This window comes from Carassius auratus, unplaced genomic scaffold (genome assembly GCF_003368295.1).
Source record: "Carassius auratus strain Wakin unplaced genomic scaffold, ASM336829v1 scaf_tig00001521, whole genome shotgun sequence".
NCBI classification, from domain to species: Eukaryota; Metazoa; Chordata; class Actinopteri; order Cypriniformes; family Cyprinidae; genus Carassius; species Carassius auratus.
Genome location: NW_020523366.1, coordinates 1 through 53120, shown reverse-complemented (window position 1 = coordinate 53120; position 53120 = coordinate 1). Strand labels below are relative to the sequence as shown.

Genomic DNA, 53120 nt, shown 5'->3' with positions numbered 1-53120 from the left:
TTTTGAGTGTTTATAATGCCACACCTTCAGTCCCCTATTTGAGTTTGTGAAATAGATAAAGAACTGCCTCTTAAATTCAGAGCTGATGTGTATTCTGCTATTTGATTTTCTAGTTTGCTTTGTTAAAACAAAGGTGGGTGGAGAGAGTGGAAAAGTTGGTCAGAGATCACAGCAACATTATCAAGGAAGTTCAAGTTTCACTCTCTCTCTCTCTCTCTCTCGCCCGCGCGCGCACACACACAGACACACACACGTTCTTGTTTGCTTAACCCAGACATCCAGTTGTACAGGTAAGGCAGGCTTACCTTTTACTGCCTTAAAGCAATAGCTTTTCAGAGAGACAGGAAACGGAGTTAAGTCTGTTTCAGTCAACAGCATAGACGCTGCTGCTATGAGAATCGAGTAGAGATAAAAAAAAAGAAAGAAAACAAAATCAACCTTTCCCGAGGAGCTCCTTTGGTCTACTCTACTTCTTTCTTCCTCCCTCAGGATGAGAGCAATATCGGCAATGGTTTTCCTGGCCTTATGTGCCCTGCTGGTTATAATCTACCAGGCCGTACAGCAGGAGCTCAACATCCGCAACCTGAAAACACGCATTATTGTTTCCGGTGAACAGGTGAAGTTGAAAGAGGATGGGATCATGGCAGCCAAGCTGAAAGTGGAAGAGATGAATAAACAGCTAAATCCTCTGATCGCACAGAGGATCAACTCAAAAAGCAGAAGGACGAGCTTAAGAAAGGCAATGCTGATTCTGAAAGGAGCTAGCACGTGTAATTCTGACAAGGTACAGTAGTGTGAATCTCAAAGCAGTAGAACTATGCACTGATTAGCTTTCCATGTTATCTCTTTTAAATCAGAGTTAATGCGTTGTGTTCATTCATATTGCGATTGATCACAAACTCGGTTTAGTTTCATCCTGTGGCGTGACATGCTATAATCCATTAAATTTTGTATACACCAGTTAAAAAACTTGGAGTTGAAAATATATATATATTTATGTATTTCAAGACGTCTCTTATGCTCATCAAGGCTACACAAATGTGATCAAGAGTATATTAAATGTTCTCAAATAATATCTCAATTTAAAAGAACCTTTTTCTATTTAATATATTTCAAGTTGTCATTATTTCTAAGAGTAATCCAGTCTCCAGTGTCTAATATGCAGATTTGGTGCATGCTCAAGAAACATTTCAAATTATTATCAATGCTGAAAACAGTTTTGCTGCTTAATATTTTGTGGATGTGGAATATTTTTTATTCAGGATTCTTTGATGAATAGAACATTTTTTTTAAACTGAAATCTTTTGTAACATTATGTCTCTGCTGTCACTTCTGATCAATTTAATGCATCCTTGTGGAATAAAAATATTAAATCCTTTTTTTTTTAAGACAAATTGGAAAAGTAATGTTTGTGTGGCTTGTAGCATATCAATAATTTGTCGAACACAGGACTGTTTAAAATGAACTAGTGAATGTAGAAGGTCAAATTATGGAAAACTTGTGTTTTGTGTTAATCTATGCTTCAGTTATTCAATCACCCCTAGACATAAGCAATGAAAACAGGGTTTTAGGAACACAAGTTTACCCAAAAGATTAAAAAGATTAGGAAACATTCAAAAGATACACTCACTGTACCAGAAGCAAAATGAAAATTGTTATTCCAGTTTTGCAGCTTTTCATGAGTAAAAAAAGAACCAATACACAGGTTGCCAGTAGACAGGTAAGGAAATTTTACTTAAAAAGGGGGACATATTTTTATTAGAGTATCTTAGTTTGATCACACACATAGCGTTTAAAAGTTTTGGGTCAGTACAGCTTTCAGTTTTCAACATTGATAGTAATAAGACATGTTACCTGAGCACCAAATCAGCGAGTGATTTCTGAAGACTGGAGTAATGGCTGCTGAAATCACAGGAATAGATTACATGTTTGATTAGGTTAAAATAGAAAAACATTCTTTTAAACTGTAATAATATTTCATAATTATTATTAATATAGAACAAATAAATGCAGCCTTATTGAGTGTAAGAGATTTCTTTCAATAGCATTTAAAAACAAAAAATTGATCCACCCCACAATTTTGAACAGTTTTTAGATTTTAGGTTTCTATTTGCTCTGTATATGGCTCCTTTCATCTCTGAGTTTTATGAAACAATGTTTCAGGATTCTTTACAGTGTTGTTTGACATTCCTGCAGTGGACATTTGACTGCTTTTATGCAAATCAAGTGTTGTGACAGATCTATTTCAGTGTTCTCTGTTAAACTGAGCCCAATGATGTAACCCTTGAGCATGCAAGTGCTTTAACACAGTCTCCCTCTGTCTCTATCTCTCTTTCTCTCTGTCTCAGGGTAAATTAGAGAAGACGAACAATGAAGCAAAAGATGTACTTCAGAAACTAAAGGGTAAATATGAGTTACTCTTATTTCTTGGGTTGGATCTAGTGGCTTGTGGATTTTTTAATGCTCATTGCCATCATTTCTGTCTCATTCTCTCCCATGTTGTTCTGCAGAAAGCCAAGAAGCCGAGAGGAAGAAATCTGAGGAGGAGATTGAGGGACTGAAACGGCAGGTTCTGGAGAGAGATTTAAGGATCTGCAAATATGTGGATGTTACATTGGATGAGCCAAAGTAAGAGTGGTTGATTTGAAGTTATTCCTTTGAATATGATGGTTACCTAAAGAAACCCTAATACTCTTTTCACAAACTATGACATGTTTCCACAGTTATTAACATTGTAAATATAACAGTTTTTTTGTATTAATGTAAATTTATAACACTATAATTAGTTTTTTAATTACTTTGTCTTGCCATTTAAATTTTAGAAAACGAAAAGTATTTTTACACATCTGGATATTTGAGTTGAACGGTTTTGGAACAGTGTTATAAATACAACTTAACCACTGATTTCTAGTTGTCACAGCGTCTTCACTACATGGCCACAACACAACAGTACAACAGCTAGAATAAAAGTTACACCTTCTTTCTTTGCGTGAACATTTGAGCGCCGTCATGCAAATCTTCGCACATAGTGACGTAGACATGTGGGGGCGTGTTTGAATGAGACATTTTAGGGGGGAGGGGATGACTCTTAACTTTGATAAAGAATATCTCTTTGGATTCGAGTCTTTAGTCTTTGCAACTTTACAGATCTTCTTTATGCACCAAGAGTTTGTAAAACTCCAAAGCCTTTAAGGCTGCAATGCCGCATTAAAAGCCAGACTAAATTATGCCTAGGTGTATTTACTTCAGGGCTGAAGTGGGTCGGAGCAGCCATAATTTAGTCTGGCTTTTAAACAGCATTTAACTTTCTTGGGGTCAAGGATCTTTTTCTTTTGCTTTTTGTTTGTTTGTTTCCATTCATCACTATAGAAGTTAACTATGATGATTTCTGCTAATAATGAGATCCCTGGAAATGTGAAAAGGGTCTATAGTTCTGCTGTTTTTAATGTCAAAGGTCTCAGATCAGCATCTTTTTCACAAAGTCATTTTGCTTGTCTGTTTACAGGAAGTTGTGCGCAGGCGCCGTATGAAGGATCTTCTGAACTCCAGTGGAGTGCTCAGGAAAAATGTTCTGAATGGAATTGAGGAATATTGAACCCCTCTTTTGACTTGTTAAATATGTTATTCCATAAAATATGGTATGCTTTCTTATAAACAATGCACAAAATAAATGTGTTATGAAGACAGATGTGAAAAAAAGCCTCTGGTTTTTGTACAAATTCTCACATTTGCAAAACCCCAAAGTTTTTTTTTAAGGAAATGCCTCCATGTTTACTCTTTTTTTATTCATTATTTAAATTCATTGTTCACTTTGTGCCTCCATTATATATACTTACACAGACATAAGGAATTGACTGTTTGCTCATCATACAAGGTAATTCAACCTTGTAACGTGCTAAACCTAAGTTTGATGTATTACATCATTTCACTTGAGCAATTATCTGTGGCTTTAACTAACGATTCTTTGGAGAATTAGGTGTGTAGTGTTGTGTTCTGACCACAATTGGCTAAACTGGATCTGAGGGTTGGAGGATTGGGTGTGTTTTGTCTGTTCTGTTCATTTAATTAAAAAGACAATGAGCAATGTTTAGTGTCAATGTTAAAGGTCATGTACAGTATGAACCACCATGTATTTGGCAGATTTAATTGAATTATTAGCAGCTACTTGATATGTGAGCTTTGTAGTAGTTCTAAGTGTAATGTATATTTGTCTAGGTGCCATATAGTCCCATTCTTCAGTTTTGTCAACCTGTTAATCCACAGTCAGTCTCTACATCACTCTTTAAGTTTTTTTTAAATTCATTTTTAATTTCATGATTGTAGAAGTTGCTTAATGCAGTTAGGGATCTTCTAGGTGGGAGTGTGTACATATTTACAGTACAAATGATCTTATCTTTCTTCATGACAGCTAATTTAACTGTGTTTTGTTAGAACAGGATATGTGCTCTAATGTGAACCGTGTTTACCCACCCTTTTAAAAGAAAATCTAGAATAGACTTCCCAACAACAGGAACCTGAATATTAAAAACAAACATTTTCAGATGGCCATACTTGTTTCCAGTCAACTATGAATTAACTTAAGAAAATTTAATTTTGGGTAACTGATATGACCATAATGATCATAATTCCTGTTTTTTTTTTAAGTCTAGTTTTTAATATCCATTTCTTTTTTTATACACCCCCCCCCCCCCATTACTGTTTTCACTAAGTAGCCTAAAATTACTTATTAATTTTGTGAAAACTAATTATGTGACATATAATGATTGTAATTTTGTTACTTATTAATTTTGTGAAAACGAATTATGTGACATATAATGATTGTAATTTTATATATATATATATATATATATATATATATATATATATATATATATATATATATATATATAATACATATAGAGAGATAAATATTATGTTTTTATTATTACTATTACAATTATTAATTGTATTAATTATAAAATATTATTATTACAAATATGCGTGCTTGTGTGTGTGTGTATGTATGTATATATATATATGAAGAGTTCAGATGCAAAAACCTCTAAATGCCATCTGAAATTTTCATCTAAAATTAGGATTTTTATCAAGGTCCTATGCTTAGGTTGAGTCATTTTACTTTAATTGTGATGTGCAGGTCCTTTTCCAGGCTATTAAAGTGAAATAACTGAATATAAATATATGAGCCCGATAAAAATCCTAATTTTAGATGAAAATTTCAGATGGCATTTAGAGGTTTTTGCATCTGAACTCTTCATATATATATATATATATATATATATATAATTTAAAAGTTTGGGTTTACACTACCAATTAAAAGTTAAAAACTAGTTAGATTTTTATTTTTCTCAAGAAATTAATATTCAGCAAGTTTGCATTAAATTGATCAAAATTGACATTTACAAAAGATTTTTATTTCAAATAAATTTTTCCACTTTTTATGAATCAAAGAATCCTGAAATCAAATGTACATAAATATTAAGTAGTACTATGGTTTTCAATATTGATAATATGAAGAAATGTTTAACCACATGGGTGTTCATATGATTCAATATAATTTATGAATCAATTTCAAAGTGTCCTTCAGGATAAAATAATTATAGAAAAACTATTCTGAACTTCATTCTATATAAACCATATTATAAATCTGTGAATGTGGAGGCTTAGTGCTGGAATGGTTTCAGTGGTTTATGATTTATGATCTTTGGTGTTAAATGGCTTGGCCGATCTCGCTTATCTCGCTGATGTGCAGCTGTCTGTCCTGTTCCAGCATCCTGCATTACTCTTCTCACGGGACCTGAAAAACACACAATATAACAACCTTTACCTGCTGCCATATCAACAACATTTACAAGTCAAAGCAAGATTTGAATCTTCTTTTAAAGCAAATACCACAGAAAAGCTGAGACAACTACCGAGGAGGTGTGGCATATAATAGAGCTTTTGTCAGCACAGAGAAACACTGGTCCAACTGGATGACTAAAGCTGATTCACAACAAACCCAAAGGTATTTTAAAGCTGGCTATAGGATTTAGAATGCTGGTAAACAAATCCTAAATAAAACAATAAAATACATAACGATAAAAACATTTAAACAAAATTAGATGGATATGCTAACTTTGCCAAGTATATACTATTATATAATGATAATTCCCATTGATCAAAATAGTACCGTTTAAATCTTAAAGGTTTATGCTTCTATTTATTTTGTAACCATATTTCACATTTAGTCAGTATATTTCACTGGCGTATGTATTTATAAGTCTCCATATTTTCCACATTTTTATTTATATTTAACATTCCACTCAAAATATGTGACATTTCATTCCATTGCTCTCTTTTCTTTCGGTTATTCTTGAGAGTTCGCTGTCATATGAGCTTGATTGATATAATAAGGATAAGCCCTCAAGATAACTCTGTTTATCATGGAATTAAGAGTGTAGAGATAGCATTAAATACACTTGAGGGCTCTGTCGGGATCATTTTTAACTTCCTTCTGGCATCCAAACGATCATGCTTTCCAAACGTTGTTACTCATTTGACAGCTGCTCTTTGTCATATGCGATGGTTTGGATATCTGTGACACAACTGCAGGGTTTCTTGTGTCTGTGTAGATTACAGTGCGTATTATGTCTTTCTCTAAAGCTGGGCTAAATAAACCCGTTCACTGAAAATGAATTTGAGGAACCTGAAGCTGCACGTTTAGAAGACTGTTAGAAGACACCTTTGAATTTCAAAGACCCAAAGAAACTGCTGTATTCCTGTTTCAATTTGCTTTTACACACTCATGTTCTTATACAACCCCCTACAGATGAAATACTGTTGTTGCAACTAAAGGAACAAAGTCATCTTAATAAACTTTATCATAAAAGTTCATACTAAGACATGCCATTTGTTTAGACACTCATTTGCATCATATATTCCCAATGAAAATGTAATTTTTTTAGTCAAACAGTTGTTATTTTTAGGAAAGTCATGTCTGTACTGATCTCGGTGAGAGAGGTGTTCCACAATCTCTCTCTGTTGGTTCCTCTCTCTGCGTTTAAGGACTTTTTCAGAATAATTAAGGCCAAGACCCTCAAATTCAGCTTTCAACATCACACTCTTGACTCTGGAACAAGAACATAGTATTAGTTCACAGCATTCAATGCTGCAACTCTGAATGTAAGAGTTGAAATGCTCCATCCACAAAATACTACAATAATTCCTATTCATTTTATGTCATAATGTTTCTTTATTTTAAATTGGATGAAATCTTAAAAGCAAAGATTGTAAATCAGGTTAAGTACACCTGTCTAGTTCAGCAGTTCTGTCAGTGATCTCTGTTAATCTCTGTATTAGCTGTTAAACATAAGCATACACATTCAGTCGTACAAGAGTTTTTAACCTGGGGGCCTGTGCAGGTACTTCACAGTAAGATATAAATCAAAATTAACTTGAATTAAACATTTAATTATGTGCTATGTACTGTTCAAATGTATGCTTACTAGACTGCATTAATTTGATAACAAATCAAGTAATATTGCTAAATATTCTTACGATTTAAAGCAGTGTTTTTCAATTTAATATGTTTTCAAATGTAATGTATTTCTGTGATTGCAAAGCTGTAGTATCACATGATCCTATAGAAATTATTCTAAGTGTTGGGAGTAATGCATTACAATTAACCCAAATTCTTTAATCAGATGACTTTATTTTTTTTATTAAAGTAACGCACTACTACAAAATATATATATTATATTTATATACATATATATTTCAAAATCACTTCCTTCAGCCTAAAACTTAATTTCACTTCTGTCCTACATTTGCCAATATATATTATAATGTTTTAAAATATAAAACAAAAAATAGAAAGCGAGAAATATAAATCTTTTGTAACAGTCGAAATGTCCCTTTTGATCAGATGTGTGTACTTGCTGAAAAAAAAAAAACTACATTATATTATTATTGCATCTAAGTTACTAGTACTAAGCAGGAAATGCACAGTTATAAAAGATAAACATCATTTCAGTACTCTTAGTCCCTCTCTCTGCACACGCTTGTTTTTTGAAACCTGTGCCTCTCGACCGAACATTGTGCAGCTAAACATCTACTCAAAGTACAATTACAAAAAGTAAATTCCAGCAGTGAGCTGAAAATACTGGAACCACGAGGTTGCTGTGGTCCCACCAGTCTGTTTGCGTGCATGCGTGTTTGCGTCACGTGCTTAGAACCAACACGCGTTTTCAACTCCACGTGCACGAACCGGCCAATCACCGATGACATCCGTGAATCTGAAAGTCACGCTGTTCACCGGCTGATCTTGCACTTCACCTTAAAGTTGGCTATCATTTTATACAATATTCTTTCGTTAGTTAATCGATAAATACGTTAATATGTAGCTTTCGTTTTCGGAAAGACAGCCACAGCATTCCTCAGGAAGAAGCAATCAGTGAAGACAGTGGTGTGAGGTCATCATGTTGGGACACATAGCGAGAAGCCTCGGCCGCCTCCAGCTGCTCCAGTCCTCACTCCCCTCCATCAGACCCGTCTCGGTACAGGAGTCATCTCTTTCATTTGTTTTACATTGTTGTTCATTCATACTCATTCTGTAGTCATGTTAATATGCAGGTCCTGTGTGAAGCTGCCATGAAGGTATGGCTACATCTGTGTCAGGCGTATAAAATCCTTTTCAACTAATTCTAGATAAGAGCAGTCTTACCAGGCTCATGCATTCCTCTCCAGTGTCATTTTAGTATTGAATTTTAATATAAAATTACTGTCATTGCTAGGGAATAAGCCTATAATCAAAAATTGTGTGGCTGTGTTTTGAAATTAATTCTTAAATATATTTAATAATATTTAAAATGTGTAACTTTTAAAATGTTTATTTTTTTATTCCTATTATTATTATTATTATTATTATTATTTATTTATTTTATTTTTTTGAATTAATTTCATTTTTATTTCAGTTTTAGTTAAACATTTTTACCAGTGCAATATTGTTTGAAGTAAATTTATGTTTTACTTAATGAAAACAATTGTGAATAGTTTTAGTTAACAATAACATTTTAACACTTTTTATTTCCTTTTTAATAATTTTAATATGTAAACTTATTTCAATTAGTTGTCAAGGCAACATTTCAATTTTCCTCTAATATTTGTATTTCATTTTATTTCAGCTTAATTTAAATTAACAATAACTGTTGTTACCCTTATTTGGTAACTCTTTAGAATAAGGTTCCTTTAGTTAATGTTAGTTAACTACTTTAGTTAACATAAACTAAGGAAGAACAATCCTTCAACAGCATTTATTAATCTTAGTTAATGTTAATATAAACATTTACTAATGCATTATTCAAATCAAAGGTTGAGCTTGGTAACATTAGTTAATGCACTGTGAATAAGCATGAAATAACCGTATTTTCATTAACTAACATTAACAAAAATAAATACAGTAATACATGTATTGTTCATTGTTTGTTCATGTTAATTAATACACTAACTAACATTAACTAATGGAACCTTAATCTAAAGTGTTACCCTTAAGTTTTAAGTAATAACACCGTTCTAAACTAAAAGAATAGGATATTAATGAAAACTATTTTTTTATGTCACTCTTTATGCAGACGATGGCACTGTGGCCGTTCTCTTCGCAGCCACGGGACTTCAGCCAGCCCAACTCCACATGGAGTCCAGAGATGTGCAAGGTTTACGACCACTATAACGCACTGTGTGACACTGACACCGAAAATAAAGAGAGAAAAAGGGCGCCTTGGAGGAAGTTGCCCAGCTACAATCGTTCCATTAAATATGCTACTGGTAAGCGATAAATGTGTATCCGCATAGTTTCTTCTAGTCTTCATTATCAGTTTAATGACGTGATAATGACATTTATAATAAAAGCAAAAGTCACATTGTTTCTGTCCTGTAGGCGGCATACACCTCAGCAAAATGATCAAGGCCCAAGCTCGACTTTTCACAAGAAATATTAAAGAGCAGGGCGCAACGTTTGAGTATGTGGTGTTTGTCAATAAGGAGGAGAAGAGATGCGTTTGTGTGTTTCAGGCAGGACATTTACTAGAAGGTGCACCTGGGTAAGGAGTAGCTCTATTTTACATTTATTGCCTGAAAGTATACCCGAAATTAAATTACACATTTACATTTGTGAAGAATGGGAGAACAGGAAATGATGTTACACCTGTTTCCTTTTTGGCAGGTATGTACATGGTGGAGCTATAGCCACCATGATTGACACAGTGACTGGCACTCTTGCCGGTTTCCTCTCAGGACCTATTATGACTGCCAATCTCAACATCAACTACCGCAAGTGAGATACAGTCTTTCAAAGGCGGTTTACATAATTTGTTTTACCAATTGAGACTTGCTTTGGTTATCTGTGATCTCACCTGTTGAACTCTATTCTCCTGTACAGTCCAATGCCTCTGGGTAGTGTGGTTTTAATTCACAGTGCTCTGGATCAGATAGAGAGGAAGAAACAATTCATCACTTGCAAAGTGACCAGCACTGATGAGTCCAAACTCTACACTGAAGCCACAGGTAGAGAACGTAAACACACAAACCTATGAATATTATGTATGTTTGTAAGAAAACAAACAGATTCATTAATGCAACAAGCGTGAAAATATGCATATGCAATGTCCGTCATCTCTTTAAACCACATGATGCAAATGTCCTCGTAGCATGCTGGTATACCAATTAGATATTTATCACGTGTTTTTTTTATTTTATTGTATTATTGTTTTTGTCCTGTGTAATCTTACCTTCCAATTTTGACAAAACTTTGAAACGAATAACCTAACCAATAGAAAATGTAAACATTATTGAATAAAAGTATACAGTCAATGAAAAATATGAACAAATAATAACATTACAAGTAATATAATGTAGCAAAGATAAAACTGAAATAATTGGTGCCTTTAGTTTCTCCTGTAGGTACAAATTCAAGAGAGTAATCAAATGTAAAACAACACTTCACAATCTTCACTTTATATGTGAAATGGTAATAAATGATTGTTAAAGCTACAAAAGTTATTCAGTCAAGAGCAGTGAATGATTCTCACTTTCTCTTTTGCTGTTTTATTAATATTAATGACATATTCCACAGCAGGTATTGAACAGTATATTAGGCTGCTGTGACCTGGTCCACAGATACAATAAAATGATACACATCCAATTTTATCCCAGCTGTATACATTCACTTAAGATATAACCAGCTGTGTTTGTGAGCATACTTGCCAAGACAGGATTTTTGAGTTGATTTGTTTATTCAGAAGCGATAAGAAGAGAATGCATTGAGAATTTGTTGAGGATCTATCAGACAGCGTGTGAGTGTCTTTTTGCACTTGAAGTGGTATAAATTTGCTTGAGTGTTTAAACTAGTAAAAGTTAAAAACACTGGCCAATCTGGCCCTTGACAATTTTGTCAACTGTCCCTCGCATCTTTGACACTGGCCCAGGTCCATCAGGCAGTCCTTTAGTCAAACCCTGCATACTTATGTACTAGGGATGCGCCGGTACTAGTATCGGTACCAAACGGTACCCGGGCAAATTAAATTTGGAAATGATCATCCTTATCCCCTTGAAGTGGGACTTTGGAGTGGGTAGGGCATGTGCGTGCCATTAAGTAGTCGTTAGGAATGCACTTTGGAAAAGGAGCAATATCATTTCCTCATTATCTTCAGCTGTGATGTTGACAGCAGATTCACAGATGAACATCGACATAAAAACAATATACATTTAATGGTTTAAAAAGTTTTATATATATTCGTTTTTATATATTATATAGCATATTTTTTAAACATTTAAATATAAAATGTATGTTTATTTGCAACGGTTATGCTAACAACAATACATTACAAACATTTATAACAGTAAAACAGCGACATCTGCTGACGGACACATGCTGCGCTGTCACAGGAACATCCCAGCTGAAGATAATGAGGAAATTATGTCGCTCCTTTTGCAAAGTGCATTTTAACGACTACTTAATGGCAACACATGCCCTATTCACTCCAAAGTCCCCACTCCAAGGAGATAGGGATGATCACTTCCATTTGGAATTTGCCCAGGAACCGTTCGGTACCGATACTAGTACCGGCACACCCCTAATATATACTATATTTTACTCTTCATATATCTCACTTTCTCCTTTTCCTCCTCTTTCTTGCATTGCAGCTCTGTTTGTTTCAATAAGTGTGGACCATTTATTTGGATCACAAAACTGAATCGATCACGAAACTTCCTGGAGCCCGACACGGTGTGTCATGGTGTGTGTGCATGTGTGTGCACACGCGAGTGAGATTATGGAGTGTGTGTGCAATGAACATTAGATCAAGTTAATGTTTTTCCTCAGCTCTCTGAATGAGCTGTTTTTTTTAGAGTGATGCACTACATATGACTGCCTTATATTGTGTTTTTGTCAAATTAAATCATATTAACCCTGTATATTTATTGATACATTTTTGTTGCAAACACATTTATTTTCTTGAAAAGTATTATAAAAGGAAAATCTCTGTAATATATTTTTAGCAGTACTATTTTACATATTGTGTTTAAGAGAATTTCATTTAAATACATTTTGTTATAAATGGAAAGGTGTGCCTTGAAATTGTTTTATTTCTAGTGAATAACAAAACATTTATAACGATCTTCATTCATGCCATTAAAGACAGTAAAGAGCCAGTAATCAAAAATGTGTGCTTCTGTTCTGAAATTTCTTTTTGTTTCTCTGAAAAATTACAAAATTTACACAACCCGTTGTGATAACACTACTATTGAATGAATGCAACTATCTGTTGATATTATCCTCTGTTTAAATCATCTTTATTCCTTGTTTTTTCATCGTATTGTTTTTTTTTTTTTAATTATTAATAATATTGTTTTATGAATAAGGTCAATCCAATCACAGCTGCCCAAGGAATGTCATAGAAAGAGATCTATGGGACCAGGCAGGCTTTGTCCCAGGCTCAATGACTTTGATTTGATCCATTGAAACATTACTGGAACATTACTGGGCAAGAAGTTCATGCTGGCTATGATGGTTCACACACATATTAGCATCAATGGTTCTATGAATAACCTTTACCATCCATGGAACCTTTCCAGTCCAAACATTATTATAAGTATAAAAAAATATATATTTTAAGAACAGTTAACAGAAAGATTATTTGGGGAACCCAAAATTGCTCTTCTATTGCAATACAATGAACCTTTTGGAACCTTTATTTTAAAAAGGTGCACAGAGTTAAGCTTATACAGAATTGAGAACTCTTCCCTACAGTTAACATCAGTGATTTACTAAATTTGAATTATTATTTTGGTAGCACTTTATTTTACAGTCTTGTTCCTCATGTACATACTATGTACTTATTATAGTAATTACAATAACTATGTAATAACTAGGTACTACCCCTGAACCTACCCCTAATCCTAACCCTACCCCATCTAGTTACCTTGTATTACCAGAACTTACCATAAATACACTGTAAGTACACTATAAGTACATGTTTGTACACGTACTGTAAAATAAAGTGCAACCATTATTATTATTAAGGATATCCTCTAGTCTAGATCCTTATACCTTTTTACTAACCACAAGTAAAGCAGGAATAAAACTAAGCTGCTTTAGATTTCATCATCTGTTCTGCGTGATATACTGTACCTGTATTCCTGCATTAAACCACGCAAAATGATCAAATAATTCAAGGTGTTGCTATAACTAACTTTCCTTGTTTGCTGCTGTTTTACTCTGCTTCCTGTTAATTGTGTCTGCGATCAGTTTTGCACCCGCTCCTCCTGCAAGGGTTGCACCTCCTGTGATTAAAGCAGCAGGTAGAGCCAATCCAGTTCCCGCTGCCAGTGCTACACCTCCAATCACTCCTCCCACTCCTGCTCCCACCAACGCTCCCATTTTAGCAGTCTTTACAAGTCTCTTTTGTTCATCCTTCCTTATACAGGTCTCCTCTTCTTGCCTTAATCTCCTGTCCTCCTTTCTCTGACTCTCTTCCTCTTCCCAGATTTTCCTTTGAGCTTCCCGGTACATCAGATTTGTGTAATGCTCTCCTCCGTTGTCCTTCACCAGTGTGTCTATCTTCCATAACAGCTCTCTAACCTGTGCTTGATCTTCAATCGTGTTATCAAAAACCTGATAACCAGCTTTACACTGTTTGGTTAGCTCATTCATCTGCTTGTTTGTTGTCAGAAACTCCTCTATAGATGTTTTCAACTGATCCCCTCTAGTGAAAAGAATGATGGTGTAATGTAAAGCATCTTCTCCAAAGTTCTCCTGAATCCATTTCACTGTGTATTGCTCCTCAGCTGTGAATCTCACATCCAATCGGATGACCAGTAGAAACGCATGAGGACCAGGAAGAGACATTTCTACACATCTCACTACTTCGACCTTCAAGTCTCGTTCACTCATTGACGTGTCACACACCCCTGGAGTGTCAATCACTGAGATGATTCGACCTTCTACCCGCCGCTGATACTGTTGGCATTTTCCAGTCACAGATTCAGAACAAAATTCTTCTTTAAAAGCTTTTTGTCCCAGGATGGTGTTTCCTGTTGCGCTCTTTCCAGCTCCAGTTTTCCCCACCATAACAATTCTGAGATCTGACAATGATTGAAGAAGATAACTTGTGTAAACAAATGCAATGTGCATTATAATTAATTGATTTGCCCACTATTTTTTTATTCAGTGCTTGCAGAGTTATGCATTGTTATTGTTTTCTGTCAATAACTTAAGCAACAGATATTGAAATCTAAATAGATTTCTGAAGTTAATTTATTGCAATTACTTTATTTGCCTCTGTAATTTCAACATGTCACATAGTCTATGATTGTCAACAATAATATTTTTATGAATAGATGTGCCTTACACAAAGTAGTGAATTCTTTAGTTCTGGGTCAAGATATATTATATTATTAAGATTTATAGACATTAGTCTAGATTCTCACCTGCTTGGGTGTTTCCCAGGTCGCATTTTCCTATACTGCTTATTTTCCAGCTTTCTGTTTGTTTTTGGATCTCATTTACTTCTTCCATTTGTTCATATGAGAATTTCACTGATCTCACTAATGATCCACTATCACCCACTTTAACATTCTCACATTCCTGAAAAACCCATTCTTCATCTTCGTGAGTTTTCTTTGTTTTTCTCAAATGAGAAATAAGAGTTTCCTTTTCTTGTTCGATGAAAGTATGTGTTATGCGTTCCTGTATTACACTTTTAAACGTCTTCCACACAGTTTTACTTCTTTTGTCTCTCTGTGTGTGTTTTCTTGTGTCCTCCTTTTTTTCTTCCAGTTTTTGCATTACCTTTTTAATCTTTGTTGGGGACTTTAAGTGAATGTCAGTGTTGTAATGCTGGTCACAATTCTGTTTGACGATGTCGTCAATCTTCTGTAGAAGCTTTGAGATGTGAGTTGCGTTGATTTCATTTATACTGTCGATTGCGTGATATTTATCCCTGCAGTGTCTGACTAGCTCCTGAAATTTTGTACTAAGCATAAACACCATCCATTCTTTGTTGGACATTTGTTCTCTTCCAATTAACAGAAGAAGGGTGAACTTAAAAGCCTGTGGTCCAAAGTTCTCCTCAATTTGTTCCACAAGGATCCTCTCGCCCTCTTTCATGTTCTCCAGATTGATCATCAGCAGGAACACGTGAGGTCCAGGGTGACAGAGAGAAACACTCTTTATCATTTCATGATGCAGCTCTTCATCGGTCAGTTCAGTGGTGAAGAATCCCGGAGTGTCAATGACTGAGATGATTCTGTCCTCTACTCTTCCTCTCTGTATCTCGCTCACTCTGGTTCTGGTCTCTTTAAAAGCCTTTCTGCCCAGTATTAAATTTCCTGTTGCACTCTTTCCAACACCAGAAACACCCAACAGCACAATTCTCAGCTCAGGCGAGTGAAATGTTCTCTCTGATTCTGCGTGAAGATAAAAAACAGTCACATAGTTCTGGCCTTTCCTACAGCAAGAGCTACAGCATTTCTCACACACAAGTAATACATTGTAAGGGGGGGTTGGTACAGGCTGATAAACATATCATATTTCCAAATACAAACAAACCCAAAGTTCACATTGCATAAATACAAAATGAGCTTTCAAAAGTGAAAACCATTTTGTATAGAAATGCCGGGATACATGAACTATATCACGCTGTAAATTCATGTAAATTATTTATCCTTATTTATCGATCTATGATGAGTTTATCTTAATTAAATACAAAATTTCAGCACCTTTTTAAATCATACTGCAAATAGTTGCATGTAAACAACATTTTAAGTTGTACTTGCAAACTCATTTTAAAAAGATACAAACGTATTCAAGTACCTAATAGTAAAAAGTGCTCAAACATAAAAGTGCTCAAACATACTGTACAATAGGCACTGTTTTGCTGTATGTAGAAAATGTAGCTCACCTGGATATCTTGGTGGTGTTTTATAAAACCAGCAATCTGCAGTCTCCATGCTGAACTTCTAAACCCACAACAAACATTCCCTGAAAAAGCAATATGAATACTGTAGCTGTAAGGTGTTTTATTCAAAGCCAGCTGTTCACTCTCCAGTGTTGTTGTTTAATGTGTGTTGTGAAATCTCTCCAGAATTCATTGTGTGGATGTTTGCATGTGAGCTTGACTTATTTAACCAGAATCCGGTTCATTGCTCTTAACCACAAAGTTGTTTTTTTTTCTTCTTTAACAGCTTTGTAAGCAGAGTGTCACTGTTGGCTTAACAAGTATTATTTGCAGTATTTTAGATCACCTGTATGATATATCTGTATTATCTACTTTTATTTTATACATTTGTACATAATTTATATAGCTGCATGAAACAGAGTTGATAGTTACAGTATGCAACAGCTGTAAAACCAAAATGTAAACAATGAAACCAAGATAAATCTTGTTGCACTTCCACTGTTAATGTGATAACACATGAAAACATCATAATTGATAAAAGCTTGACTTGCATTTTTAAGCAAGATATATTTAACTGGTTGAACTTTCTTGTTTTGTGCTTCTGGTTCGATCTGGTATGTGCACCTCTTGTGGTTCAGTGCCCACAAGTTACTAAGAAACCGTTTGTGATCCTCACACCAAAACACAAAACAAATGTGTGCTTCATATGGGAATCCTATATAGTGCTTCAGATTTTTGGCCATTTTTTATTTGTTATAAACATCTGGTACTGAAATTATCCAAATTTAAGATGTATTTATTGTGTGCAGAAAAACGTGTATAATTTCCTTTTCAAGAGAGACAGGATGTGGCACTTGTGTTTTTACATTTTGCTCAAAAAAATAAAAAATAAAATTCCTTATAAGCAAGAAAACTTTATTTTAAATCCTTTAATGCCAACTATCAGTCTCTCCAGTAATATACCATTAAGGAAATACTGAATTTCTTTTTCTTTTTGTAATTGTTGAATAGGAGTTACAATACAAGTTAACCTTTTTTCACAATACTTTTCACTAAATCTTTCATTTGAGCCATTTATTGCACGTTTTGAGGTAAGTGATCCTGATTTGGAATGTACTAAGGGGTGTACAAATCATTATAACTTTTAGGACATGCCCCTCTTGCTTTCAGAAATTACTATATTTGTTCTTATCTTCCTAAAAAACATTTAAACTGCACAGTGTTGTGATGAGAGGCTGATCTGATTTAAAATCTACCCACCACCCCCCACTCCCATACCTGTGCAATACCTAGACTTGTGGTCTTCGTACTTAATGTAATGTAAGCAGGGACAAGATGATGTGAGAATCCTAATGCAAGCACAGATTTATTAAAAAAACACAGACCTGAAACAAGAATACAATCCGCAGACAGGAGGCAGGAGTTCAGAAATTGTCTCCTTGACCATAACAAGACAGTGTATTCAGAGATGGCCTCCATGGCCATGAAAGGATAAGCAAAGGGTTCAGGGATGGCTTCCTTAGCCATTACAGGGCAGACTGAAAGTTCAGGGACGGCCTCTTTGACCATGACAGGACAGACAGAGGGTCCAATGATGACATCCATGGCTGTGACAGGACAGGCAGAGTTTTCAAGGACATCCTCTGTGGCTGTAACAGGGCAGATTGAGGGTTTAGGCACTACCTCCATGGCTTTGAAAGGACAACTATCTGTGGGGCTTGAAAGTGCAGAGTCTACAGGACTGCATTCCTCCTCCATGATTCCCACAGTATAAATGCAGAACTTCTCAGCTACAGTACATGGTAATATAATGCTCCAGTGTCCAGTCAGGATGCCACAGAGACATGAACTGAGCAGCTCAGATAGCCCTTGTCCATTTGTGTCAGGTGTGCCAGCTCCAAAAAATCCATGGCATCCTCTATAAAATTAGCTAATAAAGGGAATTAAATATATTACAAACCTGATTCCAAAACAGTTGGGACACTGTAGAAATTGTGAATAAAAACAGAGTGCAATGATGTGAAAGTTTCAAATTTCAATATTTTATTCAGAATACAACATAGATTACATATCAAATGTTTAAACTGAAAAAATGCATAATTTTAAGGGAAAAATAAGTTGTTTTTCTATTTTTATGGCATCAACACATCTCTAAAAAGAGTGGGACAAGACCATGTTCACCACTGTGTGGCATCCCCTCTTCTTTTTATAACAGTCTGCAAACGTCTGTTGATGCAGTATGTGGTCTGGCATTGTCATGTTGGAAAATGCAAGGTCTTCCCTGAAAGAGACAACGTCTGGATGGGAGCATACTGTATGTTGTTCTAGAACTTGGATATACCTTTCAGCATTGATGGTGCTGTAAGGGAAACAGGTCAATTTAGCTCAAAGGGAATCATTTAAGATTTTAAAGGGAATTTGAACAGAATCACTGTTTCACGGCTGGTCACGGAGACGCCCTGCGATTCAGTGAACTAGCCGTTTAACATCAAATCTGCGCTGGATACTAATATCCAAACTATAGTGAAACACTATCAATTAGCACAGTAACAAGATCGGCAGTTTAAGACATTAACTTGTAAGCACAAAACACAAGATACTTCTCTTTTCAATATGAATAAGGCTTTATTAGATAAATCTAAGACATATAAACTAATCTAACACATAAACGCACGCACACACACATTCACACAAGTTGCAGGAAGGTCGAAAGTTAAGGAAAGATGAGTTTAAGAGAATGGAAATATGGAATCCCAAGTTTACAGCAATACGTTAAATTGCATAGACATGAACAACCATCAATCACGTAATTAGCCCTTGCATTGAGTTCCTCAATGTGACTAAAATTATATTAGATACACCAGCACAACAAATATCTGGGGATACGTTGCCTTAGTTTCCTGTGAAAGAGACTCCCGTTGGAAGGGGTATCCCGGTGTCGCTGATTGGCTGGAAGTTCAGTAGTGAAGTGACGTCTTGGGAAGCCCATGGTTGTTGGGCGTTGGCTGAAAGTGCAGAGTCGTGTGCGCTGGTCGAAGTTGAACAGGCATCCGAGGTCAGGCGTCGGAGACTCGACGTTACAAAACTTAACTCAGAACACGAAACTCTCAAACGGAAAAGAAAAGAAATAAAGTTTGACGAGACTAGGTTGTGTTCCTTCTCATTGTGGCATAGTAGCAGCAGGCAGGCACGCTGGAACCGCGCTCAAAGAACAATGATGACTAACCGCATGGCTAGATGCTACAAGCTAAAGCTAGGTAGCAAAGCTACAAGCTAAAAGCTAAGAGCAGGCATGACTAATAGCATGACTGATAGCACGAGCAAGGCTGGAACTAAAAGCAGACTAAAAGCCCGCATGACTGATAGCACAAGCAATGCTAGACTAAAAGCAGAATTTCATGGGGTCCAACCTATTTAAACTTCCTTGTTGGCCACCCCTCAAATGTTGCCTTGACCAATCAGATATGGTCTTGAGTCTGGGGTATCATAAATCATTTGTTTATCTTACCAAGCATGTTCTTGCCTCACAGGGTCTAATTTTGGACATGATTCCTATAACATGATTATGATATATTTTACAAATAAATGATTGTCAGGACAATATCAAGCAAGGAAATTCGATTATGTCAATACTAGACATGACTATGTATCCTATAGTTATCAAAAGACATACACAATAAGTGATTATACATGATAGTCAAATGTGTGGTTTACACATAAATGAATATGGAGTTAAGCAATGGAACGATTCATTTACAAGTCTTTTTGAGTTCATTCTGGTCCATGTATAATGTATAAAAAGCAGTTTCTTTGCCATTCTCTGGCAAAGGGACTTTTCTGTGAAGACAAAGGTTTAAAGCCCTTCCCCCTTAGGAATTTCAGTCTGGTTTCACTGGCTGGGGGGAAGTCAATGCAAGTATTTAACTTGATCTCCTGGGTTTACATGTGATGTCCAGCGTTGCATTCCAATCACGAACAATAAATTTGACAATCTCTGCTTCGAATTAAAATTGTCACTAATTGTTATATTGGTGTTAATGTTGAAAGCTGTTGTGTGAACAAGTTGGTTGGTTGGTTATCTTGCTTGGTTCTTGTGGCACTAGAACTGATTTATGACTTCCTGAGGAGTTCGGCTCTCGTTTCAATGCACACAGCTCTGATAGACTCTTTAATTTGTCTGATTCGACTCATTTCTGCTACAGTGCCTTTCCAGATGTGTAAGCTGCCCATGCCACACACACTCATGCAACCCAACACCATCAGTGATGCAGGCTTCTGAACTGAGCACTGATAACAACTTGAGTTGTCCTTGTCCTCTTTTGTCCAGATGACATGGTGTCCCAGTTTTACAAAAAGAACTTCAAATTTTGATTCGTCTGACCACAGAACAGTTTTCCACTTCGTCACAGTCCATTTTAAATGAGCCTTGGCCCAGAGAAAACGCCTGCGCTTCTGGATCATGTTTAGATATGGCTTTTTTTAACCTATAGAGTTTTAGCCGGCAACGGCAAATGTCACGGTGGATTGTGTTCACCGACAATGTTTTCTGGAAGTATTCCTGAGCCCATGTTGTGATTTCCATTACAGTACCATTCCTGTATGTGATTCAGTGCCGTCTAAAGGTCCGAAGATCACGGGCATCCAGTATGGTTTTCCAGCCTTGACCCTTACGCACAGAGATTGTCTAGATTCTCTGAATCTTTGGATGATATTATGCACTGTAGATGATTGCAATATTTCTCTCTCAGAAACTCTTTTTGATATTGCTCCACTGTTTTTCGCTGCAGCATTGGGGGAATTGGTGATCCTCTGCCCATCTTGACTTCTGAGAGACACTGCCACTCTGAGAGGTTCTTTTAATACCCAATTATGTTGCCAACTTACCTAATAAGTTGCAAATCAGTCCTCCAGCTGTTCCTTATATGTACATTTAACTTTTCTGGCCTCTTATTGTTACCTGTCCCAACTTTTTGGAATGTGTAGTTCTCGTGAAATCCAAAATGAGCCAATATTTGCCATGACATTTCAAAATGTCTCACTTTCAACATTTTAGATGTTAAATAAAATATAAGTTTATGAGATTTGTAAATTATTCCATTCCTTTTCTACTCACAATTTGTACATTGTCCCAAATTTTTTGGAATCGGTTTGTATTTGTAGGGAATGTGGGCAGAATCACTGCTTAACAGCTGATCAACTGAATCGGCCAGCAATTCACTGAACGGGCCGTATATCATCAACTCTGCAATGGATATTAAAGGGGTCATATGATGCTTTTTAAAATATCATTATTTGTGTATTTGGTGTAACAGAATATGTTGTCATGCTTTAATGTTCACAAAACACATTATTTTTTAAAAATACTATACATTATTGTAGGTCCTCTATGCCCCGCCTTTTTCAAATGTGTCATCCCTTCTTCTGACAAGTGCAGACTGCTCTGATTGGCCAACTGACCCAGTGCATTGTTATTGGCCAAACATTGCAAGCACACATAAAAAATGTAACACCCCTTTCCATAATTGCGAGCTACATCTCTTAAACTAAATGTAAAGGCAGATAATAATGTCTTTAGTTTTACCTTCAGTTCAAGCCCTAAAGGGGAACAGAGTCAAGTGATAGTCACAGTGATGAAACTCGTATGTGATTGTAGTACACAAGCCACTGATGGTTAAGACAGCTAACTCCGCTGTCTGACCGTCTCTCTTTTTCTCTCATGCACAAGAGTGCATGCGAACACACACGCAAAATTCCACATTTGAACATTCAAATACTTTAATAACAAAGCATACTTACAATAGCTGATTCAGAAGTGTCAGATTGTTGTAGAAAAATCAGAATTACCTCCTCTCCTAGCTCACAAAACGGTTGTCCAAGAAAGAATCTTAAAGATTCTTAAATGCATCTACTTTTGGAAGGCCAAATAAAGTGCTTTTGCTTTTGCCTAGACACATACAGCATCTCCCTGACATTCCTGCTTCAACACTAACTACGGGTGCTGAAACCACACCTTCTTTCTTTGTGGAACATTTGGGCAGCATTATGTACATATTTCCACATAGTGACATAGACATGTGTGAGTGTGTTTGAATGAGTTGTGTTAAAATTGTAAGCACACTTTTCAATATAATTAAGACTTTAGTGGACAGATCTAAGACATATAAACAAACGAGTCATGTTGGCTGGTTGAAGTTTTGGTGGCAGGCACAGATGAGATCTGACTTTTGGAGACATGGCAAAATTTGTTTGTCTTGAGTTAGACATGATTTCTATAACAAGAATTTGACAAGAAACACATTTTACAAACAATTGATTGATAGAAGAATTTGAGTTTTAGTAAAAGTGGCTCCGCCTCTTATGAACTTTTTGATGTCCCATCCCGACAGCGAGTCAAAAGTACAAAGTTTTTTGATAATTATTTAAATTCACCCTCCAGGGAATCCTTCTGCACTGGTTTGATTCCAATTGGGTGAAAAACCTAGGACTAGTTTTTAAAAGTATCAAAAAATCCAAAATACACAATTTAACTGGGTTGACGATTGAATCCAAGCCAACGATTCCAATGATATAAGATATTAAAGATACATTAAAGTGATTATTAAGTTTTTAATATGAATATTTTTTCTTACAAATCGTATCGATTTGCTACAGGAGACCTTTGTTCACCCTTTGTTCACAGTCATGTTAGACACTTTTTTAATAGATGTGACACCTGCTGAGTGAATCAAGATGGCGACGCTTGCTTCAGCTTCTTGTACGGCGGTGGTGAACTCTCCCTGTTTCCTTATGATACTGATGTAAAACCTCCGGAGCTGGCAGCAACTGCTGCAAAACCTCAAGAGGTGTCAGTGGTATCCATTTATCAACTCTTTGCCTGTCCTGTCACGACTATGGAGACCGTCTGTGAATACTCTGCCTGTCCTGTCATGGCTATGGAAGCTGTCTGCGAATTCTTTGCCTGACCTGTCGCAGGTAGATAGACCATCTGTGGATTCTTTGCCTGTTCTGTCCTGTCATGGCCATGGAGGCCTTCTGTGAACTCTTTGCCTGTCCTGTCTCAGCTATGGAGGCCATCTTTGAACTCTCTGTCTGTCCTGTAAGGCTATCTTTAAACTGTCTGCAGTCCTGTCAAGGCTTTGGAGGCCATTTATGAACATTTATCTCACTCTGAACTGGCCAAGAAGGCCAACTCTGAACTTTCGCTGCGTTCTGAAACAACCTTGGTGGCTGATTGTGAACAGTCTGTCTTGTCTTGTCTTGTCTCAACTAAGGTGTCTGATTTCGAACTGTCTATCTTGCCCTTTTCTATTAAGTAACATAAACCTGGGCTGTCTGTCCTAATGCTTCTGTAGAGTCTGAATTTGAATTATCTGTTGGTCCCGATTTAATCAAGTCTGATGTTGAACCATCCATCTGTCCAGTTTCTACTAACGCACCAGTGTGTGACATGTCAGTCTGTCCAGTTCTAATCAATGCTCTTGACTTTGATCTATTTTTTGCCCAATTTTGAATAATAAGGCTGCATTTTCTGTCAGTCCAGTTTCAGTCACTGAACTAATTGCCTGTCCAGTTTCACTCAATGAGTTTAGTTATGAACTGTCAACTCAACCAGTTTTGGCCAAGGATTCCAATGTTAACTGTCTGCCCGTTCTGGCCTTCTGCTCGTTTGTGATGGTCTTCTGCTCCACCTGTTCTATCTGCTCCGCCATGGTGCTCTGCTGTCTGGCTCTGGTGCTCTTCTGCTCTGCCGTGGTGGTCTGTTGCTCCGTTTGCTTTGTCGTGGTGGTCCTCAGTTCCACCCATACTGCCAGATCTGTCCTGGATTCCTGCTTTGCTGGTCCAGCATAGGTACCCTGCACTGCCCCAGCTTCTGGTGTTTTTTACACTTCCACATGGACCTGGCCCTCCCTTTATCTGTCAGTCATGTGCATGTAAAAATGCATTCACTTTATTTCAGCTTTGTATGAAGCTTTGTACATTTGGTTAAACTGCACTGTTAATGAGGGTGAGCTTTACCATTCAATTATTTGCATGCATTTTACACACTGTCACATGTTTGTTTCTGTTTTGCTTATTTGGTTCTTCCTGTTCCTGTCCTTGTTATGTTAATTTGGTTCCACCTGTGTGTCATCAATTAGTTCATTTATTCCTAGGTGTGTCCCATTGTGTCATGTTTAAATAGTGTTCTCAGTTTTTTTTTTTCACTCATTCTGCTGCGCATAAGAAGAATGAGCAATCTGCATATCACTGGCTCAGGTGAGCCCTGACCCAATTGTGTTCACGAGGGCATTCATGCCACTCGCCCTCACCAGCTCTATCGAGGGGGAAACCCTGAAGATGCTGTTCCTGATTGGGATAATTTACTATCCCAATAGTAAGCTCCCAGACACTACCAACTTGGGCTCCTGTTCCTGAGTGCGGCACATGATGAGCTCCCAGTCCCCAGTTCATCCCAGGAAGGGCTCCTAATCCTGAGTTAAACCCGCGGTGGGCTCCCGTTATCAAATTAAGCCAACGGTAGGCTCTCGATCCCCAGTTCTGCCCAGGAGGGGGCTTCTGATCTCCAGTTAAGCCCAGGAAGGACTCTTGTTCCCCCGTTAAACCCACTGTCCACTGTCCAGTGTCTGCTCCAGCCCCAGAGTGCCCATAAAGATACCAAAACACCAACACCAGTGATTGACTGTCAAAGCAAAGCACGGTTTGAAATGATAGTTATGATTGGTTTTGCAACTGAGTCAGAGCTGTCGACTGCCTGTTATTGCTTAAAGAGCAGGGCTCTACCCCAGTAGCCCTTACGAAAGGAAAATATATTTACCAATATATTTCTTAAAATATATTGTAATGTATTATTTTCCCTTTTTATTTTCTTATATTTTATATATCTGAATACATTTAATAATATATTGATGATACATATGTTATATAATATATTGTAAAATATACAAATGATTGCAGCTTTCAATATATTGCAATATATTGGAAAAAAAAAAAATATATATATATATATTAGGGGTGTAACGGTTCACAAAATTCACGGTTCGGTTCGATACGATACACTGATGTCACGGTTCGGTTCGGTTCGGTTCGGTTCGATACGTTTTAGATACAGCAAAATGTAAAAACATCTCAACTTTTCAGAATGCCGCAAGCGCACCGCGGGTCATGTGACAAGAACCAACCAATCAGCTTCATCCTTTCCCGTAACAACGTTGAGAGCTCAGCCAAGATGAAGGAACAGCTGATCATAGTTGTATATGGATTGCAATTTTTGAAATAAATTTAGTAGCAGAGCTACTGCAAGCGATTTTTAGAGCTGCAAATCCATTTATCCTTCGCTGAAATTTCCGCGTCTCATGGAGAGAGCACGTCATTGTTGCTTAGCAAAGACAGACGCCTCATGAGCGCTTCTGCCCGAGCGCTTTGGAAAGGAGGAGAAAGACGCGCTTAGCGTTTTCCATGCGTTTTTAGGCACGATATGTGAACGGCCCCTAAGGCGCTCGCTCACTCAGCACGCGCTGAAGGCTCGTTGCAAAATGTCGAATGCATTTAACAGACCAGAAATATAAGATCCTAAAATAACCAACAGGTCTGGTGTTTGGGTTGGATTCCCTGTAAGCTATAGTGTCTAATGCTGCAGGGATAGTTTGCTGCGTGCATGTTTCTCCTTTTCTTTCGTCTTTTCCCAGATAGTACTGACGCATATATCCCAGATATGGTGTGTTTTTTTTGTTTTTTTTTTGTATTCCCGCTGGTGTACCCTGTCATGTTGCAGATGCGACATACCGTTGTTTTTTTATCCACCACTCTCTTGCCATCACCATTATAGCTTAAAGGGAATCTAAAGTGCACCCAAACACCAGACCTGTTGGTTATTGGAGGATCTTCTCATTTCTAGTCTGTTAAACGCATTGGCTATTTTGCAACGAGCCTTCAGCGCGTACTGAGTGAGCGAGCGCCTGCTGAGTAGCCTAACATAAACATATAAGATGGTGTTTTTTTCTTCTTCGGGAGTGTCAGGGGCGTTGCCTGTTACGTTGTTTGGGTTATTGGGCTACCTTGTTGAACGCATATCATTATATTTCTTTCTCTCTCTTTTTTTTTTTTTTCAAATATAATTAATTACTCCAACGAACCGTTCGGTATACATAATGCGTACCGCGTACCGAACCGAAAGCGTCGTACCGAACGGTTCAATACGAATACGCGTATCGTTACACCCCTAATATATATATATATATATATATATATATATATATATATAAGAATATATGCCTAATATATTACATGATATTTTCCAATATACTGCAATGTATTTTTGTTTCATAACGGAGTGTTGAGTGAAAAGTGTTCGTCAAATGCTAGCTCATCCAGTTTCTCCATCAGCACCTTTGGCTGTTTGTACTTTTGATTACAGTTTGGTCTGCTGTGGCACGGGGGGCGTGGTTTAGCGAAGTTTGCAGCGGGAGAGAGGATCAGGAGACGAGCGGTAAGTGAGTGGTTTGGGGCAGAAATTATTATCACCTGTTTCTTGTTCTAGTAATTGGCGTGGAGCGGGTATAAAACGCCAGGAGAGACGGAAGCAAGTGAGAGAGAGCGGGACTGCTGACGGGAGTCGAAACCGGAAACCGGAAGCCGGAAAGCGAAAGCACCGAGTGAACGCAGCAAAATAGAAGTCACCATATGGTGTTTGAAAACGTTTGTTTAATTTCAGTTAATAAATATACGTCAGCAGTCCAGCCGACCCCTTGTCCTCTTCCTTACCCATATGAACTCACAACACTGGTGCCGAAACCCAGGAAGGAAGACGGACCGACGCTGCCGCCATGCAAAGCCCGTCCTCCACGCCGCTTGCGGACATCATTTCTTCCCTCGCGGTCCTCCACCACGAGCAACACCAGGCGCTGCTGGATCTGAGGACCGACCAGGAGCAACGGTTCCAGGCCATCGTCCAGGCCCAGCAGGAGGACCGCGAGAGGTTCCGGGGCTGGTTCGATCGGGAGGTTCGCGCTGAGGCCCAGGGGGGCCCAGGATGATCCGGAGGCCTTCCTGGAACTTTTTGAAAAGGCGGCTGAGGCCTGTGGGTGGCCCCGTGAGCAGTGGCCGGTGCGCCTTATTCCCCTGCTCTCCGGCGAGGCCCAGGTGGCCACACAACAACTGCCAGTGGCGAACCTCCTGGTCTTCGACGACCTGAAGAGGGCCATCCTCCAGCGGGTCGGCCGATCGCCCGAACAACACCGGCAACGCTTCCGCTCCCTGGACTTGGGCGAGGCCGGCCGACCCTTCGCGTTGGCCCAACAGCTCCGGGACTCCTGCCGCAAGTGGCTACTGGCCGAGGGAAGCGACGTGGAGCGTGTCATCGATCTGGTGGTGCTGGAGCAGTTCATCACTCGGCTCCCCAAGAAGACGGCCGAGTGGGGGACGAATTGGCCCGCGTTTACAGTCTTATTGGGGTCGTTATGTGCGGATGCCTCTTGGGGAAATATGGCACGGAAGGGGACCGCGCGGGTGCAGGTGGGGGAAACTGAGCCAGGACCGCTGAGGCCGGCTTCAGGGGAACCGAGTGGAATCGGGAGACTAATTCTCTCGGACAACGATGACTTTCCCCTGGAGCAGTCTCAGGATGAGACGCTAAAACATGCGTTCCAGCAGGTCCGGACCATCGATGGCCAGCCTCTCCGACCAGCCCTTCCGCTCTCCTATCCCTATTTTGCCATTTTAAAAAACCGGTTGTATCGAGTGACCCAAGACGCTCAGACAAAAGTAAATACAACCCAGTTGTTAGTTCCAAAGAGCCGCAGGGAAATGCTTTTCCATGCGGCTCATTCTAATCCTATGGCGGGCATTTGGGACAGGCAGCCACACTAAATCGCCTCATGACCCGATTCTTCTGGCCGGGCATTCATGACAACGTGCGCAGGTGGTGCGCGTCTTGTCCGGAATGTCAGTTGGTGAACCCACCGGCCGCCCCAAAAGTGCCGTTGCACCCTCTCCCATTAATGCAGGCCCCCTTCGAAAGAATTGGTATGGACCTCATCGGGCCATTAGAGCGATCGGCACGAGGACATCGCTTTGCATTAGTCATAGTTGATTATGCAACACGATATCCTGAAGCAGTGGCCCTCCGCAACATTTCCGCTAAAAGTGTTGCGGATGCCCTGTTTCGTCTTATCTCCCGGGTGGGGGTTCCGAAAGAAATCCTTACTGATCAAGGCACGGCGTTTATGTCACGTACGCTACGCGAACTATACGGATTGTTGGGCATTAAGTCGATTCGAACAAGCGTCTATCACCCACAAACGGACGGCCTGGTCGAACGATTTAATCGCAGTCTTAAATCCATGATCCGTAAGTTCGTTCAGGAAGACGCCAAAAATTGGGATAGGTGGCTAGAGCCCTTGTTATTCGCTGTGCGAGAGGTCCCACAAGCCTCCACGGGGTTTTCCCCCTTCGAGCTTCTCTATGGACGCCAGCCCCGGGGGGTGCTGGACGTTCTGAGAGAAACTTGGGAGGAGGGACCATCTCAGGGCAAAAACGAAATTCAATACATACTGGACTTGAGAACAAAACTCCACACATTGGGGCGGCTATCAAGGGAGAATTTGTTACAAGCCCAGGACCGCCAGAGTCGGCTGTATAACAGGGGAACTAGCTTACGCAAATTTGCACCGGGAGAGAAAGTACTTGTATTACTCCCAACGTCGAGCTCTAAATTATTGGCTAAGTGGCAGGGGCCGTTTGAGGTCGCACGCCAAGTCGGGGATCTCGATTATGAGGTAATACGGTCCGATAGGAACGGGGCGCATCAGGTTTACCATCTCAATCTCCTTAAAAAATGGAATGAGGCGGAATCAGTGATGTTGGCAACGGTGATTGGGGGGGAGGATGATCTCGGGCCAGAGGCGAATCTCAAACCACAATCCCTCGCCCTGGCTCCAGGTGGAGATCACCTCTCGCCGTGCCAACTCACTGATTTAACGAAGTTACAGGCAGATTTTGCCGATGTCTTTTCGCCCCTACCGGGCCGTACTAACCTAATTCAGCACCATATCGAGACCGAGCCGGGCGTGGTAGTTCGCAGCCGGCCGTATCGCTTACCTGAGCACAAGAAAAAAGTAGTTCAGGCTGAATTAGGCGCTATGCTTGACATGGGGGTAATAGAAGAATCCAACAGTAACTGGGCGAGCCCGGTAGTTTTAGTTCCGAAAACGGACGGCTCAGTCCGGTTCTGTGTGGATTATCGCAAGGTGAATGCTGTGTCGAAGTTCGACGCGTATCCAATGCCGCGGGTTGACGAGTTGCTTGATCGGTTAGGCACGGCTCGCTTTTATTCAACATTGGAATTAACGAAGGGTTATTGGCAGATCCCCTTGTCTCCATTATCCCGAGAAAAAACAGCTTTCACAACGCCGTTTGGTTTACACCAATTTGTTACCCTTCCCTTTGGCTTGTTCGGGGCACCTGCAACCTTTCAGCGCCTCATGGATAGAATCTTGCGGCCCCATGTGGCATATGCGAGTGGAAGTAAGGTATCTGGGCTTCCACTTGGGTCATGGACAGGTGCGTCCCCAAATTGATAAGACAGCCGCTATTGCGACCTGCCCACGTCCCAAGACCAAAAAGGAGGTGAGGCAGTTCTTGGGGCTGGCGGGATATTATAGGCGGTTTATTCCTAATTATTCGGACCTCACCAGCCCCTTGACTGACCTCACTAAAAAGGAGGTGCCAGATACGGTCCAGTGGACGGAGCCGTGTCAGCAGGTTTTTACCCAGGTCAAGGCTGCTCTATGTGGCGGGCCGTTATTACACCCTCCTGACTTTTCTCTCCCTTTTCTGTTGCAGACAGACGCGTCGGACAGGGGGCTGGGGGCGGTCCTGTCCCAGGAGATAGAGGGGGAGGAACGGCCGGTGCTGTACATTAGACGCAAGCTCTCAAAGAGAGAGGCTAAGTACAGCACCATTGAAAAAGAATGCCTTGCCATCAGGTGGGCCATCCTCACCCTCCGCTATTATCTCCTGGGACGGGAGTTCACCCTCTGTTCGGACCACGCTCCGCTGCAGTGGCTCCACCGCATGAAGGATACCAACGCGCGGATCACTCGTTGGTATCTAGCTCTTCAGCCTTTTAAATTCAAGGTGATCCACAGGCCGGGTGTTCAGATGGCGGTGGCTGACTTCCTCTCCAAGAATGGGGGGGGGGGGGGCTGCAGGCCGGACGGCTCCCCGGCCTGAGTCGGCGGTGGGGGTATGTGGCGGGGGGGCGTGGTTTAGTGAAGTTTGCAGCGGGAGAGAGGATCAGGAGACGAGCGGTAAGTGAGTGGTTTGGGGCAGAAATTATTATCACCTGTTTCTTGTTCTAGTAATTGGCGTGGAGCGGGTATAAAACGCCAGGAGAGACGGTAGCAAGTGAGAGAGAGCGGGACTGCTGACGGGAGTCGAAACCGGAAACCGGAAGCCGGAAAGCGAAAGCACAGAGTGAACGCAGCAAAATAGAAGTCACCATATGGTGTTTCAAAACGTTTGTTTAATTTCAGTTAATAAATATACGTCAGCAGTCCAGCCGACCCCTTGTCCTCTTCCTTACCCATACGAACTCACAACATCTGCCCATTCAGTTTTAGGTGAAGAATGCTGACCTTGGCCATTCTAACAATTACAATAGGGTTTCAGTGCTAAGTGCATGAACCCCTATTAAGAGGACAAAACACAAGACAGGAAAACATAAACTGGGATTAAGACACCTACGCTTGGTTGTCAGCAAAAACGTTCAAATAATCTGTCTGCTGCTAGGACATGTGTGCCCTATAGAGGCATTACCCCAAACCTGTTCTATCAAAATATCACACCACCTCTGATGCAAGTAGGGATAACTGAAGGCTAGAGCAGTGGGCATAGCAAAATATCAGGGCATGTCGAAAGGTAGAAGTGTAGATAAAGTTCTTTAATTGGTTTGGGTCAGGGTTAGGGTTTAGTTTTGTAAAAGCATTCACCTTTCGACATGCCACCTTTTGCCATGCCCTTTACTTCAACCTACATCTACCCATGTCAAGTCAGCTCAAGTCACCTTTATTTATATAGCGCTTCCTACAAAATACATTGCGTCAAAGCAACTGAACAACATTCATTAGGAAAACAGTGTGTCAATAATGCAAAATGACAGTTCATCATTCAGTGTTGTTAAGTCTGTTCAGTTTGAATAGTGTCTGTGCATTTATTTGCAATCTTGTCAATGATATCGCTGTAAATAAAGTGACCCCAACTAAGCAAGCCAGAGGCGACAGCGGCAAGGAACCGAAACTCGATCCCACTCGAAACCAGGCTCAGTTGGGGGGCCAGTTCTCCTCTGACCAGACGAAACCAGTAGTTCAATTCCAGGCTACAGCAAGTCAGATTGTGCTGAAGAATCATCTGTTTCATGTCTCCTCTGATGAGCCAATGACTGAATTTAAATGCAGACTTTGGAATCAGCTTCCAGGAGAGATCAGATGTGCAAAAACAGAAGCCACATTTAAATCTAGACTCAAAACACAATTGAGCACTGTGCTGCATCATAACAATTGTGTATTTTAAATTAAAATTAAATTAAATTAAATTGATGTATTTAGCAGAAGCTTTTAGCAGAAGCTTTTATCCAAAGTGATTTACAGTGGATTCGGGCTATCAATTTTTACCTATCATGTGTTCCCAGGGAATCGAACCCCCAAACTTGCAATTGATAACGCAATGCTCTACCACTTGAGCCACAGGAACACATTATTTTATGTATCCTAATTTTTTTTTAGCCTTTAACTGTTCTAATTTATTTTAAATCATTTTTAATCATTTTAAATATTTTATTTTCTGCTTTTATTTTTGTGATTATTTTTTATTCATTTTTATGTACAGCACTTTAAATTACCATTGTGTGAATGTGCCTTTCCTTTTCTTTATGTTGTCTTCATCACCTGTTTCTGCTTATTGGTGGGCTGCATAGATTTAAAGGCCTGGACAGTAAAACATGTTTACATTTTATTATGCATAAGGTCAGTTCAATGCATGCATATAATTTACATTTTTATTGAGGTCAAGGGCATCTGAAGACAGGGAGATCTTAAACTAGATTTTCTTCAGGCACTTGCTCTGAAGTCCTGGTCCTGGCTTTGGTTTAAGTCAGTGACAGGAACTTCTAGGCAGTGATAAGAACATCACTGGGCAGCCTGAGAAAGCCTTTCTAAACTGGCTGTGCTGGCAGCAAAAGAAAGAAGACAAGTCCAAGTACAATCGAATATAAGCAGAAATTGATGACTATTAAAAGAGAAATAATAATATATATATTAAATGTCAAGCACTCTGAGCAGTGTATTGCAGAGTGGCATGCTTCACGTTTTTTGAATTATTTCATATTTTATATTACCAAACTCATGTTAAATATCTTGTCTGCACTGAAAGTCCATGATGAATGTTTTTGAGGTATGGCCGTAAACTCACCCTTAATTTTCATCCCTGTCCCATTATTCTCCAACTGCCTTTTTACATGTGATACAGAGTGCTCTGTGAGACAAATTGGAGTTTGGTGGACATCAGTGCTTCAATCGGACTCGGCGCAGTGCCTCAGTGCATCAATGCTTCATTAGTTTTACCAGCTTTCCAACCAGAGGAAAAAAAGGTGTCCCACTTTCTCCCTTTCTTCTTATTCCCACTGCTCTTTAACACCCAAAATCTTTTTCTGCTTACTTACGATGAGAGCTAAACTGACCCATGTTCACTGTTAAGATTTAGTTGCAAAATGAGCAAATCAGAGCTGCAGGACTTGTTGCAATGACATAATATCAATATGATTTCACAATTTACAGAACTATCACATTCTAAGGGGCCTCCCATGGTTACATTCTGAGAAATCTAAATAGCCTTATATATAAATGTATTTAAACATTTAGGAAATCTATTTGTCTTCCAGAAGGTGTCGCTGTTTCCATTCTCAATTCAGCTGAATTTATCATCCAGAGATGCACAGAATACAACCACTTTTATGTACCTTGTGTATGAGAGTGACACTGGAAATTCCAGGACAACAAGATGAGCCATCTGTATTTTTTTTTTTTTTTTCAGGCAGGATATTTTCTGGAGGGGCCATTTAGGTAAATAAGTGCTTTACACACTAAGTAATATTAGACTTAAAATAAAAAATCAAATAAAAAAATTGTGATGCATCAAGGATCCTCCAGAGTCTGAAATAATAGCGTTTCAAGTCCGAATGAACCCTGCCTAATTTGTGAAGGATGGGGGAGTCCCATGTTATGTCTTAGTGCAGGAAGTGATGTCAGATTATTTTCCTGTGTGGCAGTTATTTACATGGGAGGCGTACCCAATATGATTGACACAATGACTGCTAATCTTACTGCCCTCATTTGTTCAATGGATCGAGTGATTTTAGGGATTGGACATCAGTGTGGGTCTTTCTTATTCAGCGCTTCTGGGTAGTGTGGTTTTCATCCACTGCACTCAGGATAAAGCAGATGAGAGAAAGTGATGAGAAAATTTTATATATATATATATATATATATATATATATATATATATATATATATATATATATATATATTATGCAACAGGTTGCAGGAATACTCTCTATTTATATTATGCAACAACAACCTGATGTCACTGATGCAGTAAGTGTGAATATATGCATTAATACACAACTAAATCTAACTACCTGAAACCACTTTATCCAAACACCCATGTAGACTCATTGCACATCTGCGGGTTATTCCCGTTACAGATTTCTGCTTAACACACAGTTATCTGTTTGTTCTATGCTCATCATTCTGATCAGATGCTCTTTATTCTAGACACGTTTACATCGTACACTTCATTAGAGGAAATGCACTGCAGATTTCACCTAGGAACTTGTACCCTATCTACCCTATATCTATTTTTTTTTTTCTCACACTCGTTCTCTTCCCCTGTTTCACTCCTGGTTGTTCTATTTGTGTCAATAAAACTGGGTTATTTATTTGGAGCACGAAGCTGAAAGCAGCCAAAAATTCACCACAGACCATGTGCATGTGCACACATCTCTATACACGTGAGTGAGATCACAGGTGTGTGTTTGAGGAGGGGTGTGTGTGTGTGTGTGTGTGTGTGTATGCAATGACCAACTGATCTAGCTGATATTTAATCTAATATCCGTGAATAAGGTATTTGTAAATGTGCACATAAGCACTACACTGAATCCACTCTATTGCACCTCTCACCCATATTCCTAAAAGAATTTGTGAGAAAAAAAAATATTTTTTTATATAAATGAAATTGTATTAAAAGTAATCTAAGTGATTTCTACTAGAATATATATAAAATATTCCCACTACCTGACAGCTATGGCTGAAATAAGTGTCCTGTGACTGTCTAGACTGAAAAACAGTAAAACGAAATGAAAAGTTGGAGCTGGCACACACTTTTGTAGCCAATTTAGTTATCATGTAGCAGTTATTTTTATTTATTGATTTATTATAATTTTCTGAGGGTGGAAGTTTTGAAGAGTTGTTATAATTATCAAAATGGATGAAAATGTTCATACCACATTTATTTATTTATTTATTGTGAGTTTTCGTAGGTTAAGAATGTTTCTATAGTATTAACAGTATTACAAATGTGTATTTTTAGCTGTATTATTAGGAATTACTTTTATTTTTAAAACAATTGGATTTCTTAACACAAAAATGTCTTATTTTCCTGAGTACTGTCTATATATGAGTCCGTTAATTTATCAATCAACCAATCAGTGATTTAAATGCATGGACTATGAAAACTAGCGTGAACAATGACATTTCAAAATGAAGCAAATTAATCCTGTTTTATAGGAGTCCTATTATGTTCTTTAACAAAGTCTTGATTTTGTTTTGGGGATGTAGTAGAACAGGCTCTCACACTAGGTTGTTTGAAAAACACATTATTTTTCACATATTTTACATTATTACAACACATCTCTCCCCAGTCTAGCATGAACGGCTCGAATAGTTCCTGTACCAAATGAAGGCCCACCTTCTGAAATACTAAATGCGCTATGATTGGTTAGCTGGGCCAGTGTGTGTTGTGATTGGCAGCACTCAACGCCTGCTCGGGAAATGTCACACCCCTTACCAAAGCCGTCTGCCAGCTTCAGTGTAAATATTGTGTCAAAATCAAATCAATTTGAGCGCGATTTAAAACCAGATGATTGTAACCACTCTAAGTTCATCTTTGATGAAGATGAACTTAGCTCAAAATTAACTTAACTATGCTCAAAGAGCATCATTACAGACTAACTAAAGTTGAAAAAGTGAAAAGCCTAATAGGACCCCTTTAATTTGGAATGGTACCAGTAATCTCTATGCCCTACGAACCTTGATTTTCCTATGGCGAGAAGCAGGGAGGATGGAGGTCCATCGTATCCATATTGTGCATGCATGAAATCAATTTGATCTAAGTTTCACATTTTGCATATATTCCAGTAAAGAGAACTGACTGACACCGCAGTGTTCCGGTAATGAATGACACATTGTCCACATCACAGGAGTGTACATTCATATGTGGAGACTCTAAACTCAGCATCTCTGTGTAAATACTGGCATGCGATACAGTGCGACTTCATTTGCCTTACTAGCACTCATGGGCATGTGAAGCTGGAGCTTTACAGACATATATATATATATATATATATATATATGTATATATGTATGTATGTATATATGTATGTATGTATGTATGTATGTATGTATGTATGTATGTATAATTTTTTTTGTCTTGTTAGGCTTGCTATCCTGACTTAGATTGAACGAACATCTAAGCCTGCATCTCTGTGGGGGTCTCTGTAGTCTCCCATAGGCCTCTCACTGATGTATGTAGGACACAGTCTGAGGTGGGTTTCTATCTATGGAGAGGTGTTGAGTGTCTGGTCAAGTGGGCTTTGCGTGATGGCTTCTGTGGGAACACTTCAACGTAGTGCTGCGGGGAGATATTTTCCACGTGTGGTGTTAACGTTCAAACCTGGGTCTAACCAAAATGCCATTTCCATCACCTCACCATTGCCTCTGCTGAGATCCATTTTAATGGCAGTTCAAACATTTTTGTCAAAACTTTGAACACTGAACATGTTTTTGAGACCTGTTGGCTTTTTATACTGTTAGCAATTATAACCGTAATTAATAAAAATAACAATAAACAACAAACTCTCTGTGGAGGACCCCTTAAGGTGTGATAATATTTACTGTTAATCAGCAAATTTAAAAATGAAAATAGAATTGATTCACATCAGGGTCAAGTTGGATACGCAAAAATTTGCTGCAGTGACCAACAAAAACTGCTTGGTTTTAAAGTGAGTTCTCTGTGAGCTGCGCTTCATACATTTCTATTCTATTGATAATAGACAATGGTGCTTTTTTTGTCTGCTTTGTTGTTCGAAGAATTAGGAAACACGTGTTTAGAGTTTTAACACAACACAACCCATGATTTCTACACAGGGGGACACCTGCCCCCACCAATAGAATGTGATTGTTACTGAGGGGGATTCCGTAACCCACTCCACCCCAGAATGTGATTTCAAGGGGGCCCAATGCAATATACTGTACAAGGGGCCCAGTGATGCCATTGACTAGGGGCTCTTGTAGTCATTTGCACTGCTTGTACTAAGGATTCCTATGGAAATATCAATCATGGAGGACCATGACAGTTTGAAGGCCTGATCTCTGGCTCCACATAAAAGTCTGGAACAGGCATTTAAATAAAATACGCCAAAATTAAAATTCTATCATCCTCAAGTTGATCCAAACCAGTATGCCTTTTTTTCTTTTGAACACAAAAAAAATATGTTTTGAAGAAAGCTGGCAACCAAACAGTTAAACGTACAGTATGGGATTTTTGGCCACCAGGGGTTACTCAATCAAAATAATAACATAAGACGTACTTTGATGACGTCGGGAAAGAGCGTAAGGCTCATGGGAGTTGTTGTTCGTTGGAACATGCACTCTGACGCTGCCTATCATTCCTCACTCATTGTGACAATCACGTCTTTTCGAATGGAGAAATATATGAATTATGAGACCCCATCAAATCAATATTCCATCTAGCTAGTAGTAATATATGTAAAAAAAAAAACACGGTCCCCTTTCGTTAATAATTATAATTACGTTTATACTATGAAATCGAACAAGATAGTGAACGGCATTTGAAGCTACTTTATCCAGCTAAATATAGAACAAATGTAGATTTACAAGAGAGCTAATCCGTCTGCGTTTTACACAAGACATCATCGTTTCACAAAATATACGGATAGATACAGTTAGCTGAATGGATGCATACCTGTTTATCAGAATGCAAGCGAGTTCGGCATCTCTCTGTAGTTTCAGCTTGTCACGAAGCTCTCTCTATCTTGGAAATGCAAATCCAATATTTACTTGTGTCTTGTTTCTTATCTTGTCCCAAAACCTTCTCGGGTCATTTATTTCATCCATACGTTTGCGCTTCACAGAAACGTACAGGCAAAGCATAATCATGATCCATAACGAAGTTATTGATTGAGGTATAAATACGAATATAAACAATATAAATATAAAATATAATAGTCTCGATCAAGGCTGGCTACTACTTTTTCTTCTTTGTCTCGTCTTTGCTTCTGTTCACCTTTGTATTTGGCGGTTCCGCAGGAAGTTAGATAAAGTTTATATGACGCCATAGACGGGCGACAAAATGGAAATAAAGAAACGTGGCATGTCTTCTAATTAAACTATAATTTTCTCCGGATTTGAAAGTTCATGGAAACTGTCGGGATAATGTAAGTACACAACAAAAAAAAAATATAACATAGATATAGTGATTTCTGCTAATTTTAAAGCAGACAAATTACATATTGCGCCTTTAACTGCCATTGACTTCCAAAGTATGGAACAAATGCTATGGAAGTCGATGGCCATCAGATGAATTATAAAATGACAGAATTTTCCTATTTGGATGAAGGACTGTACATTTCTATGCCCAAGACCTATGATCATAAAATAGTAGGCTATATAGGGATAAGGATATGATGAATGTTACAAATATGAAATCGTTGAATAGTGTGTGGACACACTCACATAGTCGTCTCCTGTCATCCAGTGGCAGTTCAGTGCTGAAGGCACATTACATAACACAGCACTGACGGATTATTGGCCTTGTGTCCGCAACCAATGAAACTCCTCTCTGAAAAAGACACACAAAAAAAAGATGAACCATCTCAGAGATACATTGCAGTTTCATTAAAATATTACTATTATTGAATCAAGTTTCTGTAGTTCGGTAGTTACTGTAGGTAATATGAAATGACATGATATTTTTTAGCTGGAAAAAAAGTGTATTGTAGTCTAGTGTGATGTAATTATAGATTTAAATAAACACATAAAATCTAAGTGGATTGGCCAAAAAAGCGCATAAACTGCTCTTCGGTTAAAAGCATTACTCTCTCGCTTCCAGCGCCCATTACATAATGATTGATGACATAACACCGTACTGGCTCGGGACAGCGCGAGCGCAGCGCGAGCCTGGACAGAGTCATTGCGCGCGCCAGAGGCCACTCGCTCTATTTATCCAACAAGTGCCCGTCCGTTTCTCTCGTTCTCTCTCTCTCTCTCTCTTTCTGGGACCGTTCAACGATTTGTCTTTGCCTTTGAAATGTCAATTACGCATGCTAGTAACTACATTAAAACGACAGCGAAGCGGAGGAACGTGTAGACATAATCCTTCAATGTTTAGTGACCAGACGCGACAACTTTTAGGGAATAATTGAAAATGGCAATGTGCTTGCTAAAACGTTTGCGGCGTCCTGGTCGTTAGTGTCAGCAGTTGTCTTTTTTCCCCTCTGTTTTTAATTTAATTTTTATTTTTTAGTTGAATTTTAGTTCAATTGCTTTAGTTTACATACAACCACTAATCACAACTAAGAGATTCGGTAAGGAGGTGTTGGCGAAGAGAGTTTTGACAGGAAAGTAATGGAAGATGATGAGCCCGCATCGCCGGACCCGAACCACGACACCACTCAGAGTAAAAGAGGTAAGCGTGTCATTGATTAACCCATTACATACCTCAATACTGCGTTGGTGAGAAATAATCTCAGATTACGTGTGTGTGTGTGTGAGAGAGAGAGAGAGAGTGAGAGAGAGCGAGAGTTTCACACACTTGTGAAACGTGGAACAAATTCGCACACACATTCAGTCATAGATATGAGACCAGAGGCACTCTAAAAATACACCCTTTATGCGACAGAAGTGCCTGTCTGTGCGCCAGCAGTCCTACACTAACCCACAGCGTTTGTGCCAAGCCTGTGCCACGCGAGCCAGCGAAACCACAACGCTGTGACTTCTGTCACTTCTCCCTCTGATCCAGCCTGCATTCGTAAGAGTGTGTTGTGCTGGCTTATCTATTCTCGTTGAACGTGCAGTGTCACTTTCAACCATGTCCTCAAAAATTATTTTCACGGTGCTGTTGTCAGTTAGTATTCAGCAGCTCAGACGTTTGAAGAATTCTAATTAGCTACATTCTTAAAAATAGGTTCTTTATTGGCATTAATGAGCTCATTTAGAACCTTTAACATTGATGGAATCTTGCCATTGTACAAAATGTTCTGTTATAGTGTAAACATGTTCTGTAGATTATTATTTGAGAATCTAAAATGGTTCCAAAATCACCTTTTGGAATCTCTGTTTTTGAGAAGAATTTAAGAAAGTGTCCTCTCTAAATGTTTAAAAGCAAGTGTAAAAACAGTAGGCCTGTAGCCAGGTGTTTTTTTTTTTTTTTTTTTTTTTTTTTTTTATTATGTTTAACTTATATTAAAGTAATGTCCATAATATAAATGGACATTATTCATTTTGTGCCAGAAATGTAAAGGTCCACTTGTTTCTCTGAGAGCAGAGGGAAGAAACAAATAATAAAAAAGAGAGAGAAAAAAAAAGTCAAGGAAAGCGATACCCATTGACCAGGTAACAAAGAGATACGACTATACTTTAGTTACTGAAATGAAGTTCCCTCAAGGGTGTCTTATTAGGATCTTGTAACCCAATAGGTCTCTTCAGGGCCTTGTTCAACCGAAAGAGTATTGCTTTAAATGGAAACTGGTGTATTGGGTTATCTGAAGTTGAACTTCTGGCCATTTCACTCTTACGAAATTCTTTCAATGAGATCAGTTTGTTCAGTGACCTTTTTCTGTGTAAACTAAGTTAACACAGACATGTAGTGTGTTAACCATTAACCCCTTTCATGCAATACATGCTTAGGCAAAATGTTGTGTGGAAAGTATCTTATTTCATTTGACTTAATTAACATTATTTGAATCAAGATCAGATAAACAGTTTGGCACAATATCATTGTTTTTACATACATTTTCAGTCTAAATCCCATGAAAGGTTGTTGCACTTTAATATATTATACTAGATTTGTCTGCTCAATGTTGTATTTTTAACTTTTAAAGCTACACAAACAGTTAACATAGGTTTTGCCATAAAGAACAATAAGAAATGCATATAATAAATATTTTACGAAAATATAAACCCTGTGTCATACACTCTTGTTACGCACCTCTTGTCTTATCACTGTTACTCTGTCTTCATGCAGCCCTTTATCAAACATATTTATCCCTGTTCTCACACTTCCCCATCTGACACTCCCTTTCTGCTCTTCTCACTGAATCATCTAAACACACTTTCCCTCTGTTTTGAACTCCTCCACATACATTTTCTGTTCTGTTCTGTCTGCTTCTGTTCTTTGATGAGCTCCCACTTGCACCTGTGTACTTGCACCTCAGATCTCTTGTGTACATCATGTAAACTTTCTCATTCTGAGTTAGCATCTCATCCCTGTGTTCACCTGTGCACAAGCTAGCGCTTATCAGCGTCTTCGTATTTTCAGTCATAGAAATTGACACTTTTAAAATCAAAGTTACTTTAAAGCTTTTTATGAAGAACCATTTTTTTTGTTCTTAAATTGGTTAAATTGCTCTTTGGATATTTATTGCAGCTTATTCAGAGAATAGGTTAAGACCCCGTGGGTTCTATAAAGGAATGTTCCGGGTTTCGGTACAAGTTAAGATCTGTCAGATGTCTTTCTTCAGTGAAGAAAGCCCATATAATCCCCTTATAATTGAAATATATGGGACAAGACTTTGGAATTACATTGATAAACATTGTTTCAAAATTATTAGTTACATTATATGTTAACATGAGAGCACTGTGACAGAATCTGACATTCCATTATAGGGACCCAGGAGGGTTTGACTTGTCCCCTGTTAATTGTCGATTCGGAGAGTCAATATGGTGGTCTGAAGAAGCTACAAATTAGCATCAATAACTTCAAATAAGAGACACTTCTCACAAAAAGAAAGTTCTGTCATCATCACCATAATGTCATTCCAAACCGGCATGACTTTCTTCCATTTTATGCATCTATAATATGCATTTATACATCAAAGAAGATATTTAGAGAAATGTCTCAGTGGGTTTTTTGTCCATTCAGTTGAAGTCAACGGGAACCAAAACGGTATGGTTACCAGCATTCTTCAAAATGTCTTCCACAGAGGAAATAAAGTCACATGTTCAGATCAGTATGAGGGTAAATAAATGGCAGAATTTTTTTTGGGTAGTGGGGGGGTGAATTATTCCTTTAAGCTCATTTCTGTTCCATAGATGTCCATTGCAAATGCACTACTGTACTGTACATGAGATGATTGTTTTTACAAAATGAGCCTATACCTAAGCTTAAATCAAGCTTAACCTGTGTTGAACTCATTCATTTAGTGCTCAACCTTACACGATTTTCTAAAAGAACTAAAACAACTTTTTTTTGGAGCTTATAAATGTTCTGCAGCATCAGGTTGTAAAATCCTTGGGTCTTTTCAAAACCTTTATGTATTTAATATTGTGGTCCCTCCTGAGAACTGTACATCACCAGATGCGTTCTGTATATGTTTGCCTTCATGATTTTCGAATCTGTCTTCTTTACACAGTAGAGTCATCAAATAATTACTTTATCGGTCCTCTGACATTTTCTTAATGTTTTAATAACTGCCGCTTCTAATGAGAAAGCAAAGCACTCCGCTTTCATGAGCATAAGCAATATAAATTAGGCCTTGTGTGTGGATGTTATTACTGAGGGTTTATCCACCTTTAGTTTTTATATCATATCCACAATTTTCCGCTCCTGAATGCAGAAATCTCATTCAGTCTCTTCTGATGTTAGATGGCTCTGTGTTACTAACCCTAAGACTCATTTCTCATTCAGCATTTTCTCTTGCTTTTTGTCTCTATCTCACTTTCTCTAACCTACCCTCACATCACCTTGCCAGAAATACTGTAAATAATTCTGTGTGCGGTAAGAATGGACATAATCTGGATTAAAGGAAAGATTAGTGTTTAGCGAGTGTCTTTGGATTCCTGATCTATTTCCAGAAGCCGATTGGCTAATCTGAGATCCAAAAGCTTTACCTCCACTACCCCACTACACAGATTACCTGTTTTCACACACACAAACCAATCGTATAGATTCACACACATTGCAACACTCTTTCTTGCCAAACTAAAATGTGAATATGGTGATTACGAAGGTAGAGTGTGACATTTGACTAAACGCGGGGGAGATTTTATACAGGTGGGAGTGTGAACGAACTTTAAAGACTGAACAGAGGAAGAGATGGGTGCGAGACGAAAGGAAACCACAAAGTAATGAAACACCCAACGACGATATGGCATGTGTTACCTTATAGCGGTTATTGAATCTACATAGATGAGGCAAATCTTGAGACTCGTGATAATGTCAATGGCTGTCAACTGAAAACTGAAATAACTTTGATGCTCTGTGTTGTATCTTTACAGTTATTTATATACATTCAAAGCACTTTTTAAAAGTTATAGTCTCTCAGGATGGGTCAGTTTTTATGGGATGTTTGTTGACTTGTGGATCTCTCTTGTATAGCAGCAGGGGTCTTCAGAGACTTCTTGTTATAGAAGAAAAACAGAGGACTACTGCCAGCTCACAGTTCATGTTTCCAGCATCTTAACACCCTGCAGCTCTTGACTGGTTACCCACTGAAGCTAAGCAGGGTTAAACCTGGTTAGTACTTGGATAGTTGACCTCTTATTTCACTGTCCAGGGACTTAGCTGTGTTTAAGGGCTGCCCCATTTTCAAAACTCCTGTTCACTAAAACGTCGCTCCTCATAGAACGTCCCAGAATTCACCAGTGAGCACCTGCTCCTCACTCTACATCTTTTTCTCAAATATTTATAGGACTTTTTTCAGTCTGTTTAGTGATCAGATTTCGGATGAGCTTATATTTCAGCAATGCTGTACTTTTCATCACAGCTAAGTAAGATGCACGATAAACAAAATGAATGATGGTCCGCTGTGGTGACAAACAACGTTGATCAAGGTCCTTGCTAGTTCCGAAGTTTGTTTCATAGTAGACTGATTCATATCATAGGATGCTTCGATGCATCATAGATGCAGGTTGCAGAGGAAGAGGCATTAGAGAAGTCAGAAGGGGCCCTGCGGTCTGCATGGGTACTGGTCGTAATGTGGACACTGCCTTTTCTGGGGCATTATGAGGGTCATTGCATCATCTAGGTCGTCGAGGAGATTCCCACAACTTGTGCTACATGCAAAAGTAGAAGTAAACATCTATACAACTGCATAGACATTTCGTTTTGTCACCAGGATTGATTGACTATTTATTGTATTTCTTTTTTTATCAGATGTGTTTAAGTTTAGTTGTTAAGTTAGTAGGAATCCACTCCATACCTATCAAAACAGACGTTTTTTTGTTCAGCATGAGTTCATCGACTAAGTACTTCACAATCACGAGTCCTTTCATTACTACCAACAAAGTGGATGACACAGTGAAATGAATGGGACAACAAATCTGATGTCAATATAGATCTGTGCATTAAAATTTTGAGTATAAAAACTGATTTTAAGAGCAGTGCTTACTTATGAAATTATGTTGGTTTAATATATTATTATTAACAGATTAAATTACATTTTTACATTTTTAAATAGAGTACCAATAGTTTTTGTGTGAACTGTGAACAGTGAACTGTGATTTTTTTTACTGGTATTGTGACAACACTAGCCAGGGCAATCTACAAGATTTTAAGATGTTTAAGATGCTCTAGTGTTGCGTTTGCTGTATGTTCATGCACAGATATCTCCTATTCCTCCTTTATAATGAGTCTTGTTCTCTGTGCATGGTGCTTTCACAATACGCTCAGTTTTGGGGATGTTCACTGTTTACCTTTTTAATGCTTTTAAGCTTCAGTGTCTTCATAGATCCTGTTAAAATCACACTAACAGCAAAGAGATGGAATGCAATCACAAAATCATGTAACTTGGAGAAAAAACAAAAAACAAATACTAAGTGCATAAAGATCTGTTAACTTCAGTATGGTTCCTTTCTGTAGCCCTATTCAATGTGTAGGAGAGCAGATGACTTGTTATAGATATTGTACACTGTAGCTGTCACCTGACAATTGTTGTTCAATGCAAGCAAGACAATGATAACAGAGGCCTACATGTCAGTTTGCCCTATCTGTGTTTTTCAGTGTGTCTAGACTATTACTTTCTTGTTTTAATGACTTGATTTGCTCATTTGTAGATATGTGGTTTTGTATTTGTATCTACATTTGAAATTGCTATTTTAACAATAATGCTAGACACATAGTCTGCATGCACACGTTTGATCGTTAAGTCAAGCACTCAAAATCTCTCTCTTTTTCTCTCTCTGGTCCTGTAATAGCTGGATCATGGTCAAGTACCTGTGCTAGGTGACCAGAAGGAAGCGATAATTAGTGTAATCAGGGCTTGGCTGTGTGATCCAACTGCATTTAGATCTGTTACCATGCTGCCTTATATCAATCATTCAGGTACCTCAGAGAATCCTTTAATCTGTGATCAAAAGATGAATGTCACTGCTCCTTTACATCTATACTCATACATACACTCAAAAATGTGTAATTGTTTTTTGTAGAATGTGAGAAAATCCAGAGATTTGACCATCCCACTTACTGAAAATGGCACCGGTCATGGTTTCTTTCTTTTCTTTCTTTCTTTTTTTTTTTGCTATTAGGCAAATCGTGAGATGGAGTTGTGAAATACCTGCTTTGAGAGTCTTTGTTTCCGAGTACGTCTGCAAGTCGCCACGCACCTATTTGTGTGTGTTCCGCTACATAAGCAAAAGTGACTTTTTCAAAAAGCCACAAAGCCCTTCAAAGAGGGAGAAAAAGAGTGAGAGAGACAGCCGGAGTGAGAGACAGAGAGAGAAAGTAAGAGAGACAGAGGCCGAGTCTTCTTCCCAGTGATGGTTATCGTACCTGCCTTATGTCTTCAGACAGGCACACTGCTAAAAATACCTATCGGAAACGGCCAACAAAGCATCAAATCTGAACTTTCTCAAAGTGTGGTCAAACGTCAGACAACGGAGATTGCCGTTTGTGCTCATGTGTGGGCTTGGATGGGGGTTGAGTGGGCTTTTTATGTAAGTGATAATGTGTGTTTGTGCTTTCATGCCAATAAAGGCATGCATGTGTGTTTGTGTACATGTGTTAGTGTGTGTACACGCATACATTTTATAATTTTAGTTGTTCAGTGTGTGTGGGTGTGTGAATAACACTGAAACTTTCCATGAATAGGGTCTTAACTTAGCCCTGGTACTCTTTAAAAAATGCTGGGTTTTCTTCAACAAAGATATGCTTCAGAATGTTAATCATTACTGATATAGTGTCTTTCTTTTGATGAACACAAAATAAGATTGAAGAAGTTTTGGAGAACGTGGGTAACCAAACAGTTCCTGGTCCCCACTCACTTCCATATAATAATTTTTTTCCGTACCATGGGGACCATGAACTGTTTGGTTACTCACCAAATCAACAAATATTTTTATGGTCTAAGTATATATAAATTATATAACTATAATATAAACTGTAACTCAGTAGAGTCTAGCTAGTTTGGGACCAAAGTTTGGTTTGTAGTTATTGATAAACTTTAAAGGGGGGGTGAAATGCTCGTTTTCACTCAATCTCCTGTTAATCTTGAGTACCTATAGAGTAGTACTGCATCCTTCAATCCTTCCATCCTTCAACTCCAAAAAGTCTTTAGTTTTATTATATTCATAAGAGAAAGATAGTGTGTACCGATTGTTCCCGGAAAAACACGACCGGCTGGAGGCGTGACGTGTGGGCGGAGTTAAAGAATCACAAGCGCGAGTAGGCTTTTGCGTTGAGACCGTTTGGAAGCTGTGACATTACCGTGAGGAAAAAAACATCATCCAAAAGAAACCATGGCTAACAGTCAGATTCAGCCGTTTATTTATGATCCAGAATCAGATCCAGAGGCTGAAACTGAACGAGAGCAGCAGCAGCAACAACGTCTCTATGTGGTATGTACTGAAACTGTATATATTTGCTTAGCGGTTTTGGAAAATGACTAAGTTCCACTTTTTCGCGTTTTTTTTATTATTATTTTTTTTAAGCTGTACATGTGGAAAGTGCAGTTTGATGCCAACATCGCATGTTGTTTACTTGATGTGCTTACGCGCCGATAGCTAAGTTAATAACACAGAGATATTTGAAGTAGTTTTACTCACCGCCTGCGGTTCCAACACACGATCGTGACCCTTTTTCGTTTGGATTGAATCACCCTTAAGAAATAAACGATGTGCAAATCCGTCGTCAAACTGGGCCTTGTTTGTAAAACAAGCATCTTCGAAATGCAGGGAACAAACAAAAACACTTGCACAACTTGCACAAAAATAAACTCCATCCACTGGTCCCTTAATGCTGTTTTTTTTTTTTGGTAATCTGTGCAGGGTTGTCTTGCCCTGGCAACCAAAAATACACTCCTTTTGTGACATTTCGCGACACTCTCGCTCTGATCAGTGTGCTCAGCCTCTCAGTGCTTTGCTCTACGGGAGCGCGCGCTCTTCCGGCAGACGTGCCCTCAGGACCCATATAAGGAAATTCCGCTCCATCTAACGTCACACAGAGCCATACTCGAAAAAAACTTTCCGAAACTTGTGACAAACCGGAAGGAGTATTTTTGGAACAGAAATACTCCTTCAAACGTACAACTTAATTTTTGAAACTGTGTCCAATAGCACTTCACCCCGCCTTTAAGGAAAAATATTAGTTTGATAATTATGATCTATGGATTAACAGGGCTGAAAGCTTAACAAATGCAACTAGTTTAAAGCTGAATATAAAATATTTGGTGATTAAAATGAAACTGAATTTTTTTATTTATTTAAAATAATAATAATAATAATAATAATATATATATATATATATATATATACACGTAGAGACAATATATTGTGATTTTCACTTTTTTAATGTAGTGACTGATGTAGTGACATGACAAAATCAACAGAGACATTTGACATGTTTACAGCTAGTATTTTCATGCTATATTACAGTTATGTTGGATTTTATATTTAACATATTAAGAACATGTATAGTTGCATTAAACATATTAATTGCCCATAACTGACTATTGTTTTCTGTCTCTCTTTAGGAAATCCAGTGCATAAGAAATCCCATCTAAGTAAGTACAACTGAGAATCTCAACCATCACTTATGCACTGTCTGTTCCCTTTGTGTAGCTGTGCTATTATGTTGTATAATAGAGTATAATATCAGTTTCCTAGTGTGTGCATGCGTGTTTGCATGCTTTGAGAGGTGGCTTGTTTAACCCCCATGCATGTTGTTTTTTTGCATATCAGAGAACCCCTCCATTGTGGTTATAGGAGGGGGGCCTATATCAGTGTAGCAAAGCGGTGCATTATTACACCTGTAAAGAACACACTCACACAATGCACCTGTATCCACATATATTTTTACTTCAGCCACAAAAGCTGTATGTTTAAATGTGAGCAAAGCTACCGTAGACACGCACACACAGGTGCGCACAGCTATGGGTGTGTGCATCTGAATGAAGATAAGATCTGAGAGTATTTTGGTGAAAAGATGCTGTTTAAAACTTTTCCCGCCTCTGTGTTTGAATACAAGCGTGCATTAAGTATTTCTCATCTCTTTCTCTTTTGCGCTTTCTTTTTCTTTTTGTTTTTGCATTTCAACTTGACCTTCATGACAGCGTCCACATAACCTCTGTATCATTTTCAAAGTCTTATATACACATCGTTTAGCAGTCAAATTCATTTTATAAAAATGTTAGGAAAAAGTGTGTTTCATATCATATTAGTGTTCAGGCTTTGTTTGAGTGTGACTATAGGTGGATTAGAAAACAGGCAGAGCGTGGTTGAACCATGATTCATAATGAAAAGCAATAATAACACTCTGCGGCAACAATATCACATGACGATCTTAACCATGTTGTTTACACCAATACACTCTGCCACCTATGAGACCAGCCCCATATCCTTTCTCAACGGTTCGTCATTAAAAATAATAGACAAAAGACAAGTCAGCTCTTTACAATTAAAACCCTGCATGTCTTGTTTAAAGGGTACAAAATCTGTAATAGGCATACAAACCTGTACCATTTAGGCACTAATATTTACCTTTAAGGTACTAATATGCACCATTTAGGGGTAAATAAGGTACATTTTTAAAGGGTACCGTCCCAGAGACAGCTTTTGGCCTTTTTTTCCCCTGCGAGCACAAACCAAGGAACAGAAATGATTCAGGAGAGTTTGATAGTGTTTGGGAGTTTTTAATTGTGTGTCCACTTTTGGAAAAAGAGCAGGATAGAGTGAGGAATTCAGGATTTCAGAAAGACACATTGAAAACACATACAGAGGTGAGCTGCTCACTGCTGAAATGGAAAGAGAAAGAGAAAGAAGAGTCCACCTATAGACGGACAGAGAAACAGCACATGAAGTTCTTCAGAAGAGACATCATGATCATGCGTGCGCGGTAGAAAGAGGTGTATCTATCTAGAGTTTGAAAGGGACAGGCCCTCTCCCTCTTTGTCACTCACGGATACAAAACACACACAAATACTCTCTCTCTCTCTCTCTCTCTCTGTGTCACCTACGGACAGACAACCACCTAATCTCTCTGTCATCTCTCACTTACGACAGCATCATCTGTTTATTGGTTTGATTAACTGTGACACAGAGCTGTTAACCATACTGAGTGATTTTGACCTGTGTCTTCACCAGAGAAAGACAGCAGTTCACACATGCTGTGAAGATGATGCGAGGTAGGCATTCGTGTTTTTTTTTTTTGTGTGTTTGGCCTAGTAAGTATGTATTTCACTAAGGTTTGTGCTGGTGTGTGACAAATGTATGTTAACATCACATTGGATGCATCCTCATGTCTTTGTAATTTCAACTTATATCGCAAAGGACAAGTTGCAAAACACCTTTGTGTCCGTTTTGTTCTTCCATCTTGCTCCTCAGACTCTAGTTTAGGATGTAGTGATTATATACTTTCAGATTGACCTTTTTGGAGTTTCGCTGTGTTGTTTGTAGTTGTACGTGACTCGTTCCACCATATTAGCAGGGAGATGAATCGTCCGAGGTGTCATGAACCACTGAAGTCAGAGCTGGATGATTCACATCATGGAGGATGAGATCGTATGATATGCAGGACTTTGTAGGAATACAGAAAAGCAGTGTAGATCGGATTTTGAGATCAGGATTTTGACTTATAATTTCTTATAAATTCAAAATGCCTTTGCATTGCCTGATGAACCTGATGACCTCATGACGGATGAAAGATGGCGTGAATGCACAACATAATAATCAATGTTTGTAATAGAATCAATGTGCCTTTTATAATTTAAAATGCTCTTAAAATATTCAAATTGACTTGATAAGACGCTTGTGCAGGTTTAATATATTAGAAAAGTACTTAATAGAAATTTTCCATGCAGCTACATTTGTTCTTATTCTATTTTTCATACTTGCTTCATATTTACCTTTACCTTATTTATTAATTTATTAATGGCTTTAACAGTAGACTCATGGGTAGTGTGTGTGTGTGTGTGTGTGTGTGTGTGTGTGTGCGTGTGTGAAGTGGATCCAGCGTGGGTGTGTGACTCTACTCATTCTCACTGAGTTTAGTAATAGGGATTTTCACACATTTAACATCAAGTATGCCATTTCCATTTTCACAATTCATATTAAAGCACAACATTAGTTTAGTCTAAAATCTGGCTTGACATGAAAAAGCCAATAATCAAGTTGATATGGAAAGTACCCTGTTTAAACTCAACTTTCTTCAATCTGTACAAAATCTTAAAAAATAACAGGACTTTTCTGTGCAAACATATGAAAAACATAATCATAATATCTCAATTAAGCTAAAATAACCTAAATTATGTATTTATCAGTACTTTTACAGTGTTTCTTGACAAAAAAAATATAAAATAAAATAAAAATGATGCAGATAATCATTTAGATTTTTTTTTTATAAATATTAACTTTAGATAGATCCATGCACTCATAATAAATTGAGACAGTATCAGTTCATCTAGATTGGTAAACAGTTAGTGAGGAAGCTAGCGGAATAAGCCACAGTATCAGTTGATTATTAGTTTATCTTGTGCTTTGTGGCTGTTATGATTAGTACCACAACTATAGATATGATGAGGAGCCTACAGATAAAGGCCTTTACGTGCAGATTATCTCATTTATAAAACGAACACTGCAAGATATGGTCTCGCTTTCAGAAACTGCCTCAATATAACATCCTCAGTTCTGAGTCACTGTGTGTGGCCATAACAGAATAAAGGCGAAGTAACTGCTAAAAGGATAAAGACGAACTTTAACTCTCCCTGTATTTTTGTTTACTTTATCCTGAAACCCACACAGACAAAACCTGAGGACCCCGAGAGTATCAGATGATGTTCGTTCATGAGGCTTGTGGATGTGGACACCGTTCAGAAATGACTCTTTCACAGGCATTTTTGTACAATCCCCTAAAACTGAATTTTCCGTAGCAGCCCACATATCGCATGCGGTTAAATATCTACTCATCAAAATTGCTACAATTCAAGCAGAACTTGCTGAACTCAGCTGTGCTGTATCTTATCACTTTGCATTATCTGATGCAGGTTTGCACTGAAGCTCTCGCTGTAGTCCGGCACCCTACTGAAAGCACTGAAAGCGTGTGTGTTTGTGTGTGATTAAGAAAAGTACTTAAGGCACTATAAAAGAATTCCAGATTCCAACCACAACTGAGAGTGTCTCACCTCTTGCATTGATTTTCATTTTAAAAAATTACATTTTCTATTGTGTACGTACTCGTGCAAATTCTTTTGTTTCTCATGATCTTAAAAAGCTTCAGTGCTGGATAGATATACGTAAACTGTCTACAATACTTATCCATTTCTTTGCTAGATACATTTTTTACAATTTATAAACAAATACTGTTGAAAAACATCCCAGGATGCACCTCATGAAGTTGAACAGTGTGCGTTGTAAGTTGTAAAGTAGGCGAGTTTCTTTGTAGAAACTAAAAGATAGTTTTGATTTTATTTCAAATTTTAGTCACTGCATCATTTCCACACCTCTATATGTTACTTCATATTTTAATAACTTTAGTATTTTTATTTTTATAAAAATTATGAAAACTAATCATGTCCAGATTGCAAACGCATGTGTTTTTTGCCATAGTTATGCCAAATTTTTGTGTATCAGAAAAATATCCTTTCAATACAATAAAATGTTTAAAGATTTGTAAAGACAGTCCTTAGTGATATTTTTTTATTTATTTGAATTTCTTTATTTATATTTTATTAAAAGCTATAGTTAAACTTTTTTTTAAGAATTTGTTTTGATGATATGCTTATTAAATTGTTATACAACTTATTTAAGATATTTAAGAATAGAATCAGAAGATATCTGAACCTTATGAGAACAGTTCACTCTTGTTCTTCTGCACAAACGCCTGAAAGGTCTTGTTTTTATTCTGTATTAGACAGAGAGAAGCACTCCTTTAGTCAGTCAGACTGAGGCAGAGAGGAAGGTGCGAGCAGAAAGACCTTCCGGGATAGCTGTTTTGATCTCTATCCGATGAACGCAACTGGAAAGAAAATTGTTAGTTTTTATTGAATACACTTTTTGGTTTTATACGCACATTGAGAAAACATGCAGATGAGGCATTTTGCAACGTTGCACTAGATTCTAACTGCACACACACACACATACTTTCTGAATTTACTGCCAAATGAACGCTTCGCCAGCTGCAAGACTATTCTGCGCTGTGGTCACCCGTTCAGTCCCTGTGTGTGAGTCTGTATGTCGACACACACACACACACACATGTGTGTGTATGTGCACAGGTGTGCATGCAGAGCTTTTGTTTGAATGCTATTTTTCCATCCCCTACATTTTGGCTTGTTTTTCTTCATTGTTACCAGGTAAAACAGTGCAATCAAAAAGTTCAAAAGTTTATGAACTGGCTTATGTTTAAAAAAGTTTAAAAACATATGGAAAAAAAAATCAGTCTACATGTGTTTTCATATTGACCAAATGCTTATGAAACTGAATGTTACAAAAGGAAAGCTGAAACTCATAAATGTGCTCAGCACACTGATATATGTATAAATTTGCCTTTTTTTTTTTTTTTTGCCTTTTTCACTCTTGTTCTTAAATGTCTTATTATATCCAACTTATGACTCTGTGACTAAAGCCTTGAAAATCCAAAAGATATTCTTTCCCTCTGAATTTACCAAGCTTTTTCAGACCGATTAAAAAAAAAAAG

At 38.2% G+C, this 53120-nt stretch overlaps 2 protein-coding genes and 1 long non-coding RNA gene across 3 annotated transcripts; 2 read left to right on the top strand and 1 right to left on the bottom strand.

The window, feature by feature from the left end:
• Positions 1 to 8249: 8249 nt before the first annotated feature.
• LOC113069342 (acyl-coenzyme A thioesterase THEM4) lies at positions 8250 to 12737 on the top strand. The gene is made up of 6 exons (XM_026242348.1): positions 8250 to 8534; positions 9609 to 9801; positions 9914 to 10076; positions 10199 to 10309; positions 10415 to 10539; positions 12178 to 12737. The coding sequence occupies exons 1-6, from the start codon at positions 8457 to 8459 to the stop codon at positions 12225 to 12227; spliced, it is 720 nt and encodes a 239-aa protein (XP_026098133.1). The 5' UTR covers positions 8250 to 8456; the 3' UTR covers positions 12228 to 12737.
• A 770-nt stretch (positions 12738 to 13507) lies between these two features.
• Positions 13508 to 16642, bottom strand: LOC113069341 (uncharacterized). The gene is made up of 3 exons (XM_026242347.1): positions 16434 to 16642; positions 14962 to 15939; positions 13508 to 14616 (listed from the first exon to the last, which is right to left on the bottom strand). Exons 1-3 carry the CDS (start codon positions 16480 to 16482, stop codon positions 13721 to 13723), a joined length of 1923 nt encoding a protein of 640 aa, XP_026098132.1. The 5' UTR covers positions 16483 to 16642; the 3' UTR covers positions 13508 to 13720.
• A 22299-nt stretch (positions 16643 to 38941) lies between these two features.
• On the top strand, positions 38942 to 49611 carry LOC113069340 (uncharacterized). Its single transcript, XR_003279708.1, has 3 exons — positions 38942 to 39464; positions 47962 to 47991; positions 49571 to 49611. It is a non-coding gene; the product is annotated as an uncharacterized LOC113069340 (long non-coding RNA).
• Positions 49612 to 53120: the final 3509 nt, after the last annotated feature.

Coding starts and splice junctions, on each gene's coding strand:
- LOC113069341 (XM_026242347.1), bottom strand. CDS start 16,482: ATGGAGACTGCAGATTGCTGGTTTTATAAAACACCACCAAGATATCCA. Junction 15,940..16,433: donor AACACCACCAAGATATCCAG/GTGAGCTACATT, acceptor ATCTTCACGCAG/AATCAGAGAGAACATTTCAC. Junction 14,617..14,961: donor CCTGGGAAACACCCAAGCAG/GTGAGAATCTAG, acceptor AATCATTGTCAG/ATCTCAGAATTGTTATGGTG.
- LOC113069342 (XM_026242348.1), top strand. CDS start 8,457: ATGTTGGGACACATAGCGAGAAGCCTCGGCCGCCTCCAGCTGCTCCAG. Junction 9,802..9,913: donor TTCCATTAAATATGCTACTG/GTAAGCGATAAA, acceptor TCTGTCCTGTAG/GCGGCATACACCTCAGCAAA. Junction 10,540..12,177: donor ACTCTACACTGAAGCCACAG/GTAGAGAACGTA, acceptor CTTGCATTGCAG/CTCTGTTTGTTTCAATAAGT.